Source organism: Mauremys reevesii, linkage group 12 (genome assembly GCF_016161935.1).
Source record: "Mauremys reevesii isolate NIE-2019 linkage group 12, ASM1616193v1, whole genome shotgun sequence".
In the NCBI taxonomy this organism is placed as follows: Eukaryota; Metazoa; Chordata; order Testudines; family Geoemydidae; genus Mauremys; species Mauremys reevesii.
The window spans coordinates 46,565,291-46,626,238 of NC_052634.1; the positions used below are offsets into that span (position 1 = coordinate 46,565,291).

Here is a 60,948-nt window from a genome sequence, read left to right on the forward strand (position 1 = left end):
GCATGGAGACACCCGAGTGGGTGTCAAGTCCATTATCTTAACGAGGGATAATGGATTATTTTATCAAGATCCAAATTTCTTGGTCAAGGTCTAGTTAATGTCTAGATGCCAGAGAAAATAATACACTGATGATAATAAGGAGAATATAGAAAGATTTTGCAGTCACTATAGGCATAACTATGACGATTGTTTCGTGTATCACTCTTTATATGTGACACCACCACTGCCTTTCCCTTTAGTCTTCTAGTTAACAAAGGGTAAAACTAAACATCACTTCAGATACAAGGGAGCATTTGTGTTCATTCCTGCGAGCTACACAGGGGTTTGATGTAGCTGCTTTCAATCCTCCAGCTCTGCTGGGATAAGTAGCATTTCAGGCTGTCACTGAATTGAAGAAGGGAGATCATTTTTTGAAAGGTTACGCCTCCTCTTAAAGGTATTTGTCTGGCTGGTAGCCCTGGATCCCAGGTCTCTCCTGAGGGAAGAAAGTTTCTGTGCAAAATACCAAAACTTTTAACAGAGAGGAGGGAAAGGCGATAGCCACATGATGGAGCCAGTATGTACCACAACATGGTTCTTTTATGTGGGATGACTCTGAACACTGACTGATCTCCACTCCCTTGGATTTGAAGAGATGTTTAGTTGTGCACTTGGGAACATATAAGGCTGAAGCAATTTTATGGATGGTGACACTAGGATTGAAGGGTTATTTAATGTTGTAGAAATTGTTAAAAATACTGAGCTTCAACTGGAACTGCCTGTTATTAAAGGCTGGTTTCCCCATGTCAGTTCCATAAGCTCTGCTAGAAACACCCTGGGTTCTCTCCTGCCTCGGTGGGAACTGGAGGGAATCGTCCCCTGCTGCCCTTGGCTCCAGGCTGGTTTTTCTGGGGAGGGGACGTGGTATTGATTTGTTTGCTGTTGAGAAGGGAGCCAGGCCAGTTCTCAGGGAACGAGAACTCCCAGCATCTTCCCAGCCCAGCCCAGGCTGCTGCCCTGTCCCAGCCTCTGTTCCCCTGGGGGCCCCGCATGTTTGACTCTAGAGCAGGCCGGGAGCAGCAGCTGAGGCAGAGGACAGCCTGGGCTGGGCAGATAAGAAGGAGTTTAGCAAGCAAAAAAGGTAAAATGGCAGGGAAGTATTACCTTGGACTCGATGGCATTTCTCCATTGGTCTGTCTGCTTGGGGGCAGGGACAATAACACGTCCTGCTGCATTCGTTATTTCAAAGGGCGGTTTAGGATTTTCATTCTCACACACGGTGCACAAAGCAGGACTCAACCTTTGGCGTAAACTAAATGAGCTGCCCACAGATTCTGGCAGCCACAATGAGCATTTGGGTGAGAGCTCAGACCTGCCCCTGTCCCAGAGGGAGGGGGTCATCTGTGTGGGGACTGGACCACTGACCTATCAGCTCTTAACTCCCAAATGCTCAGTAACTCTATTATCAGTGCCTGTGAGTGTTATTTAAACCATAAGGAAAACCACACTGGGCTAGACCAAAGGCCCATCTAGCTCTGAATCTTGTCTTCTGACAGTAGCCAATAGCAGGTGCCCCAACAACCAGGCACCACTGGGAGTTGAACCCAGGATCTACTATTTATGAAACAGGTGCTTTAGCCAGCTAAGCCATGGTACCTGTAAGAGACTAAAACACACTGTCTGCCCACACCTGACTCTCTGCCATTGCTACCAGGGCCTGACAAGCTTTGCTTGTCTTTGGATTCTCCAAAGCAGAGGAGCAGGTGACATTTCCCTTACAAGTTGTGTGTGAGTGAATCTTTGGCCAGGTCTGCACTACAAAGTTGTTTCAGCAGAATTATATTGCTCAGGTGTGTGAAAAACACACAACGCTCTCTCGGTTGGCAGCTTGTGGCTGGTGCACACACTGCAATGCCACGTCTGGCGACAAAACTGCCCTGTTTTGCTGACAAAATAAAATGACTTCGATGAGAGGTCTAGAGCTTTTTGCAGCAAACTGAAAGTAACAGACTAAATTCTGCTGTTCATTATACCACCACAACTCGCCTTCTCCAGTATCCCACAATGCCTGCTGTGAACTTGCCTGCCCTGCATTCCTGTTACAGAGCCACAGGCCCCTCCCCTTTCATTGCTCTGGGAAGTTCTGAAAGCTGAGCGTGCTGCTCTGCTCCGGCAGCCAGGAGTAAATCACCGCCATGGATGCTGTTCTCTCCTGCCCTGCGAACACAGAGCAGGGTGGTGGGAACTTCCTGACAGTGTAGGGGGGCCACTGGCATCTGAACTGTGACACCCCCAGGACACCCCTTCCCTCGAGGAGGCTCTTACCTTCTAAACAGGGACTTCTGTTTTCTAGTAAAATCACTAAAAGGGAAGGAGAAAACTCAAAAGAGGTTCCTCCTGGCGCTCATGTGCCTGAACCCGAATACTCTCTCAGTCCTCAAAGAGAGACCTGGAGAAGGAGACTTGCTGAAGCAAAGCCACAGGGGTCTCTGAGGTTTCCCTGGCCCCTCACCCCTGTCCTGCCTGGCTGATGTCAGCATCTCTCTGTGAGGTCACCACCTCCCCACCACCTTTGACCAATAGTCTGAGGTCCTGCAAAAAGCCTTTGTGATGTCACTGCCACACCCCTCCCTTGCTGTGCCAATGTCCTGCCCCTGGCCAGGCACTTTGGAGGTTTGAGCTACTCCCTGTGGATCACCCCACTCAAGGAGTGTTCGTTCTAGGCAGCAAGCCGGCTAGACAGGAAAACATCAGACGCTGCTCCCAATGCTACACTCAGTTTTTCAGAAATTAGTCGATTTTATGGCCAGAAGAGACCACTAGAGCATCTTATTTGACCCCCTGCATATCACAGGCTTCCTGTATGACACAATAGCTACTTTTGGGCAACTTTGAGCTTGTGGGTTCAAAGATGGGGACCCGCAGGTATTCTCCCCCCCACCCTAACCCTTAGGGTAGGATTCCTTCTCGCTGCCACCAGTCAGGTTAAAGTGTCTGACACACTGCCTGTCCCCCAAGCTTCCCCTGGGAAACCCAGATTCAAACCCCTTGAATCTCTACACACAGGGAAGCAGCCCACTTCCCCTCTCCCTCTCCTGCTTTCTCTGCTTGGAGACAACCTTTGTCTCCACAGAGTGGCGCCTAGCTTCCTTCCCCTGAATCCACAGGTAAGGAACTTAACCAAGTCCTGAACTTAAAAGAGTTTATTAAAAGAAAGAAGAGAAAAAAAATACACAATCTCTATGAATCCAAAATAGACATTCATAGGGTCTAATCTTATTAATCCCTAGAGAAATTTCTCTCTTTTCCTCAGTACAAACAATACAGGCAAAATTACGAATAATCAATACAAACACACAGAATTGTGTGGGGAAATCGCAGGGGTCAGCACACCTGCAGTGCAATGGATGATCCCCACCCTGAGAAAACCACCTTCGTGATCATGGTAAGGAACTTAACCAAGTCCTGAACTTAAAAGAGTTTATTAAAAGAATAAAAGAAAGAAGAGAAAAAAATACACAATCTCTATGAATCCAAGATAGACATTCATAGGGTCTAATCTTATTAATCCCTGGAGAAATTTCTCCCTTTTCATCACTACAAACAATACAGGCAAAATTACAAATAACCAATACAAACACACAGAATTGTGTGGGGAAATCACAGGGGTCAGCACACCTGCAGTACAATGGATGATCCTCACCCTAAGAAAACCACCTTCGTGATCATGGTATCTCCCCTGCCAGGTAAGTATGAGTTCCTGCTGCCCGGCCGCCGCCTGCCCTCGCTCGCCCCGCACTTATAACACACGGGGCGGACCGCCGCGCCCCCACCGCCGGCCTCGCCCACACCGGCCCCCACTGCCGACAGCTGCCCCGACGCGTCCCCCAGAGCCCCTCCCTTCCCCACGCCGAGCTCCCGGTGCCAAAGTCGGGCCCTGCCTGGCAGCCTGCGTCCGCTCCCACAATGCTCTGCTCGCACACAGATCTGCATACCCGCCCACGCGGCTCCGCCCCTCCGCTCAGGCCCCTCCCCCTGCCCGCCTGGGCCACCGCTCTTGCCTGCCCTGTAGTGGTAGCCGGGTCCCGTCCCGGGAAGCCAGGCCAGCAGAGACACGGCGTGGCCCACCTGCTGCTGGGGAAAGAGCGCAGCTTGCGTGTCGCTTCTCTCTCTCGCTCTCCCCCCACCGGCAGTTGGTCCAATACAGGAATGACCTCCCCTCCCCTCGCAAAAAACCCACCTTTCCAAACAGTCCTTCTTTCCCTGCCCCCTAATTTTGCTTTCACACCCTGGGACCATCTCCTCGCTTTGTCTCTCCGCCCCCCCCCCCCCAGGTGAAGCAGAGATGGCGGCAACTTCAGCCACTGGAGACAGCCCCAGCGAGCGCTGCAGCCGCCCCGGGGGCGGGGGGGTGTTTGCAGACACAGGAAGGGAGCAGCTGGGAGCGGTGGGTGCTGGGAACAAGGAGGCAGGAGAACAAAGCCCAGAGATGGGACATTGGGCAGCTCCTGGGGGCGGGGCTCTGGCACAGACTGGGGGGGGCAGCTCCTGGGGGCGGGGCAGCTCCTGGGGGCGGGGCTCTGGCACATTGTGACGCAGGAGCCCGGGCTCAGCAGCTGCTCCCTGGTGGCCACGTGCTGCCAGCAGCGCTGGAGCCGCCCGGGCCGGAGCGGAGCCGCTGTTCTCAGCTGCAGCAGGATCTGCCCCCGGCCCCGCTGGGCTCCAGGTGGGGCCAGAGCCTGGGGCCCGGGGGTTCCCTGTTGTGTGGCTGGCGGGGGCGGGCGGGGAGAAGCCGGAGCTGCAGGCGGGGGAAGGGCAGTGGGGCAGGTGGGGGTTGAACGGTCTCTGTGCAGCTGGGAAAGTCCAGGGGGAGAGTGTGTGTGAGTCGGGGGGGGGGGGAGATACCTGCCTCCTTCTGCTGTCTGTGCCACTTCCCTCCCCAGTACTGGTAACAAGTCTCTCTAGTTCTCCCCCTTTTCTCTCCCCTCACCACACAGGACCGTCAAACCCAAGGAGAATCCCTCGTTTTTCCTAAAATTATTGACTCTCTAGTCTCTTATTTTCCCCAATTTTCTCCATAAGTCTCAAATGTCAATTTAAATTTTCCTCATATTTGGGGGGGGGGCGGCTTCCTCCCTCCCCCCATTTCATCTGCAGCAATTCGTCCTTGTTTGGGTGGGAAATTGTTGCCCTGAGTCATTCCCCAAAAGGGATGGGGGTTCCTGGGTGCTGTTTGGGGGAGCCCTGAGACACAGCTCCCTCTGGGGTGGAGATGGGGTGGCTGTTCTCTGCCAGCCACAGGGCAGGGCTGGGGCACCGGTGGGGAAGGAGGAACCAGTGTCCCCTATGGAGCCTTCCCAGCCCCTTTGGTTCTGCTCCTTTCTAGCATTTTGTTCAGAGACTTTATTACTGCAGAGGCTGAAAAACGTCTGTGGATTTACCCCTGGCAGGAGGGGTCAGGTCTGCACTGTAATAAAGAGATCAAGCATTTCCCAGCATGGCAGAGTCTAGGATGTCTGTCTGCAGGGAAAGGGCCTGGGGGAATTGTGATGTGAAATGAACTAAAGCCAGTTCTGAAACATCCACAACTGCCCTTCTCATCCTGCCAGGCTGCAGAATGATGCTCATGTCTCGCGCCAGTTCATCCCATCCTCCCATGGGACAGGGAAGGGAAATGGCTGCAGAGGATCCTGTTCAGGTAGGGATTATTGGGGGTTATTGGTGGGTTCCTGCTGGAGGGAGAGTGACAGCAGATACACAGGAGGTGGGAGGCTTGGGCAGTCTGGTTTGGAGGTTGGTGCGGGGCAGGAAATTCACAGGGTGGAGAATGGGAGGAAGCCAGGGTGTAGCAAACCTGTTGGGATCTGGTTAATATGTGGCTTCCATTCTAGGAACAGACCCATAAGGTTAGAAGGTGGAAATGCTCTGATTTGTGGAAGAGCAAAGAACACACCTAGGTGGGGCTAGGTAAAGGGAGCAGAATCCCAGGGCTGGAGCCTCACTGCTGTGAGATGTAGAGGGGCACCCACCAATGAGGCTTAGTCAGGGGTTCTCAACTGTTTTCTTTCTGAGGCCCCTCAACATGTTATAAAACCCCCACTGCCCTGCATATGCCTGGTTTTCTGCACAGAAAAGCCAGGGCTGGTGTGAGGGGGTAGCAAACAGGGGTATTGCCTGGGGCCCCATGTGACAGGGCCCCCCACAGAGCTAATTGCTCCAGCTTTGGCTTCAGCCCCTGGTGGCAGGGCTCATGGCCCCAGGCAGGGAGGTTTGGGCTTTCTGCCCTGGGCCCAAGCGAGTCTAACACTGGCCCTGCTTGGAGGAGCCCCTGAAACCAGCTCGCAGCCCCTAAGAGGTCCAGGGACCCCTGCTTGAGAACCACGGCCTTAGGGGATATGCCCCTCCCCCATACCCAGCTCCAGGGCTGGCCTTAGAGAAAATGGCACCCTGGGTGAACTTGTATTTTGGTGCCCCCCATCCCCCCTGGCCCTCACAGGCTCCCCACCATCACGTCCAGGCCCCGGTGCCTCCCTCTATTGCTTAATTTGTATTGAAAGAGGTGCCAGAGCTCAGCCATGGCACAAATTCAGCACTGGCAGGGTGGCCTGATAGCAGTGGCTGCTGGCCGAGCGCCCAGCTCTGAAGGCCATGCCACCGCCAGCAGCAGCAGCGCAGAAGTGAGGGTGGCCTGGTGTGTTGTGTATTGTGCAGCCTTTTATTTAAAGTGCAGTTTGTAACGTGATATTACACCGCCGCGGTGTCGGCTCTGGTGGCGACAGTTTCAAGCTTAACAGAGTGAAAGTCGCCTCTGCTACTTGCTTCAAATGTACAGTCTCTAGGAACACACAAAGACCAAGGGTAGTGACCACACAGACATTCACAGGTACAAGGTCTAGTCGGTTTTACAAGTTTTATTGAAGTTACAGTTAAGGTTATGACGACCCAAGGCATATAGACATTCTATGAAGACCTGTGCAAAAGTTACAACTCTAGTTCTACTCACATCCTGTTCAATAGTATTAGGGTCTGAGGTGTCTCTCATGGATTGATCGTCAGTAGAGGGATGGTTCCTGCTGGAATTTCCCACAGGGAGCTCAATTTTCCTGCTCTGGGCACCCCCTTTTTATAACGTGATTCTGATTATACCTCATTAGCATTGACACACAACCTGTATCCTGTGGTTAAGGCACATTTGGAAACAGAGGTGCCTTTACAAAAAAAAATTATTTAAAATTAATCTTCCTGCTAATTGTTCACCCTGTTACCACTTGGTACCTCTTTTCCCATAATCTTAATACAGCCACATATTAAATTTAAAAGTAAATTTAGAACAATCAGGAGACAATACAGCAAGATATTCCCTATCCCAAGCCTTGAGGTATCAGTTCTGGAGCTTTAATGCAGGTATCAGAAACACAAGGTTGATACTTTTTACCCCATCTTTAGTAGAGATAAATAAAATCTGCTTACTTTCTCTAAGAGACACGCTCCATGTTACTGCCATTAACTCCTCTATTTTAGTCAATTGTTTTTCATTCCACTGAAAACATATTTACTTAGTTTACATAGGGGATTAAAGTTTTTTTTCTCTGTTTTACGAATGGGAATTTATTTCTCTAGTTATTTTGGCATTTGTGTTAACTGGTCACTACCATGTAGGTGACTCACTAACATTTCACTTCATCATTGCTATTAGTATCATACTTGGAACTGTATTTATTTTCATAGACATTTTAAGTTACTTTACAGACAGATTTAAAAATACAATCTGAAGATAAGTGATCTTCATCTGCACAGTGTCTAAAGTTTTGAGTTTAGCTAATTTTTTTTTAAATGAGCCCTGCTAAGGTAAGTACATGCAAAATGTAGAGTCTGTTATTTGACTGTACCATTTTAAATAATGAATGACAAAGCACAATACGATAATAACAGTAATAATGATAATTACTCCAGCCAGGACAGGTGAGGCATTTTAGAACTCATTACTCAAAGAATTGAATTTAAGCATAAGACAGAAATAAAATTTTGAAATGCACAGACCAGTCAGAAAGCTAAAATACCAGCACTGTCATCCTGACCAAATGTGAAAGAATAAAATTACAGAGACTATGTGCACTTTGCGCATTTTGACAGGAAGTAAAAAGAAGTAATAACAGTAATTGAAGTGTCTATTGTGGGGTGAGTGTGTGGCGGGGGGCGGGGGTGAGACACACCCGCTGTCACTCCCAGCCCAGCGGCACTCACTAGTCCGAAGGCTCGTGCACACGGCAGCAGGGGCCAGCAGCTCCCACTCCTGACCCAGAGGCAGCAGCACAGACTCTTGTCCCCCCCCGCTCAGCTCAGCAGAGACTGGGCAGAGGCAGGAGGGTGGGGCCACCCTGACATCAGCAAACACCCCCCCCCTCCGCACGGCACACGGGAGGCTCCTGGGAGCAGCTTGGCCGGGGGCAGCTCCCAGTGGGGGGAGGGGGCAGGGCTGCAGGAAGAGCTGCAGGGGCAGACAGCTGAAGAGAAGTGGGGGGAGGAGAGACAGGACACCCCTGCTGGAGGAACCCCCTCAGCAAGGCCCCCCTGGACCGTCATGTCATCTGCCCCCCACTAAGTCTGGTCCTGTCCTGCTCTTCACAATGAGAACAGCGCTGGGCTCTCTGCCAGCGAGCTCTCCCTGCGCCCTGCTAGGGGCTCCATCTCCTGTATCCGTCTGCGGCTAGTAGGGGGGTGATGGATCTGCTGGGAGAGACAAGGGGCTCTCGCTTCGTCCCCTCACCCTGGCATTTCCTGGATGCTGTGAATGGGGTGGAGGTGGGACTCCTGCCTGTGAGCCACCCAGAGCTTCCCTTTGATTGGCTCCTTTCCCCCCATGAGTGGTGGGGTTGTGACGGGGGCAGCAGGTACTGAGTGTTGGACTCTTGCTCTTTCAGGGGCCGGTGACCTTCGAGGAGGTGGCTGTGTATTTCACCAGGTAAGAGTGGGCTCTGCTGGACCCCGCTCAGAGAGCCCTCTGCAGAGACGTCATGCAGGAGAACTATGAGACGGTGGTCTTGCTGGGTGAGGAGTCCTGTCCCCTCGGTTATTAGAAGCTGTGGGGGCTCTAAAAAATCTGAGCAGTGATAACTTTATACCTTTAATTGTCATACAAGTTTTGACAAGTTCCCTTGCCCCACTTTTTTTGCCTTATCTCCCACCCACTAAAATAATTTTTGGACATGTGCCTTTTTGGTGCCAACAGTCATTTTAAAATTGCATTTAATGTATCTGTAAACGGGCTACTCACCACCGCGGCGCCTCATGCTGGTTTTTCCGGGGAATTAGCTCTTTTCCAGCCCGGAGCGCCCTCTGCAGGCCGGTGATCCCCCTTTTTCCTATCGGCCCCGTGTCCCTCCCAGGACCCGGTGCCCCTTTTACTATAATTGGGTCTCCCCCTCCCAGGGGAGCCCCCACCCTACTATCCCCACTTTGCCTCAGTAGTGGCCACTGACAGTCATGGCTGAGCCCCACACCCTGGGGCAGACTGCAGTATCAGCCCACTCATCACAGGCAAAAGGGGGTTTGGACCTGCTGCTTTACCTACTCCTGGGTTGTCCCTTGCAACCCCCAGTACTTCTTGCCCTTTCCTAGGCCGCAGCCTGGGGCTTTCCAGGCTGGAGCTTCCCTAGCTCCTCAGCCCTTCCCCAGCCCTGCTTCACCATAGGTACCTTTTCAACCTCTAAGTAGCCAGGCCCATCTCCCTCTGGAAGCAGAGGGAGAGACTGACTGCTCCTGGCTTCCCTGCCTTCTTATAAGCCCCAGGGCTTCAGTTTGGGGCGTGGCCGCAGCTGCAGCCACTTCCTTAATCAGCCCAGCTTCCAGAGCCACGCCTCTCAAGCCCTGGCAGGCAGCATTTCAAGCCCCTCCGGGCAGGAGCAGGGTCCACCCTGCTACAGTATCCTTATAGGATACCTTAATAACTACATTAATCACTGTAGCTTTCATGCCGTTTCCTCATTTTAGGAGGAAAATATGCCACCTGTAGAATTCTAAATTGAGTTAATAGGTGTATGACTCATGCATGGCTTGTGTGACAGTCAGGTGAGCTCCTCTTTTGATAGGAGAGTGTATAATGTTGCCATTCTGGACCCCACGGGTGAAGGGAGAACAGAGCTATGGGAGAGGAGGAGAAGGGGGGAGTAGATAATTCTGGGGTGCCAGGACATGGGGAGGGCGTGTGCAGGGTTAGAGCTAAGAAGCAGCGGGGAGGGAGGAGGTTGTGAGAGAGGAGGAGGGAACACAAGAAGTTCCCAAGGTGGCTGGAGGTGGTGCCTGCTGAGAGTAAGGGCACTACGGGGCGGGGAGTGGGGGGGACGGGCACCCGGGAAGTGGGCTGGGTGGGTCAGTGGGAGGGAGGAGAGGTTTGGGGATCCAGAGCTCTGGGGGATCCCAGACCTTTAACCCCGAATCCCTACCCAAACCTTGTTGCTTTAGAGCCTCCACTCCAGTTTTCTTTCTGTTCAGTTTCACTTCATTATACATTCCCCCCCCCCAATATTATTATTATTATAACTCTTGACCTCCCTCTCCCGCTCATTACCCCCCTCCCCATATGACCTCCCCATCTCTATGCACAGTGACCCCGGCCTCCAACCCTGAGTCCTTGCTGCATCCTCCCTCCCACACCAGGGCCACCTCCCAGGCACCAATGGGCGCTTGGCTGATGATGTCACAGGGCGGTGGTGTAGCCTGTACAGTTTCTACACCTATAAGATTACAGGTTGGGGCACAACTTGCCCTTGTACAGGGCTACTCAAAGGTAATTGAGAAGATGGAATTTGGTGAAACACAGAAACGTGATTTAATCCAGACAGTTATAACTGAAATCATAGGCCAGGCTCAATACACGTAACGATTAAACTAAGGTAAGTACAGTAAAGAGGGTCTTGCCCTGTGCATACTTACAAGATACGGACACCCTTGGAAAGAAAGATCGACGGGCAAAGGAGACCATCAGAAGGGAGCCCTGCTTCAGTTTACACTGTCTCAGGGACCCGACAAAATGAAAAACTGGTAACTAGGAGAGGTATTTTATCCACTTCCTTAGGATGGCTATATACCATATCTGCTCCTTTTCTCTGACTACAAGAATGTCAATAGCTGCCCCAACCCATACGTGGCCTTTGGGACATCCATAATTAAGCATCAAGCATTAATACTCATGATTTACATCACTTATTAATTAATAATTCCAATCTATGAATGTGGTGCAACCTAATTGCTAAAGCCCACCCCAAACTTCCTTCTTTTCGGAAGAATTAGGGGCTGTTGCTCCTGAATTTTAGTGCTTAATTCCCCAGCCTTCTCCACACACTGGGGGAGTTTAATTCTCCCTCCCATTACACCTGAGTCACTAGATTTCCTAATTCCCCAAAATCTGCTTTTGCGATGCCACAGTTCTGGGGTAGCGAAACCTTTGACCTGCCTCCATGGTCTGCTCAAGGAATGGCCTCTCGGGTATCAGGCCTCTAGCCAGCCCCTCTCTATGGGTGGGGACCCACATGCCTCTCCTGTTTGACCAGGCTGTGAGGATTGCAGCTTGTCCTCCACTGTGTTCACTGGACTAACCTCCAGTTCCCGTGCTTTGCTTTCTCTCCAAGGGCTGTGAGCCGTGTGTGTGTGAGAGAGGCAGGAATTTTGGTGATGTCAATACACACCTCAGTTTCCCTCTGTGGTTGGTATTGCCATGATTATAAAGAGCAGGAGACATGAGGTGTTTTGTCACTGAGCTGTCATGGGGTGATATGAATGGGTCATTAAGGACAGGCTGGGACCAACCTACATCAGTGGAATACCTGACAGAGACAAGGGAATAATTGTCACCTGTCCATGGGAGGGTCTCAGCTTGGCTGAGTGAAACACACATGGACTCGTTATGTGCTTGGGAGCAGGAAGAACTGGGTTTGCAGATGCAGGGAGCTCTACTGGAGCAAAGACAAATGGACACGCTCAGTGAAAGGAAACCAAACTGTTTTCTACAGCAGCCTGGCTCAAGGGCATTGGCCAGTATGGACTATATCGTCGTCTTTGCTTCTCTGTGCTAATCTAAAGACGTTCAGTGCTGTATTTCAGTTGACTAATGAACCCTGCTATGTTTTAAAAGTCTGCCCAGTGTCACAGCACAAACTTGCTCTGTGCATTGACTGAGGAACAGTCTCTGAACAGGAATGTCATTCGGCTGGATCTGCTGGCAGAGCTCACAGGTTGAAATAGGAGTGTTGAAGCCAGAGGCTCAGTCTCAGGTGCTCAAGCTACATGGCCTGTCCTTGTGGAAGAGTGGGAGCCCTTGGGGGTCTAGTGCACTCAAGGGGCACCTCCCAAGGACAGTTTAAAAGCCAGGGCATTGCACAGATCCTGTGGATCCATGACAGTGTCAGTGTGCCTTATGGGGAAAAGATATAAAGCAAGAAAAGCATCAAAATTTTTCTTGGGAATCCCCGATCATTCCAAAGTATATTAAAAACCTTCTTTAAAAGCTTATGTCTGGGTTATCAGGTCATGTCAGTTTGTAGCCCAAAAAAGCCCTTCTCAGTCAGCTCAAACTCAGCTGTTTCTCCCCCAAAAGTCTGTCATCTTCAGTCTCCCGAAAGAGGTAAAATCAGTCACTGCCCCTTTCTGTGCGGGGCAAAGCTTCAGAAGATGGAGTTCTGCATAACCAACCTTGAGATCCAGCCTTAGTGACACCAGATTGCACAGGAAACCCATCCCCCCATCCCTCAGCCTCCTCGGTATCATCTGGCCCATCTCAGCACCACAGTCTGTGAAGTATTCGTGCTTTCAAGGGCTGGCTCAGAGATACAGATAACAGTCATAAGTAGGGCCAGTGTTTGCTGGCAGCGAAAACAGAGTAATTGACAAGCATGAGCAACATATAATCCTTTACAGCCGGAAAGTGCATTGGGGGGAGGGGACAGGAGCCAGCTGTGTGGGGAAGGTGGGGCCCAGACACTGGGCATTGAGAGCCTGGAGCCGGCTGTGTGCTGGGGAGACGGGACATGAGCCAGCTGTGTGCAGGGGAGAGGAGCAGGGGAGAGGTGCTGTGGACGCAGCCGAGAGCAGGTGCGAGCACCGTCTGCGCTGCAGCACGATCAGGGTGCCCAGCGTCCCACTGCCAAGTGCCCCGTCTCCCAAGGGGAAGCTCCAGTGTTTTTTCTGAGCCCAGACTTGTATGAGGAGGGAAGAAATTGGCAGCAAGTCTCAAAAGCAGCCAGCCCCCAGCCTCTGCCCCGTGCCATGGGGAGGAGTCAGGGGTCTCCAGGCAGAAATGTGGGGTTTGTGACCCTGCATCCCCAACCACCTTCTGTTCAGCTATTCTGGATACGAAGGGTGATTCCAGAAATGAAGAGTAATTTCAGGGGGAAATGCAGTAATAGCAGCAATTTCCGGAAAACACTGGCCCCAGTCATAACATTAAATACAATAGTCTCAAGTTCTATACCTGTGTTCATCAGATCTGTCCCTCTGCCTTCACATAGTTCACTCTGCTGGCGGGTTCCACCTCTTCCCTCATCTGTGTCTGTCTTGTCTAGTTAGACTGTAAATTCTTCAGGGCATGGGCCATCTTCTATTCTGGGTTTGTGCAGTGCCCAGCACAACAGGAGCCCGTGGTTCGTTGGCTCTTAGGCACTAAGGTCATGAATATGAGTTATAATAATAACTCTTCTGCCACTTTGAGCCAAGGAAGCCGGCCTTGGGGTGTTACGTCTTAAAAATGAGCTGGGGTTAAAACCATGGAATATTCCTTGTGACAAGTATCCCACAAATTCCACTGACCTCCCTTGTTTTCTTTCCCTTCCCAGGGTTTCCAGTTTCCAAACCTGATGTGATCTCGCAGCTGGAATGAGGGGAACAGCCGTGGGTCTCAGACCTCTATGGCTCTAGAAAAAAGTGCTCCCGAGAGCTGTCTGCACAGGTGAGGAATTGGGTGAACCATCTCAACAACTGTCTGTGAAGACAGGAAACCTTTGGGATGCCCTACAAAGACTCTCCAAGTTGTAAGTGCTCCAAGTTCAGAACTGTTCCCTGCAGATGTGACCTCCAGACTCACAGCTCTGCTGGTGCTGCTCACTCACAACCCACAGCCCCCTGTGCTCCCTCCAGCTCTGACGGTGCCCCTCACTCCCAACCCGCAGCCCCTGCCATCCCAGTCCTGACCTCCAGACTCACAGCTCTGCTGGTGCCCCTCACTGCCGACCCGCAGCCCCTGCGCTCCCTCCAGTTCTAACGGTGCCCCTCACTCCCGACCCGCAGCCCCTGCCAGCCCAGTCCTGACCTCCATACTCACAGTTCTGCTGGTGCCCCTCACTCCCGACCCGCAGCCCCCTGCACTCCCTCCAGCTCTGACGGTGCCCCTCACTCCCGACCCGCAGCCCCTGCTATCCCAGTCCTGACCTCCAGACTCACAGTTCTGCTGGTGCCCCTCACTCCCGACCCGCAGCCCCTGCCATCCCAGTCCTGACCTCCAGACTCACAGCTCTGCTGGTGCCCCTCACTCCCGACCCGCAGCCCCCTGAGTTCCCCCCAGCTCTAGTGGTGCCCCTCACTCCTGACCCGCAGCCCCTGCTATCCCAGTCCTGACCTCCAGACTCACAGCTCTCCTGGTGCCCCTCACTCCCGACCCGCAGCCCCCTGCGCTCCTCCAGCTCTGCTGGTGCACCTCACTCCCGACCCACAGCCCCCTGGACTCCCTGCTGAGTTCCTCAGTCACTGTGCTGCCGGTGCCCCTCACTCCCGACCTGCAGCCCCTGCTATCCCAGTCCTGACCTCCAGACTCACAGCTCTGCTGGTGCCCCTCACTCCCGACCCACAGCCCTCTGGGCTTCCCCCAGCTCTACCAGTGCCCCTCACTCCCGACCCGCAGCCCCTGCTATCCCATTCCTGACCTCCTGTGACGTTATGAGTGTAATATATTTCATTGAAAGGTGACAGGGCCAGAAAGAGTTAATTAACTCACCTCACCCACTGACCTGACCCATGGGTGAACCTTGAGGGCTGGTTAGGAAGATCTGTAAATGAACAGAGCTTTGAAATGCAAGTCTGCATTGTTAGAGGTAGAAGGGGAGATGTTTGCTCAGGTCTTGTGATGTAAGCAAACAAGGCTTGTCTATTGCTGTAGTTTTCATTCAAAGATCAAAAAAGGAATATTAACATTTATGATGATACTTGAGTGAAATAGTATTATTGTCTCTGTGTCTCTTTGAAGGTTGTGCTAACCTGGATCTGAACTGTTTAATGGGTAAATTACCCTCTGCTAATTGCCAAGATGTTTGGGGTAAAGAGTTAAGCCTGTTGTTTTCTCAGGCTGAAAGGCTGCTGGAAATGTATAAGAACCCTGGGACATGATCCTGCTTCATCTCAGATCTGCGTTCAGTTTCAAGAGAGGGAACTCTTAAGCCATAAGGATTGAGATCCCGAGTCACTGACTGGAGTCACCCTGAATATGGACATTGGACTGTAACCTCTGGACTATTTCTAAAAGGACTTTTGGCAACTACAAGCTCATCTCTGCTATGCATCTGAACCTCAAGAATTGAATTCAAGTCTGTCTGTATATTGATCTTTTAACCAACACTCTCCCTCTCTCTTTTCTTATTTAATAAATTTTAGCTTAGTTAATAAGAATTGGCTGTAGCGTGTATTTTGGGTAAGATCTAAGTTATAATTGAACCTGGGTATGTGGCTGATCCTTTGGGATTGGAAAAACCTTTTCTTTGATGTGATGAGATCAGATTTTCAGGAATCATCATCATATCTGACGTGTGTGTCTGGACGGAGGCCTGAGGCTGGGCACTTCAAGGGAACTGCGTGGTTTGGATTCTGAGTAACCAGTGAGGTGCTACAGAAGCTGTTTTGTGCTGGTTGGTAAATCTAAGTATTAGAATAACCACCAGCGTTTGGGGTTTGTCTGCCCCGTTTTGTTTGGAGTTCACCCTGATTGAGTGACCTCAGCTGGCTCCCACGGGCAGCACCGTCACACTGCTCCTTTCTAGTCACACTTTCTACACAGCTAACATTAGTGTATAATGTAATACAGATCTATCCCAACACCTGCCGGATGTCCTCTGGTAAGGCGGATTCGGCGGCATGCCTGTGGCAGGTCCACCGGTCCTGTGCCTTCAGCGTACCACCACCGAATTGCTGCTGCAGCTGGGGCACTGGCAGAGCTCCCGCAGGCATGCCACCTAATCCACATCACCAGGGGACCTCCTGCCACCCTCACAGCGACCGGCAGGCCGCCCCCCGCAGCTTGCTGCACTGGTGCCTGGAGCCGCCCCATCCCTGGCCCAGGGCAGAGGATAGTGAAGCTGAACATCCAGAGCTTCCAAGATGAAGGAGCAGGGGGGCGAGGCCTGGCGGTGTTGGCAGAACGGGAAAGCATCAGAGGGTTCTGTGGCAACCAGGGGGATTGGTGGGAGTCGGTGAGGGAGGAGTTGGCGGCTTTGTTCTGGCAGTCGTGCAAACACCACAACATTAAAGAAACCAACAGTGCCAAGTCCTGCAGTGTCGCCTGTGGGCTTTCCACAAGAGCATCCAGGCTGGGGAGCCAGTCAGTGTGTGACTGTACGACCGGATCAAGCGACAGCTGCCCGAGTTCCAGGAGATGAGGCTGCAGCTGGCTGATATGAGCGGGAGCACCGAGTGAAGGGAGGAGCAGCCTCCCCTGACATTTTTGCAGCCTGCAGGGAATGGAGACAAAGCAGGGGGATGCAGGGACTCAGGGCAGGACCCACGGATCCGGTAGTGCAGGACCACAGTCACTGGAGGAGGAGAGAGAGTCCCGCGAGAGGAAGCCGCTGGTGGGAAGCAATAAGTGCAGAGTGCAAACCAGCCAGCTGAGAGTCACAGGGGTCTAGAAAGCAAAACAGCAGCAGGTCCCATGGTGTAATGGGCAGCACTCAGGGCTCTGAATCCTGGAATCTGAGTTCAAATCTCAGTGGGACCTCTGGCAGGTACAGTGGTTTGCTGCAAAGCTTTGGAGCGCCATGTGCTTTGTTACTCTCTCCCTGGCTGAACTAGAGTGGATGTTTTTTTCTCCTCCTCCTGGGTCACTGGTGCCCACTGGAGATGGGTCTCTGGTCCAGCTGGGCCGCTAGAGGGTGGGGTCCTAGAACTTAACCGTCTGGCTAGAGATTCCTGCGGGTTGACCTGATGGTTGGGTTTCTCGCTGCTTCACCTGATGTCCACAATTTTGGTCCCTGTAGCTGCAGCTCTTCCTCTTGCCCACATGGCATTTAAAGGAAGCAGGGCCAGGGCCAGGCTTCCCAGGCTGGAGCCCAGCACCTCTCCTCCTCTGGGCACCTGGAGCAGAGGCGGCTGGTGCTGACGGCTCCAAGGGAAGGCTTAAAAGCCACAGAGCAACCAAGGGCAGGACCATGCCTATGTGTGGCCAGCAGACAGGCACAAAAACACCCAGCCAGGCTGCTCCCTGCCAGGCCAAACCCCCACTGAAGGTCACCAGCATGCAGGGCGGCTGCTGATGCTCTGTGGCCAACATCACAAGATGGTAGGAAAGCAGGGCCAGCCCCCATAGTGGGGCCTCTGACCATTCGTACTCCAGGTGCTCACTTTGGCAATGGGGCAGGAGATTTTACCCCAAGAGGCTTTTCCCCAGCTGGCGAGAAGCAGAGAAACACCCAAAGAAAATGGGCGGCTGCCCAGGCTAGAGTGTGGAGCAGTTTCCCTCTGTCCCTGTGCACACACACACACACCCCTGCACCCGCCCCACCCCAGGGCTCCTCAGCCCAGAGGGGAGCCCCCCGGCTGAGTGGGGAATCAGAACCCCCCAAAATTACCCTGGGACCAGCATGATCTGCCTCCGCCCTGCCCTGCTCCGCATGTATTCGGAGTGAGTCAGTTTCCCTGTCCCAACATGTGTCCTGCCCTGTGTCTCTTCTCCTCCCCAGTTCCTTCCAAACCAGCCCATTTCCCCTGCACCCCGGGCTGGGTCTCTGCCAATCCCCCTTCTCCCCTCCTGCCCCCAATATCTCCCTGCCCCTACAGGTCTATAGGGCTGGATCCCTCCCTCCCCCCTTCTCCCCTCATTTCCTGCCTCTGGGGTCTATGGAGATGGGTGTCTCCTCTGCCATCCCCTCTCCTACCCCCCCATATCCCACAGCCCCTCGGGGTCTGTGGGGCTGGGTCGCTCCCCCTCCATCCCCTCCCCTGCCCCCAATATCCCTCTGGGGCTCTGTGGGGCTAGGGCTGGGGCTCTCTCCCTGCCCCTGTGCTCTCCTCTGCACATGATGTCCTGGGAGTGACTCAGATTCCCTGGACCCACGTTTCACACTCCCACCCCCACCCCACATGTCTCCCTCCACCCCACCCCATTTCCCCTGCACCCCAGGCTGGGTCTCTGCTAACCCCCTCTCCTCTCCTGACTCCAAGATCCTCTGCCCCTGCAGGTCTATGGGGCTGGGTCTCCTCCCCCTTCTCCCCATCCCTTCCCCCAATAGCTCCCTGCCCCAGGCTGTCTATGGGGCTGGGTCTCTCCCTGAAGCCCCGCCCCCAGCGTGGGGCTCACTGACAATCCCCGCCCAGCGGCTGTGACGTGCGCTGGGGCTGTGACGTGCGGTGACGTGTTCACTCCCCGCAGGCAACTCATTCACTGGCGACCAAAACCAGAAGGTGTCACGTGTCCATGGGCGGGGCTATGCAGATGAGCAGTGTCTGGCGGCAGGACGCAGAGCAGCGAGAGGAACCGAAGGAGCCCGGCGGAGAGAATTCTCTGCGTGTGGACAGAATCCGGTGTGGGGAGTTCGTGCTGTGGGTGCCTGCACCGGAGTCACTTCGGGGCAGTGATTGCCACTGAGCTAGGTAGTGACCAAAGGCGTGTGAATGGGGTGTGGTGCCTGGCGGGGAGCAGCTCATGGTGATAAGGAAACTGGTGGGAGCAGGAGATCCTGTCCTAGCAGGGGGTTGTGTGGCGTTTCTTTCCAACCATAACTGGGCTTGTGGGTGCAACTAGAGCCCTCCTTCTCCGGTGGGCGGGCCTTCTACTGTTTGCCGTGGGGAGGGGGGGGGTTCCATGATGTCACAGCCAATTGGGGGAGGGGAGGTTTGAATCATGTTTCTGAAGTGGGAGAGCAACTTCCAGCGCTCCCACTCACTCTCCACTAGGGGGCTGGGCTGGGATCTCTAGGGAGGGGAGCCCAGGAAAAAACAGTCTCCCCTATGGAACCCAGGAGTCCTGGCTCCCAGTACCCCTGCTCTAGACCCCCATGGTCCTGACCCCCTCCACTCCCAGGGCCAGGGATAGAACCCAGGGGTCCTGGTGCCCAGCCCCCTCCCTGCTCTGACCACTAGACTCCACTCCCCTCCCAGGGTGGTGCAGGGGTCACTGGGTCTGTGTCCCAGCTCTGCTAAGGGCCGTGACTGATTTTCCCAAAGTGCTTCCTTCTGAATCCAGCACATCTGCCCCCCCTGCCTGGTCACTGCCCACCCCCGTGTGGGGGCACCAGCACTGTGCCGGGTCGTGATGGGAAATTGTGTGTCCCTGCTGTCCTCTGCTCGTGGGGCTGAGCCCCGCTCTGTCTGTGTGTGTTTGTGTGTGTGTTGGCATTGACGCACAAAGGGACTCACACAATCCCAAGAACACTCCCACACAACACACCCAGAGGGGCATGCTAGTCCAACCCCCAAAGAGAGAAACAATCACACCCCCAGCCACACTCACAATCACACACACACCAGAATATTCACAATTGTGCTCAGAGACACAACCGCACACAGTTCATTCCCACTGCTCCCAACACAAGGACCTCCTGCCCCACACAGCCTGTGCCGAGGCCTGTGGAACTCACTGCCACTGGACAGCTACCCATGAGAATGGACCTTTCCAGGAGACCAATAGACATAGCCGTGGCGACAGAGGGGGCTGGGCTCCCAGGGTCTGACCTAGAGGGGGGTCTATCCAGCAGGGGGCAGTGTGACCCACACACAAACCCACCAGAAGCGCCTTTCTTAGCGGGTCTCCCAGGCCATCCCCCACCCTGCCCCGGGTCGGGTAACAAAGGGGCAGTACGGGACTTTGGGTCGTGTCGCAACCCGGCCCCAGCCCCTCGCTCCCACACGCTGGCGAGTTGAGTAACTGCCGAGGGATTGCACAAGAGAGAGTCAGAGCCAGGGAGAGAACCCAGGAGTCCTGGCTCCCCCCCAACACACACGCTAACCACTGGACCCCACTCCCCTCCCAGGGCTGGAGATAGAACCCAGGAATTCTGACCACCAGCCCCCTCCCCCCCACCACTCTGACCACTAGACCCCACACTCCCCTTTTAGATTTTAGTCCTGCTGCCTCTTCTATCCACCCACCCCACCTGTCCATCCCTTTGCTGCAAGTTTCTGGGGTGTCACCCCCGCTCTGCACTCCCCCAGTGTGGCCCAAGGCCTTTCCTCCCCCCAACCACACATCCTCTCCCCCCTCGTGCTGGATCGTCTGCTTCGCCCCCCTGCTCCCTCTCGGGATGCGCTGTGCGGTGTGGCTGGGCATTGTGGAACAGCCCAGTACCAGGCAACGCAGAACGGACACCACACGCCCTGCCCCACCTCATCTGAGCTGCTCTCCAGGTGCATCGGAGCCCAGTGCCCCACACTTTGGTACTCCTGCCCCACAGGGGGTGAGCTGCAGCCCCTGCCACACTCCGCAGAGGGGAGAAGTGTCAGGCCAGCCAGCCCTTGTAAGATGGGGAAATCACCACCAGGGTCAACAGTATGGGGGCTGTGACATACAGAGAAACAGTTGTTGCACCGGCAGCGGGCAGCAGAGCATTCATACCCACAGAAACACACTGTGTAATTGGGTAATTCATACCCACAGAAACACACTGTGTATATTTGTAATTGTGTGGGTGGGTGGGTGGATGCATATATGTGTTTGTGTATGTTTGCAATTAAGCAAACATACACAAACACATATATGCATCCACCCACCCACCCACACACACAATTACAAATATACACAAACACCCACACAAATCCAGCCAACACCAACACACCTGCACAGCCTCAAACACAACCCCCACAGCTATAATCACCCACCCACAAACAAAACGCTTGCAAAAAACCCCACAAACACATGCAAAAATCAATGTATACACCCACCCACCATCCCCATTCTGTGCACACACCTTGGGTCACTGCAACACTGAATATTTCAGTTGGATGGGGGGCCCAGCAGCATGGCTATTCCCTGCCCCCCAGGGCTTGCAGGGGGTGGATTGGGGGCACAGGGGGCACAATCCAGTGCCAGCCAAGGGGGGGTTAGAGGTGGTAAGGGGGCCATGGTTCCTGACACAGGCTCCTTCGAGGATTTGCATTTCTTGGTAGTTTTCACCCTATCACCACTTTCTGCCCAGCCCCCTCCTGCTGTGCAAGATGGTTCGGGCGGAGGGGGGGATGGGAAGAACCCAGGAGTCCTGGCTCCCAGCCCCACCTGTGCTAAGGTACGAGACTCCAATCTAACCCCAGCGCTGGGACTGGAACCTAGGAGTCCTGACACCCATCTTCCTTTCCTCTAACCACTAGACCCCACTCCCCCCCCTTTTAGGGAGCCAGGACTCCTGGGTTCTGTCCCCAACTCTGGGAGCAGAGTGGGGTCTAGTGGTTAGAGCAGGAGGAGCCAGGACTCCTGGGTTCTACTCTCAGTGCTGCTGTTTGACCCTGGGCCTCAGTTTCTCCTTGCACTTTTTGGGTATGGATCCTGTAAACTCTCTGGGGCATGGCCTGTCTCTCGCTGTGTCTGGGCAGCGCCTGGCCCAAAGGGGCCTGATCTCAGCTGGGGCAGGGACTGTCTTTGTGTCTGTGCAGCCCCTGGCACAAGCGGGGTTTGATTTTGCCCCGGTCTCTGTAGGTGCTGCTGTTGTACAGATAAATAATCATGATACTAGAAGCTATGGCAGTGCGTGAGTGCACCACCATTGCCGTGCAAGGGCTAAATGTGATTCTTATCCTTGTGACATCCCCCCCTTGCACCATTTCTCCCACCCCTGGCTCCCCGATTCTCCGCCCTGAGCCCCTTGTGCTACTGTCCTTGTCAACGGCAGCGCAGAAAGCCCTAGTGCCAAAAGAAGATGGGGAGGGGGGGAGCTTTGCAAAAATCGGTCACACCAATAGGAAACCAGCCCCAGCAGTTTGTGACGTCACTTCCCAAAATTAGATACACACCACACACACACACACACACAGTCCCACTCAAACAGCCCCCTTTGCCAATGCACCACCTCACCTCGTCCAGGGAGGTCTAGGTGGGGAGCTCAGTGTGGGAGTGGTGATGGACGGCACCATCAAGGTAGGTTCTGGAGATGGTCCTCCAGGTTCATCTCAGCTCCAACTGGCACTGGGCTCACGCTGGGCTGCGTTCAGTTTCTCTCTCTGGTGTGCGTCCCGGCTCCACAAACGCCCCCGCCCCCTGCTCTTTCCTTCTGGTACAAAAAATATCCTCTTCCTTCGCCCCAGAGAGAGACACCCACGGTGCTGCTCAGCACACGCCTTCCCCCCCTTCCCCCCCTTCCCCCATTCCCAGGAGCGTGCAGGAAGGGAGTCATGATTGGGGAGGGGCGGGTATGGGGGGCTTGCCCCCTCCTCAGAGCATGGGGGTGCCAATAGGCACCTATGGATGGTCCCCCCAAGCAGGGCCAGGATGGAAATGGGAGGCCTGTGCCCCCAACATGGAGAATCTGGGGTGCAACCTTGCTTAACAGGTCAGTCTGTCCTTTCTCTGACTGTCCCATTCCAGCTTCAACTAGCGCTTGTGGTTCATTCATTCTTTTTCATTCCTTTCCTTCTCTAGCTTGTATGTTCTTGCTTTCTTTTTTCCCCTCTACCTTTCACGCTCTTGCTTTCTTTCCTTCTTTTTCTAATGTTTTTTCTCTCCCTTTATTTCTTTCTCTGCCTTTCACGTTCTTTTCGCTTGCTCCCTCACAAGTTATTTTTTTTTACTGGCTCTTTTTCCTCGCTCCTTCCGAGCCAAGCAGGTTCTCCTCGCACACAGATTTTGACAAGTTTTCCTCCTGATCAGCAAGTGGATTAAGCACGTCTTCAGTGGGGGTTTGGCATAGCAGGGAGCAGGCTGGCTGGGTGTCTTTGTGGCCGTCTGCTGGCCATGCATAGGCATGGTCCTCTCCTCCTCTGGCCCCACCCTCAGTTGCTCTGTAGCTTTTAAGCCTTCCCTTGGAGCTGTCAGCACCAGCTGCCTCTGCTCTAGGTGCCCAGAGGAGGAGAGGGGCTGGGCTCCAGTCTCTGCCTCCCTCCTGCCTAGCCCTGACTATGAAGCCTGGCCCTGGCCCTCCTTCCTTCAAGTGCCAGGTGGACAAGAGGTAACATGTGTCTGCAAGCAAAATGGACAAACTTGTGGGCCTCATGTGAATCAGCAAGAATCCCAAGCACCTGGTCAAACCACAGGCATCAGGGTAACAAGTTCTAGAGTCCCAACCAATTTTGGCCATCACAACCCAAGACCTGGCTCCAGTGGGTGAGTCACCCAGCAGAAGGGGAAAGATTTGCTCTTGCACAGCTGGAGACAAGGAAATTGAGCACTGTGACTTCCAGGGCTTTACCACAAGCCAACATAAGGTCCCCCTGAGATTTGAACTCAGATTGCAGGAGTCAGAGTCCTGAGTACTGCTCATTACACCATGGGACCAGCTTGTGCTGCTTTCTCTGTATAGTGGTGACCCTCACAGGACTGGCTCATGTAAGGGACTGTTGGCCTCTTCTAAAACTTAGTCGGGGGTTGGTTGGCTAGTTCCCAGCACCAATAGAAGGGGGAAGGGCCAATGGGAAATCAGGCTCCTGAGACTGACAGTCCCCTGGGGCAATGGGGAGAGGCCAAAGCTCCAAGTTAGCCACACTGACAGGCCAGGCAGTGTTAGCCAAAAGGGCTCGTTTTCCCCCCGGAGCTTACCTCACCAAGGAGGCCCGGAAGACCAGGAAGGCGAGTACCATTAGCTTTATTGATCGATCAGCTGAACGGGTGTTCTCGTCCCGGCTAATGCCCGAGAGAGACACACCTTACATGGCCGGATGGGCTTACCTTTATACCCCGAAACAAACAACTTTGTTGACGTCTTATTTACGTTACTTGACTGACCTTATGGGTCCTGTAAATGCATCTATAGGGAATATTGGAGTACATAGAATACATATATCAATCAAAAAGGAACAAGATATGCTTAACTGTCACGGATACATCCATCATGATAAGGGTGCAGCTGTGCGGATACATTTATCATTGTAAGGAAGACATAAGATATCCCCTTTGACCTACTATACTAACATACTAACTACTTTTGGCTTCACGCATGAGAAGGTGACCCATTAAGCGAACTACTCTTGGCTATGAGCATGAGAAGACAGCTGCATGTATGTCATGCCAAGCGTAGGCTAACTGATAAGCATGAACTAACACAGATCAAGCATAAACTGATAATAGCTGACACAGGCTTTTCTCTCTACTTGCATTTTAAGGCCTTGATTCTACTTATGCTAAGGGCCTAGTCTTGCTAACAGGCTTGTATTGGCTTATTTCTCTAACACCGTTGCTTTCCATTTAAGGTCAGGGAGGGATATTATAACCAAGTGTTCTGGCAAAACTTTTCCCCCAGCCTGGTCAGTGAATCCTATGGTGAGAAACTTTCTGTGCATTTCAGTTTCTTGTATTGTTGGATGGGGCCTGAGGTGCTGGAAGGAAAATGTCCATGGAAAACTTGGACATCACTGTTGTCCAAAAAAAGGCAGGTGTTAGACACAATCGCTTCTCGTATTCCTGTGGAATGCGAGTCTAGCTGAAGAATTTCTGTCTATCCTAGAGAGAATCATTGCATTGTAAATACAAATGAAATGAGATCTTCAGGTCGAGTCAGTGCCTTTTAAAAATATTTACTGAGAAAAAAGCCATTCTTTGCCTTGTTGATAAGGACAAGAAGCCCTCTTTGCCTTTCCATTTCAAATGCGAAATGAATGGAGATTTTCATTGAAAAACTTCTGGTTTTTAGGGGGAATTGAACGCAGGTCATGGCTGTAAAGACAGCAGAACCTACTGCTTAAAGGACCAGGGAGGACTGTTTTTTTCTGACAGCCAGTGTTGTTTTTCTCAGCCTCCTACTTCACCAATGTCAGACTCTGAGTGTAGTTAAGCTCTGGAATAGGCTCCCAAGGGCGTCTGTGGAGTCTCTGTCCTCAGAGGCTTTTAAGAACAGGTTGAACAAACCTCTGTCGAGGATACTCTGCATATACTTGTGTTTTTCGGATGTGAGCCTGACTAGCTCAGTTGGCAGAACATCAGACTTTTAATCTGAGGGTTCAAGTCCCTGGTCAGGTGAAAAACTTCTCACTGTGATTATAAAAATCTGTCTCTCTGGAGTCTTGTTCAGTGTTATTCTTTCTCTCCAGGATTTTGCCTTTCCTAAGAAGGGCCTTTCTGTGGGGGGGATTGAAGGAGCAACTCCTTGACATCCCCTCTGTCCTTGCAGGCTGGAGGAATAAAGTCCTCTGGGCATATAGCATGTTCCTTCCCTGCACACACACACACACACACACAGAATATTTATAAGGAATTAGAATTAGAATCCACCACATTCCTTGGGAGCTTGTTCCTGTGGTGAATCATCCTCGCTGTTGAATATTTGTGCCTTAGTTGTAATATGAATTTGTCTCTTTTCACCTTCCAACCATTGGGTCTTGTTATGCCTTTCTCTGCTAGATTAAAGAGCCCTTTCATACCCAATATTTTTCCTCCCTTAAGGCCTTTCAACACTTCAGTGAAATCACCTTTCAATCTTCTTTTGATAAGCTAAACAGGTTCAGCTCATTCAATAGCAAAGAGCCACCAAATGTTCTGAGGGCTGGAGAAAAATGTCTTCTAGGGAAAGTGGTGGATTCTCCATCTCCTGATGTCATTTAATGAAGACTAGACGCCTTTCTGGAATGTGTTTCCCCAAAAGTAGCTCTTGGGTCATAGAGGAGGCCTGTGATATGCAGGGGGTCAAATAAGATGCTCTAGTGGTCTCTTCTGGGCTTAAAGTCGACTAATTTCTGAAAAACTGAGTGTAGCATTGGGAGCAGCGTCTGATGTTTTCCTGTCTAGCCGGCTTGCTGCCTAGAACAAACACTTCTTGAGTGGGGTGAACCACAGGGAGTAGCTCAAACCTCCACAGTGCCTGGCCAGGGGCAGGACATTAGCACAGCAAGAGAGGGGTGTGGCAGTGACATCACAAAGGCCTTTTGCAGGACCTCAGACTATTGGTCAAAGGTGGTGGGGAGGTGGTGACCTCACAGAGAGATGCTGACATCAGCCAGGCAGGACAGGGGCGAGGGGCCAGGGGCCAGGGAAACCTCAGAGACCCCTGTGGCTTTGCTTCAGCAAGTCTCCTTCTCCAGGTCTCTCTTTGAGGACTGAGAGAGTATTCGGGTTCACGGCCGTGAGCGCCAGGAGGAACCTCTTTCGAGTTTTCTCCTTCCCTTTTAGTGATTTTACTAGAAAACAGAAGTCCCTGTTTAGAAGGTAAGAGCCTCCTCGAGGGAAGGGGTGAACTGGGAAATCACAGTTTGGATGCCAGTGGCCCCGCTATACTGTCAGGAAGTTCCCAGCACCCTGCTCTGTGTTCGCAGTGCGGGAGAGAGCAGCATCCACGGCAGTGATTTGCTCCTGGCTGCCAGAGCAGAGCAGCAGGCTCAGCTGTCAGAACTTCCCAGAGCGATGAAAGGGGAGGGGCCAATGGCTCTGTAGCAGGAATGCAGGGCAGGTGAGTTCACGGCGGGCATTGTGGGATACTGGGGAAGGCCAGTTATGGTGGTATAATGAACAGCAGCATTTACTCTGTTACTTTAAGTTTGCTGCAAAAAGCTCTAGACCTCTCATCGAAGTCATTTTATTTTGTCAGCAAAACAGGGCAGTTTTGTCGCCAGACGTGGCATTGCAGTGTGTGCACCAGCCACAAGCTGCCGACTGAGAGAGAGTTGTGTGTTTTTCACACACCTGAGCAATATAATTCTGCTGAAACAACTTTGTAGTGCAGACATGGCCAAAGATTTACTCACACACAGCTTGGAAGGAAAATGTCACCTGCTCCTCTGCTTTGGAGAATCCAAAGACAAGCAGAGCTTGTCAGGCCCTGGTAGCGATGGCAGGGAGACAGGTGTGGGCAGACAGTGTGTTTTAGTCACCCACAGACACCATGGCTTAGCTGGCTAAAGCATCTGCTTTGTAAACAAGAGATCCTGGGTTCAACTCCCAGTGGTGCCTGGTTGTTGTTATTGGCTACTGTCAGAAGACAAGATTCAGAGCTAGCTGGGTCTTTGGTCTAGCCCAGTGTGGTTTTCCTTACGGTTTAAATAACACTCACAGGCACCGATAATAGAGTTACTGAAAGTTTGGGAGTTAGGAGCGGGTAGGTCAGTGGTCCAGTCCCCACACAGATGACCCCCTCCCTCTGGGACAGGGGCAGGTCTGAGCTCTCACCCAAATGCTCATTGTGGCTCCCAGAATCTGTGAGCAGCTCGTTTAGTTTACGGCAAAGGTTGATCCTGCTTTGTCACAGTGTGTGAGAATGAAAATCCTAAACTGTCCTTCGAAATAACGAATGCAGCAGGATGTGTTATTGTCCCTGCCCCCAAGCAGACAGACCAATGGAGAAATGCCGTCAAGTCCAAGGTAATACTCCACTGCCATTTTACCTTTTTTGCTGGCTAAACTCCTTCTTATCTGCCCGGCCCAGGCTGTCCTCTGCCTCAGCTGCTGCTCCCGGCCTGCTCTAGAGTCAAACACGCAGGGCCCCCAGGGGAACAGAGGCTGGGACAGGGCAGCAGCCTGGGCTGGGCTGGGAAGATGCTGGGAGTTCTCGTTCCCTGAGAACTGGCCTGGCTCCCTTCTCAACAGCAAACAAATCAATTCCACGTCCCCTGCCCAGAAAAACCAGCCTGGAGCCAAGGGCAGCAGGGGACGATTCCCTCTAGTTCCCACTGAGGCAGAAGAGAACCAGGGTGTTTCTAGCAGAGCTTATGGAACTGACGTGGGGAAACCAGCCTTTAATAACAGGCAGTTCCAGTTTAAGCTCAGTGTTTTTAACAATTTCTACAACATTAAAAAACCCTTCAATCGTAGTGTCACCATCCATAACATTGCTTCAGCCTTATAGGTTCCCAAGTGCACAACTAAACATCTCTTCAAATCCAAGGGAGTGGAGATCAGTCAGTGTTCAGAGTCATCACACATGGAAGAACCATGTTGTCGTACATACTGGCCCCATCATGTGGCCATGGCCTTTCCCTCCTCTCTGTTAAAAGTTTTAGTATTTTGCACAGAAACTTTCTTCCCTCAGGAGAGACCTGGAAACCAGGGCTGCCAGCCAGACAAACACCCTTAAGAGGAGGCGTAACCTGTCAAAAAGTGATCTCCCTCCTTCAGTTCAGTAACACCCTGAAATGTTACTTATCCCAGCAGAGCCAGAGGACTGAAAGCAGCTACATCAAACCCCTGTGTAGCTCGCAGGAATGAACACAAACACTCCCTTGTATCTGAAGTGATGTTTAGTTTTACCCTTTGTTAACTACAAGACTAAAGGGAAAGGCAGTGGTGGTGCCAGATATTAAGAGTGAAACACGAAACAATCATCATAGTTATGCCCGTAGTGACTGCAAAATCTTTCTATATACTTCTTATTATCATCAGTGTATTATTTTCTCTGGTGTCTAGACATTGACTGGACCTTGACCAAGAAATTTGGATCTTGATAAAATAATCGACTATCCCTGGTTAAGGCAATGGACTTGATACCCACTCAGGTGTCTCCACGCAGGTTCAACTATTAACAACAGTGACTGCCTTTTAGCCATAGCTTTTAATCAGGGCAATACATGGATACAAATTCCTGTTAAATAATTTCTCAGCCAGAGTCCCTCACCCACATTCCTTAGGGCATTAGGCGACCATGTGGACGTTTCATTTCCCGCCTCAATTTCACACAGAGACACAATTTCATTTGCACAGATCCATGAACAGCAAAACCTCCCTGTGTCTCTGGTCTGAGCCAGGGCATTCGATTCCAGTGAACCCTTCTCTTCTGCAATGGCGACGGTCAGACAGAGGGGAAATGGCCACCTGCATCCCTGCCAGGGAGATATTGGCTCGGCTCTTTGTTTATGCTACTGTTGGGGTCTCCCCATGCAGGTTTTAATCCTGCCAACTACGGATGCATTAGTGTGTTGTCATTGCTGTTGTCTTAGTGCCTGAGCATGCATGGAGCAAGATCTGGTCTCATTCTGAGGCTGTCCACACTTAAAATACTCCTGTAGCACTGTGGAGTAGACAGTTGCTACAGCGAGGGGAGGGGTTTTCCATCCCTGTAATAGCTACATTCACAGAACAATCTTTCCTTTCATTTAGCACTATCTAACCATGGCTTAGGTCAGCTTAATTATACTGGTTCTGGGGTTTTTCACACCCTGAAAGACGTACTTGTTAGAAGGTTTAGCCCATCACCCTCCCATTCCCTGGTCCTTCTCGCGTGACCAGAGAGCAGCAATGCACGAAGCTCAAAGGTGCAAACAATTCAATGTTTATTGGGGTAAACTTCCAGCAAGCAATGATTCCAATTTCCTTCCTCAGTATCCCCCTTCCAAGCTCTGACACCACAGAGCATTGCCTGTGTCCCTGTTCCCCTTCCCTGTTCCTATCCCCCCCCTTAGCAAAACATAATTCTAATTCCTCTACCCCCATTCCCCCCTTACTTCCTGACTGACTGCAGACTATATAGTAAAACTTGAGTTCTGCTTAGCTATACCTTAGCCAATCATTTTACTGAAATGTAACTAACCAATCCTAACATATTATAAGATGATTATCTAACCAATTATACCCCACCACCTTAATTGGTTTACACCCAACAATTTAATTATACAGCAGACAGAAACAATCACAGAACCAGACAGAGATTATACAGACAAGCAATAGGAAAGTGGGGACTACAGTGATAGAACAACACAGAAATGAGGATTTCACACCCCAGCTATTGACCTGTGAGTTGTTCCCAGACAGGATGCTGTCATGGTAGAGGTTGTGGGTGCTGGTTGCTTAACTGTCTGGCCCCCAGGGCAGGATTTTGAGGTTCACCATTACTGTCTCAGAATGCCAGCACCCACCTTTTGTTCACTTAAAACATGAGCAGGAAGATTACAACACCGCAGAACTCATGGAGCAGGAAACGTGTAACTTTAGGTCCGGGTGAGTGTGTCTAAAAATCAGCTGTGCTGTAGAAGGTCTCTAGGAGTTGAAAGAGATGTGCCGTCTCGACCTCCCTAAAGAGTTAATCAACTATTAATGAAAACTAGGGTTCATAAATCATATTATTTGTAGTATCAGGATGGTGGACTGATCTAACGTGCTAGTTATAAGACTCATTTTTTTCCAGTCCCTTGGGTGTTCTGGTCCCTGCATAGAGATGTGGTTTCAAATCCCACTCCTGACATTTTACCATTTAATTCTATCTGGAGAAAATGGCCTCACTTCAATCTCCTTTGCAACACTAGAACCCCATTTGCTTAGCTTTGCTATTCCAGTAGTTGTGAGAGAAGCTCCAAACCAGGGGGAAACAGGGCCTGTTCTCTCGACTGATCACTTTTTTTCTTCCTTTATTCCAAGCCATTTTCTCAGATACGTTCGTATTTCCCACACTTTTATGAAACTTTAGAGTCATCATTTAATTGCCACACAACTGTACTTATGAAGTGAAGTGAAACACAACATTTTTTGGATATTCTTGCAGAAGAGTTTTGCTTTCTGACCTGGAATTGAACAGGGGCTGCCCGAGGGGGACAATGCTACTCCCTTTTCTTGACTCATCCAAAAAACATAAGTTCTTGGTGCCCTTTTGCACTGGCTTGTGTTGCATTGGTTTGAGCTGAGCTCTTTTGCAGTGTGTCATTTTGCCCCATGGGGCGTTCATTTGTGTTGTGCTGAATTGTCGGGCTTTGCACTCCTACGTATTGTCACTTTGTGCTGTGAAATGTCAGTTCATGCTGAATTGTTAGATGTTAGATTGGGGTGTTTCCACTTTTCTTGTTGTTTATATTATATTGCGATGGCATCGAATTACAGAGCTGTACGGCTGCAAGGGCCCTGGAGAGGTCATGAAATCCAGCCCTGTCTGCTGAGGCAGGGCCAAGCAGAGACGATACGTCAGGGCCATGTGGGATCAAGTGCCCACAGCAGCCGGCCCAGGCAGGGAGCAGAAGGAGGGAACCAGAGCCAGAGCAGGTTGTCTATGGGACCAAGTATATGGAGAGTATCCTTGACAGAGGTTTGTTCAACCTGTTCTTAAAAACCTCCGAGGACAGAGACTCCACAGACTCCCTTGGGAGCCTATTCCAGAGCTTAACTACACTCAGAGTTAGAAAGCTGTTCCCAACATCTAACGTGAATCTCCCTGGCTGCAGATTAAGCCCATTACTTCTTGTCCTACCGTCAGTGGACATGGAGAACAATTGATCATTGTCCTATTTATAAAGACCAAACTTTTCTCTCTGCAGTCATCCATTAAATGGTTATTATCCCCTCTTCTTGCCTGGGGTAGAATGGAAGAGGAGAAAATTCTATTTGTTCTTACTTCATGTTTTACTGAAGCTCAGAGAGGAAGGAACCTGATCTGCCTTAGATTGTAGAGCGGACAGAGAATTTATTTCATTTTGGGCTGTGACTATAAGCAGAAGAGTGACACCTAAGAGCTGTTGCTGCTGCCCAATATGGGGCTTAAACTCATGCTGGTAGGATTAAGAGTCTCATGCTCTACCAACTGGGCTGGCCGGATTTGAAGTCAGTAAAGTGCCCAGTCACAGTGTAGAAGGAGCCCTGAGGGCATTTATTTGCGGAGCTGAGGTTCCCTGTCTGACATTTGCCTTCTTTCCTGGTTCATTATGTCTCCAGCGAGCAAACCGGAGCTGTCACAAGGCTGGTTAGATGCTGCTCTCTAGCCCAGAGAGCTGGGGTTGATTTAACATGCTGCCGCCATCAGCTGGTCAGAGTAACCAGCGGGGAGGGTGGAATTTAGGATTCTCCCACCAGTGGGAGGTGCTGTTGGACTCATCTAGTGGGGGAGAGTCTGAAAAAGCTTCTCAGCTCCCAGAGAGGGGGTAGACAAGCCAGTTCCCCCCACACACACATTTTCACAGGGAATCAGGTCCCCTGAGGAAAAACTCAAAAGAAGCCTGACCCAGGAGTGTCAGAGAAGGGAATCACTGTTTGCCTTAAGAGGTGGGTGAGGGAAACCTGCAGGTCCGTAGATCCCTCCATCATCTGATACAACCATTTGTGGGGAAGGTCTGGGGAAGCCGAGGAGGACAAGGAGACGGGAAAAGGGCTTGCAGCTGTTGTGCAATCCCCATGCTCCCAGCAGAAGGGTCCGGGGGGCTCAGCACTCAGAACTCACAAGATGGCAAAGCTCAGAGCCCTGTTACACGGAGTCAGAATGTGATCAGCTCACACCCAGGGGGAGCAACACCCCTCCCTTGGTCTCTGTGCCAGAGCTCCTATCAGCTCAGTGTCCTTCCTGCAAGAGTCAGCTGCTGAGAGGGTTGCGATGGGGTAAATGAAGGCAGAGGAGGATTGTTCCTCATGGGTTTTTTTGTGTGGCTCTGTGATCCTGCTGGAGGAAGCATGATTTGAGTTTGTTTCAGTGGCTTGGGTTGGGCTCAGGTTGTGACCCTGAGTACAGGGATTCCTGCACTTTCTGCTCCCAGCCCCTCAGGGAATGGACAATGGAGCAATTACAGAAAGTGGATAGAAAGTAGCCTAAGAAAGTGTAGCATAAGAGAGAAGAAAAATGACATCAGCTCCCTGGTGGTCTAGTGGTTAGGATTTGGCACTTTCACTGCCAAGGCCTGGGTTCAATTCCCAGTCAGGGAAAAGTGACTTTAAACCAAAAATGCTTCAGTTATTCTTCACTTGAAATGTAAACGAATCCATAGTTTTGCCTGATTTCCCCCATCTTCCCAGTGTCTCCATGGCAGGGCTGGCTCCAGGCACCAGAGCAGCAAGCAGGTCCCTGGGGTGCAGGGCCGTCCTTAGGCATAGGCAGAATAGGCAGCCGCCTAGGGCACCACTAGGTCTGGGGGCACCGCTCTGCCGGGAGCCCAGGCCAGACAGATGGGAAGCAGTGGAGCATGTAAAAACAGGCTGCTGGGTCCTAGAGAGAGCCAAATGCAGCACAGTCTGAGGGAGGGGATTGGCTGCTGGGGTCTCTGGGAAGGGGAGGGGTTGGGGAAGGAGCTCACCTGTGAGTGTGACTCTTTCCTTCTGGCTGAGGTGAGGTGAGGCAGGCTCTGCAGCTCTGGAACCAGTATCCTCTGTTGTCCCCCATAACATCCATTCTTCTCCCCCCCTGCCCCATGGAGCACCCCCTCCTTTCTCCCTCCTCCTCAGGAGGATCCCTCTCTCTCTCCTCCCTCCCCTCCATCAGGGCTGGGTTGGGTGAGGTGCTGGGGGGTAGGTGTGGGGGAGGAGGCTGGCTGGCTGCCTGCTGAGGAATGACAGTGAAAGTAACTCACTTCCTGGGCAGTGAGCCAGGATTGGAATGTCACACGGGGCTGGGATGGGGTTAGCCAGATGTGTGAAAAATCAGGACAGGGGGTTGGGGTAGGGTGAGCAGATATCCCTATTTTATAGGGCCAGGCCCAATTTTGGGGTCTTTTTCTTATATAGGCTCCTTTTACCCCCACCCCCACCCCCTGTCCTGATTTTTCACACTTGCTGTCTGGTCACTCTAGGTGGGGGTAATTGGTGCCTATATAAGACAAAGCCCCAAATATCGGGACTGGCCCTATAAAATCAGGACATCTGGATCTGGTCACCCTAGCTGGGGAGCGCCTCCCCCCGGGCTGGCAGCTGCCACCGATCCATCTCATCCGGGGGGGAGCTGCACAGGGCAGGATGAGCTGCTGTGGCTCCATGGGTGACCTGTCCCTGAGATCAGATGCTGGGCTAACTTCACCACGGTCCGTAAGGCTGGTGGTGGTGCCCATTGGCGTGTGATTGGACCTGAGGGTTTGCTGCTGCTGTTGCTATTCTGCACCCCAAGAGGTGGATTTTGGGGTCTACTACTGCAGCTGTTGGACCAGCAGGCTGGGGGTGAGCCAAGCATGAAAGCAGTACTGTGTTGCCATTTAGATTGTCATTTAACAACTTTGTTTGCCAAAAATTCTTGCTAACAATCCTGAATCCAATTTCAATATTTTTTTTAAAAAAAAATCAATATCTTAGCCAAAAACAGAAAATTAAGTTGTTGACAATTATTAGTGACAGGTTTGGTTTGAAGCAGGGAGTGGGCCAGTTTTCATCAGAGAAACAAAAAATGTCGACTGACTTTCCTATAGCCTATTACTCCTGATAAGAGCCCTCCAACAACTGTAATATGCTCATCTCCTTACTAGTGTATAAAGCAGGGGTCGGCAACCTACGGCACACGTCCCAAAGGTGGCAGGTGAGCTGATTTTTGATGGTACGCAGCGGCAGGCTGAGCGGCTCAGCCCATCACTGCTCTGGGGTTCCAGCTGCTGCCCTATTGCCAGCTGGGATACCGGCCGTCGGCCCCACTCAGCACCTGCTGCTGGCCTGGGGACCCCCCAAGGAACCCCAGGCTGGCAGCGGGCTGAGCAGGCCGGCTGAACCACTCAACCTGCTGTCAGCCTGGGGTTCCATTCACTCAGCCGGCAGCGGGCTGAGTGGGCTGGAGGCGGGCTGAGCAGGGCCGGTGGAGGGTTGAGTGGCTCGGTCTGCTGCCAGTCTGGGGTGCCGGCAGCACTCAGCCTACTGCTACTCCGGGGTTCCAGCTGCCGGCCTCTTGCCAGTCAGGAGCCCAGCCGCCGGCCCCACTCTGCCTCCTGCCAGCCTGGGTGAGCAGAACCCCAGGCTGGTAGCAGGCTGAGGGGGGTTGGCGGCCGGGATCCTGGCTGGCAGGAGTTGGTGGTCAGAACCCCAGACCAGCAGCGGGCTGAGCAGGGCCTGGGATCCTTGTCTAGGGTTCCAGCCACCAGCCCCGCTCAGCCCACTGCCGGTCTGGGGTTCCATTTACTCAGCTGGCAGTGGCCTGAGTAGGACCTCAGATAATAACAATAGTTTATTTATATAATATACACATAGAGAGAGACCTTCTACAAACGTTAAAATGTATTACTGGCACGAGAAACCTTAAATTACAGTGAACTTGGCACACCACTTCTGAAAGGTTGCTGACCCCTGGTATAGACTGACCATATGTTGTACTAAGATTCTCCTGATTTTTTTTTTTCCTGTGAGTCAGTATAGCTTTTGCCAGCCCAGAAGTTGGGCAGCCAATGTTTTACGTTTTCACAATGTTTTCTCCAACTTTCATAAAGTAAATACATAGTTAATATGAGTTAAAAAGGCCACGGACACTTCCTTGTGAAGAATCTGTACAGCAGCTCATGCTAGAGCTGTGAAAATGTCAGTTTTTGATGGAACTTTAGAGGCAGTGATTTATCATGTATTTTATCATATGAATGTGCTGCTATTGCTAATGTCTTTCCAAACAATAATAAGGCACAATAGGACTTCTGTAACATTTCTGTGCGACCTTAATCTAGATGAGATGATGCTGTGCTGATTTCATTTTGGTCACTTTGTGCTTTACCTAGCAGTAAAACTAGGGTTATATTTTCCCACTGTTTGGAAACCCAGCTTATTAAACTGATTTTGCAGCCAAAAAAGCCAGAAAGATTGCTTTTAATTAAAAAACATCTTTGTTTCAATACCTCTTCATATAAATTTCCAATACAATTTTGACAAATTAAAAAAATTATATTATTTGCATCATTCTGTCAAATCAGAATTTTTTCTATAGTGCTACTTCTTTAGTGCTAGTGCATCAGCATTACATTGTGCTTCATTAAGTTAAACTGGTTTTAATACCGTGAATGTGGCAAGTTTTCCAATAGTGTAAGCTTATATTTCTGTTGCTAAGAGCAGATCAGGCACAGGGGCACCAGTTTAATAATCTCGCCTAGGGCACCATAAATCCTAAGGACGGCCCTGCGTGCCTCAATTCTCTTTTTCCTGGCCTTGTTCCAGAGCCCTCACAGCCCAATTCTCTACCCTAACGTTGAGCACTCTACTGCCCCCTGAACCGCTCATTCCAACCCCACCACAAAGCCTGCACCCCCTAGCCAGTGCTCTCATCCCCCTGCACTCCAACTCTCTGTCCCATGTAGCCTGATTTAGGGTGTACTAATAATATTAATTTGGAAAATATGATGAAAATGTAATTTATTAGCTTACATTTTATTTAATTTAATTGAGTTATAAAGTTACAGTTGCATTACTGCTATTCAAAAGATACATATGGCATTATATGCAACAAAGTTTTGGTTAATATACTCACACCCTTCCTTGATAACCTGGTGATAAGAGACACAGGACCAGCCTTGCAGTTCAGGTTTCTCAATTCTTGAGTGAAAGATGCAGTGCTTAGAAAAAGCTAATGTTACTTAGGGTTTACTTGACTAAGTTAAACTTAAAATCAAATCCTAATAAACAAAGAATAAAAACTTAGGGAAACCGAGCTTAGCCGAGTTACTTTGAAACTTAAAGTTTAAGAACAAGTACAGCCTACTGATAGTAGATAGAGAGTGGAGGAAGTAAGTCAGAATGACAGAGCGATGTGCTCTAGCGAGGTGGGTTACCTCTTTTATAGGGCACAAGCGCCGGAAATCCTTCCTCCTATGCCCAAATTTCATTCCTTACCCACAAAACATTAGGGTACGCTTACTTCATAGGCTAGTATGTTTGTGCGTGTTGATGACATGTACATATGCACATAAGTTCCCTTTTGGTGTACCTGTTAATTCTGTGGGTACAACACTGAAAAACCCCTTATGCCATTCTCCATTGTCGATTGGTCTAGGTAAAGGTCTTAGACAGGCGTGGGTACTTCTCTATTTAAGTAACAAGATAAAGGTCAATTTTCCTTTCTGAGTAAAAGGTCACACTATAGAGATGCTCACTTTGCCTTAGGTTAACATTCAGGATATGGCCTGTAGGTCCTCATAAGTCATGTGCCCCAACCCCCTAATCATTTTGATTGCCCTGTGCTGGACTCTCTCCAGTTTGTCCACGTCCCTTCTCATGTGGGTCCCAACCCCAAAAGTACTCACATTTCACCCCAATGGCTCCAAAATGTACATAGGGTGCTGCCATGGTCAAGTCGCCCTTGAGCCTGCTGGCAGAGAACAAGGTGAAAATTAGCCAGGACGTCGCTCAGTCAATTCCCTCTGCTCCCAGCAGATGGTATCGGAAAGCTCCAAGATCGCTCACTTCCCTTTCTCGCATCAGCTTCAGGCCCCAGGGTTACAAATGCACAAACCAGTTGGGATTCTCCCCTGGGCTCAGGGGGTGGGGCTGCTCTGAGGCGATGGACTTGCACACTTGGGATATTAGTACAAAGATACAATTTCAATTTCTCATAGAGAAAACTGAGGGCAAATTATATTTGGTAAAAATCTTATTTAGTGAAAGGAAAGCTGCAGTGACAGCCTGGTTACTGGGGTGCAAAACACTTTCCTCCTGGGAGAAACAAGAAGTTAGAATTAGAAATTTACATCATTTGTTCCAATGTTGGCACAGGTTTAATTTTGCTTCTGTGTAGGTTTGTTTCAGGCTGTGACTCTTTGGGTTTATTGGGTTGTTTTGTTTTTTTAAGTTGGAATGGAGCTTTTAATTGACATTTTCTGGATTTGAATGGCTGACCTGCAACACCAGTTTTGACATAGTTCTGCATATTTTATACAGATTTGGCCAGTATTCAAGGATTCGATTCCTTTATAGGAGGTTTTAGTGGTCAGGCTTATTTATTTTATGTTATTTTATCATCCTGCTGTAGCACACCTTTTTGATAAAATGTTGAAATTATTAATTTATGGTATTTGTTAGTTTTTATTTTTAAAAACAGTTTTTCTTAGTGTTTGGGTTTTAAATTAAGCATTCTTTTTGGTTTCAATTTTTTATTTTGGCTTTGGTTATTGATCGGCTCTTTAAAAATTTTGTATTTAATACTAAAATTTGGACAGATTTAGATTATTTAAAGTAAACCCTGTTTACTATTTTATTTTAATAAAGGTTGTATTGCTCTAAACCCTGGCCAGGGGGAGAGGAGATGAGCCTGGCCTTTAAGTGAGAAGGAGCAGAGGCATGGGAGGCATGGCCCCCGTGAAGGGTGGGGCCAGGTGATGGGGGGGCACAGCCCCTCCAATTTTTTTTGTCTAGCCCACCTCAGTCCCCCACCAAACGAGAAGAGTCTGATGCCACCTGCTGGTCACTGGGTGTCACTGCTGCTCCATGGGAAACATGCTCTGTGCATTACCCAGATTGGTGGGAAACACACTCTGTGCATTACCGTGACTGGTCCGTGCATGTCACTGCTCCTAGAAGGCAGATACACACTGTGCATTATGCCATTGGGTGTCACTGCTGCGCCAAGGGAGACATAAGAACGGCCAGGTTGGTTCAGACGCAAAGTCCATCTAGCCCAGTATCCTCCTGTCTTCTGACAGCGGCCAGTGCCAGGTGCCCCAGAGGGAATGAACAGAGCAGGGAATCATCAAGTGATCCATCCCCTGCCACCCATTCCCAGCTTCTGGCAAACAGAGGCTACAGGCACCATCCCTGCCCACCCTGGCTAATAGCCCTTGATGGACCTGTCCTCTGTTCATTTATCTAGTTCTTTTTTTGAACCCTGTTATACTCTTGGCCTTCACAACAGCCTCTGGCAAGGAGTTCCACAGGTTGACTATGCAACTTCCCAGAGTTTACCCCCACCCCCACCCCCGGTTGTATATGGAAAAGAGGATGAGGGCCGTCCTGCCTCACTCTGTTCCTGCCATTTTGGGTCAACAAATAAGTCACATGGGAAAGACAGCTCCCGTCTCCCATCCTTATAGATCAGGGGGGCCAACTAGGGGGAGAAGCCCAGCTCAAAAACAGGTACCTGCCTCAGGTAAAGTTGCTGCTGCTGCCCCAGAGGACAAGCTGTCCCTGCACAAAGAAGGCTCAAAGGACCTGCCAAAGCCTGAGATTCAACCAGGGACCTTTAGATCTTCAGTCTAACGCTCTCCCAACTGAGCTACTTTGGGAGCTGGGTGGCAGTATTTTGGCCTGTTGCTTCTCTGTCCTGGAGGTTTTTGCAGCAGTTGCACACAAAAAGGACGTCATTGGGAGCGGCCCATGAAGACAAGACTCGCTTTTGCCTGCCTTGCTCAGCTTGACTTGCTGCCTCACCCCGTTCCTGCCCTAGTGCCTGGGTTGACCTGGTGGTGGAAGGGGACTGGGGGCCAGTGGTGCGGGGAGGAAGTTGAGCTGGACCCTGAGCTAGACTAGACCCTGGCGGTGAGAGTCTGGCCACCACTTGCCGCCCCCCTCTGTTGTCCTGGCTTCCCCCACTGGGCGCCATTTCGGGAGGGACGTGGGGCTTCTGCCTCCCCTCCCCGATTTTCACACCGCAGAGGAGTGCGAACAGGAAAACGAACAGCTGCTCCACACCCCCACCAGAGGAACCCGACGCCCTTAGCTGCTCCCCCTGCTCCCCCCAGCTGTGCTACTGAGTGGAAGCATCCTGTGCCCATAACACAGAGGTCGAATAATCAAAACCCTCTTCTGCCAGCACTGCGCCTCCTGCTTCTTACACTGGGCCTGCAAGCGAGGGGGCGGCTGGCACAGCACCAAGAGTCTTACCTGTGAGGCAGGAGGCGGCTGATGGAGCTCCCAGAAGTTATTAATGGACAGAGACTCCTCAATGCCCTTAGTAACAAGGGTTTGGGGGTCACTGAGGCCAGTAAGGGGGTCACTATGTCAGCCCTATAACCCTGGGTGTCAGGTCACTGTGCAGCTTTGAACTAGAGCTCGGATCCCAACAACCGACCAGCAGCCCACAGCCTCCCCCTGGGTCTGCCCCACCTGGTTACTCCTTACAGGCCGACCTAACCCCCCTTCCAGCCCCGGATTCGCCCCCTAATTATCCTACTGCCACTCAGAGGTTCTTCTCTAAAGATGGCTGGCAGAAAGGTGGTGCTCAGCTCTGTCAGCCACCTGCCCAGTTGCCTCGCTGCCAGGGGATGCAGACGTTTCTGTAAGGCCATTAAATGGGTATTTGGCTTCTGAGTGAATGTGAGGAATGTGCAATCCTGAGAGGGAATTTCCATCCTTCTTTTTACTGTTTTTCAGGGCCCCAGTGGCCTAATGGATAAGGCATTGGCTTCCTAAGCCAGAGATTGTGGGTTCAAGTCCCATCTGGGGTGGAAAAATTCCTTCCTTCTTGTATATTGCAACAAAGCCTTGGTGTTATTTTCCCCAAGGAAACTGGGAGACGTTTGAATCCAAAGTACTGGATCTTGGGAGCAATCCCCCAGAAACAGCATCTTCCACTTGACAAATGCTTTCTAGACCCATCAGTAGGAAACACTTAATACTAGTGTTTGTCTGAGAATAGAAGGAAGGGGAGTGTTTACTCCGACACCTCAGTGAGTGACACAGACAGAAAGAGCAAGGCTGTCCTGAAAGAGAATGGATCTGTCTGGAGACAAAGCAGAACCTGAGAATGAGCAGCAGTGTGAAAAGAAGAACTTCAAATGTGTGTTAGGTGTTAGGTTGGTCTGACAAATTTCAAGAAAATACCAATGCTCATAGACTGATGCGGACACTGGCTGCTACTGATCTTTTACTGAGAATTCATTGAGAAATATTTTCCTTAACTATGTTATGGAATATTAGGTGGGCTATGAAGGCACCATTCCTCCTGCTTTCGCCCTTCGAGACAACACGGCTACATGGCATGCGGCCAGTGCTCACCTTCCAGTCTAGAAGACTGCTCTGTGCTAGAGAAGACAACACAGACAGGGATGGCAGCAGCGCAGACTGGAGCTCCGCGGAGATGGTGGGACCAGGTCTCATCAATGGGGAGGTGGCCACCCCAGCATGCACAAGGCTGAGCCAGTAAGTGCGGAGTGTGCTCCACGGTGCCCCTACTCCCTGCATGTGGTGGTGGAGGGCAGTTACTGAGTTCGGTTCATTTGGGAAATTTAGGGCTTGGCTACACTTTCAGAGGTAGAGCGCTGGGAGTTAAACCACAGCAGGGAAACCGCTGCCGTGTGTTCACACTGACAGCTGCAAGCGCACTGGAGTGGCCACATTAGCAGCTCTGGCAATGCCACAGAGAGCAGTGCAGTGTGGTAGCTATCCCAGTGTGCAAGTGGCTGCAACGTGCTTTTCAAATGGGGGACGGGGTTGGAGTGTGACAGGGAGTGTGTTGTGTGTACGTGGCGGAAGTGACAGTGTGTTTGGGGGGCTGAGAGTGTGTCAGCATGCTGTCTTGTGTGTTCGGACAGCAGCAGACCCCCACCTCCCCTCATACACACTCACAACAGCAGCAGCATTCCACACTAATGGTTGCTTTGTCCCGGAGCAGATAAGTAGCCGGCTGTCAGAAACGGAGCTTTGAAAGGGGATATCCGCATGCCTGCAGCCGATTTCAAAACAATGACCAGAGTGGGCACTTGACTTCAGGGGATTATGGGACATTTCCTGAGGGCAATCACAGTGCAGTGATGCAACACGTCGTCCACACTGATGCCAGGGCGTTTCAGCAGGGCTCAGCGAGCTTTATGCTTCTCATGGAGGTGGATTACCGGGAGCGGTCCAGCTGCACAGCCCAGGTGCTCCATGTGCCTTGTGAGTGTGGACACCTCAGGAGTTAGGGCGCCCGGGGCTGCTTTAATGGGCTCTAACTTGCAAGTGTAGCCAAGCCCCTAGACTATGTCACTTGTGTGACTTACTTGTGCTATTGTAATAAATACAATAGACGTGCAATGGTCAGAAATTGCACCAGCAGAGCAGTATATTGCAGGGAAACCCTAAGGAAATTAAGAGTTTAAATTATCCTCCACATGTCCCACATCCCACTAAAATGAATCCAACCCACAGGGCACGTGGGCAGAAGTATCAGTGTCAGGATGCTACATTGTTAGCACAGTAAATGAAGCTGCAAAATAAATGATGTTTAAATGACTTCACTCTATTGTTTACAATCCGGTATTAAGAGGTAATAGATACAGATGGACACCAGGCAGGGTCGTTTGGAGGACGAAGCCTTTATGCTTCCATCCCCAACCACTGTCAAGTTTTAGCCAATTAGGACAAGTCAGCAAATAAGAACAACCTCAGGTCTCAGTAACTGCTGCAGGTAGCAAAGTCCTACAGGGAGCAGTTTCTGGCACTACACCTGTGCAGCTCTGCTCCCTGGCTCTTCTCCGGCTCCTGCTCTCTCCTTAGCTCCGCCCCACTCTGGCCCAGGCAGTTCCAGCTCCCACGGAGGATGGGACCCCCTGGCCTGGTGACTCCCTCATTACACTGCCTGGCCTGTCAGTGCGGCTAACTTGGAGCTTTGGCCTCTCCCCATTGCCCAGGGGACTGTCAGTCTCAGGGTCCGGATTTCCCATTGACCCTTCCCCCTTCTGTTGGGACTGGGAACTAGCCAACCAAACCCCCCCCCCCACACTAAGTTTTAGTAAGGGGCAAACAGTCCCTTACAGGAGCCGGCCCCATGATGGTCACTGATGGCCAGAAAAGGCAGCACAAGCTGGTCCCATGGTGTAACAGGCAGTACTCAGGACTCTGTAGTCCTGCAATCTGAGTTCAAATCTCAGCGGGACCTTGTGGTAAAGCCCTGGAGCTCACACTGCTCCACTTCCCTGTCTCCAGCTCTGCAAGAGCAATTTTTCCCCTCCTGCTGGATGGGTCAGGGCTCTAGAACTGACACCTGAGGGTTGGGATTCTCACGGCTTCACCTGGTGCCCACAAGTCTGGCACTTGCCACTGTGCTTGAAGGAAGCAGGGCTGGGCAGGTGGGAGCCCGGCACCTCTCCTCCTCTGGGCACCTAGAGCAGAGGCGGCTGGTGCTGACAGCTCCAAGGGAAGGCTTATAAGCAGCGGAGGTCAGGGCAAGAGGAGGAGAGGACCATGCCTATGTGTGGCCAGCAGACAGCCACAGGGCCAGCCTGCTCCCTGCTGTGCTGAACCCCCACTGAAGGCCACCCACAGGCCAGCATGCAGGGCGGCTGCTGATGCTCTGTGGCCAACATCAGAAGAGGGTAGGAAAGCAGGGCCAGCCCCCTGGTGGAGCCTCTTATGGTTCCCACTCCAGGTGCTCACTTTGGCAGTGGAGCCACCCATTTTTTTGGCAAGTCAGGAAGGGCAAAGGCGAGACTGGAAGCACCTGGGGCTCATGCCCCAGCCATTGTGACACCCAACCCCCAACTCCTTCCTGGGGCTCTAGCTGAAGCCAGAGCATTGGCCTGAGCGGCCAAGAAGAGGTTCCAGCCCTGAAGGGAGCAGGACTTGCAGCACAAAGTGAGCACAACCACAAGGGGACTCAAATCCTGAATCATCCGATCCACAGGGAGATGCCTTATCCTTTAGGCCACATGATGAGGGGGTCTAAGCTCTTCTTTGGAAAAGCCGGACACTGTGTTTCTCAGGTCATCTGCTGAGGGGGCCGAGACGCTCTGGGCACAAGAAGTTAAGTTCCCAGCGACACGTGAGACTTAATTGTATGGGGCCAGGTGCGGGGCTTTGGCAGGGAGGCTCGGGCCTGGGGGATTGAGGTGCAGCGGATGGACCGGCTGTCTAGGCACAGAGATTTAGTCTCCCTGAGGAGGAGGAGGAATCCTGCTGACAGGCAGTGGCTGTGCAGAAAAAGAGGAGGGGTTCCTGGGACTTTTTTTGCCTCTCTTTTGCCTGCCTGCTCACTCTTGCCTGCACACTGGGATAATCACTCTTGTGGTGAATGGTGAAGATGTTTCCTACCGAGCTGAGGTAGTTCAGTTGGTAGAGCATCAGGCTCTTAATCTGAGGGTCCAGGGTTCAAGCCCCTGTCTGGGTGCTCAGCTTTTAAGTTGCCTTGTGTGCCAGGAGCCAAACTCTGTTCACAGCCACACAGGGATTCCCAGAAGCTGTGGCCATTTCCTGGGAAGGTTCCTTTCCTTAGCAATCAGGAGGAAGGCCACATCTGCAGGTGCAGATAGCGCAGGAGCAGGCCTAGGACACGCAGTCTCTGGCTGCCAGGAAGTGCTGTGGGGCCAGGTGCTGAGAAAGCCCAGAGGGGGAGCAGCAGAGATGAGGGGAAGGGAGAGAGAAGCAATGAGGACAGAGCACAAGTGTACAGGGGGCATCTGGTCTGGCTATTGTGGGGAACTTCCCTGGTTTATACACGACCCTGGTAGAATTGGCCAGCGGAAGGATCTGAGTCCCCACCCCCTTACCCAGAGGCTGCCTGACCTTGAGGACTGTTAGGATACAGAGATTCAGCCTGTTTGCAAAGGCCTGTACTTTAAGAATTTAGGTGTATTTTTTTCACTTAGCTAGTTATAAAGATATAAAAGAAAGAATAAAAAATCACTGTCTGTCTGTGTAATGCCCTTCTCTTACTGTGACAGTCTGAGGCCTGGTTCTTCGGCTAAGCAGCAAAGGCAGCCATGAGCTGGGAAGTGTATGGTCACATCCTCACATTCCCAACTAGTCACATTGAAATAAGGTGCGATTGGGCTGTTAGGAATACAATCCTGTCCTGATATTCCATCACCTCCAGAGAAAGGGAAACTTAGTTTGGTAGCATCCTGTCTGGCAAGAACTCACTTATCAATAGACACAGCTGGAAAACCCTTATGTCTGTACAGATGTAGTTGTGAAATCCTCCCTTCTGTATTGTTTTGTATGTTTATTTGCATGGTCTCTGTCTGGGTCTGTGATTGTTTCTGTCTGCTGTATAATTCATTTTGTTGGGTGTAACCAGTGAAGGTGGTGGAATATAACCATGTTACAGTATATTAGGACTGGTTAGTCTAGAGAAGGAGTGAGGGTGCCAGGCGGCGCGGCGGTCGGGGCCACGTGGTGAGCGTCCTGCTGAAGCGCTGGCCGCCCCCCTTCTCTCTCCCTCCGCTCCCTCCCCTTCCCCCCCCCCCAGACCTGGTGCGCACTCTGCAGCACAGGGAGTCCACTGGCTCCGGCCGCCCTGTAGGGTTTTTTTTTTGTTTTTCCCCTGCTTTGCCGGCCGCGCCGTTGTTTTTCCCCCCACCCCCCTGCTTTGCTGCTCCAGCCCCACCGTTTTGTGTTGTCCCCGCCCCCACTTTGCTGCTCCAGCTGTGCCGTGTCCCTCCCCCCCAGCTTTGCTGCTCCAGCCCCACCGTTTTTGTGTTGTCCCCCGCCTCCCACTTTGCTGCTCCAGCTGTGCCGTGTGACTCCCCCCCCGCGTTGCGGCGCCAGCCCCCCCGGTTTTGTGTTGTCCACCGCCACAGTGCCACTCCACCGACGTTGTGTCCCCGCTTTGCCGCTTCAGCCGCACCGTATCCCCCCACACACCCCCGCTTTGCCGCTCCACCCGTGCCGTTTTTCCCCCCTGTTTTGTTGCTCCGGTGGCCCCACCCCATTTTTTTTTTGCTTGGGGCGGCAAAAAAGCCAGAGCCGGCCCTGCCCACACCTGACTCCCTGCCATCTTTACAGGGACCTGACAAGCTTTACTTGTGTTTGGATTCTGCAAAGCAGGGGAGCAGGTGAGGTTTTCCTTGCAAGTTGTGTGTGAGTCAATCTTTGGCCTGGTCTGCACTACAAAGTTGTTTCAGCAGAATTATATTGCTCAGGTGTGTGAAAAACACACAACGCTCTCTCGGTCGGCAGCTTGTGGCCGGTGTACACACTGCAATGCCACGTCTGGCGACAAAACTGCCCTGTTTTGGTGACAAAATAAAATGACTTCGATGAGAGGTCTAGAGCTTTTTGCAGCAAACTTAAAGTGACAGAGTAGACGCTGCTGTTCATTATATCACCATAACTGGCCTCCTCCAGTATCCCACAATGCCCGCCGTGAACTCGCCTGCCCTGCATTCCTGCTACAGAGCCATGGGCCCCTCCCCTTTCATCGCTCTGGGAAGTTCTGACAGCTGAGCCTGCTGCTCTGCTCCGGCAGCCAGGAGCAAATCACTGCCGTGGATGCTGCTCTCTCCCGCCCTGCGAACACAGAGCAGGGTGACGGGAACTTCCATACATTGGGGTTGGGGAGCACCGGCATCCGAACTGTGATGCCCCCATGAAACCCCTTCTATCAAGGATGCTCTTACCTTCTAAACAGGGACAGCTGTTTTCTAGTAAAATCACTAAAAGGGAAGGAGAAAACTCAAAAGAGGTTCCCCCTGGCACTCATGTACGTGAACCTGAATACTCTGTCAGTCCTCAAAGAGAGACCTTGAGAAGCAAAGCCACAGGGGTCTCTGAGGTTTCCCTGGCCCCTCGCCCCTGTCCTGCCTGGCTAATGTCAGCATCTCTTTGTGAGGTCACCACCTCCCCACCACCTTTGACCAATAGTCTGAGGTCCTGCAAAAGGCCTTTGTGATGTCACTGCCACACCCCTCCCTTGCTGTGCTAATGTCCTGCCCCTGCCCAGGCACTTTGGAGGTTTGAGCTACTCCCTGTGGATCACCCCACTCAAGGAGCGTTCGTTCTAGGCAGCAAGCCGGCTAGACAGGAAAACATCAGACACTGCTCCCAATGCTACACTCAGTTTTTCAGAAATTAGTCGACTTTATGGCCAGAAGAGACCATTAGAGCATCTAATCTGACCCCCTGCATATCACAGGCCTCCTGTATGACACAATAGATACTTTTGGGGGCAACACATTCCAGAAAGGCAGCTAGTCTTCATTAAATGACATCAAGAGATGGAGAATCTACCACTTTCCTTGGTAGCTTGTTCCTGTGGTGAATCATCCTTGCTGTTGAATATTTGTGCCTTAGTTGTAATATGAATTTGTCTCTTTTCACCTTCCAGCCATTGGGTCTTGTTATGCCTTTCTCTGCGAGATTAAAGAGCCCTTTCATACCCAATCTTTTCTCTCCATTAAGGCACTTCAACACTTCAATGAAGTCACTTTTCATTCATGAAGGACCCCCCGCTGCCGAATTGCCGCCGAAGACCCAGAGTGGAAGAATCTCCGGAGGCCCGGACCCCACGAGAGTTTTCCAGAGCTCCCGGAGTTAGTGAAGGACCCCGCTCCAGGAGCCCCAAAAAACTCTTGTGGAGACCCCTGCGGGGACCAGGGCAAATTGCCCCACTTACTCCACCATCTGGGCAGCCCTGATGGGACCTGGAGCTACTGTTATTTCAGGACTCCTGTGAGACCCTCAGATGGTTGGTTTGCACTCTGCTCTCGGGACTCTCTCTCCTCCTCCCTCTCTGCTGCTCTCCTCCCCTAGACATTGAACCCAGCCCTTGCTGCTGCCAACACCAACTGGCAGAAGGGCCTATAAGTCCCCTGCCTGAGAGGAGGCCAATGCATGTGGTCGGCCATAAGCAAGATGATATTTTCTGTCTTATTCTCTATCCCTTTCTTAATGATTCCCAAGATTATTTTGCTTTTTTTCCCGTCGTTGCACACTGAGTGGATGTTTTCAGAGAACTATCCGCAGTGACTCCAAAATCCCTCACTTGAGTGGCAACAGCTATTTTTGGCTTCGTCATTTTATATGTATAGTTGGGATTATGTTTTCCAATGTGCATCACTTTGCATTTATCAACAAATCTGCCATTTTGTTGCCCTTTCACCCAGTTTTGTGAGCTCTTTTTGTAACTCTTCGCAGGCTGCTTTGGACTTAACTTTCCTGAGTAGTTTTGGATCATCTGCAAATTTTGCCACCTCGCTGTTTACCCCTTTTTCCAGATCGTTTATGAATGCGTTGAATAGTACTTGTCCCAGACCCCCTGGGGGGCACCACTATTGACCTCTCTGCATTTTGAAAACTGACCATTTATTCCTACCTTGTAATCAGTTATTTACCCATGAAAGGAGCTTCCCTCTCATCCCATGAGAGTGTAATAGAGCAGAATAGGGCTTCCTTGGGTGTGGGCGTGAATTGACAATATATCAGGGGACATTTATTGTCCTGGTGAAAAAGTGTGTCTGATACTCAGTCTTTGCTGCTCCTGCCAGCTGTGACTGCTGAGGACATTTTCCTTCTCTGCTCCAGGGTTTCTCTTCTGACAGATTTTCAAAAAGTCAGGCCCCCTGCAGACTATGGCAGAGCAGTTTGGTAATAGGCTGCAGGACTCACCATGTAAGAATGTAGCTGCTGTAGCACCTTGACTGTCCATAGGCCAAATCCTGCAGCCTTGGCAGCCCTGGATAACCTCCCACTGATGGTGATGGGAATTGAGCCTTTGTAACTAGCTGCTGGTACCTGAGGTTTCAGTTACGGATTAAACTGGTGGCAAACACAGCTTCAGCCAAAGCAGTGAAGGATGTAAATGAAAGAGCAAAGCCGGCCATCCGGGGAGCTGCTGCAGTCCCATCACCACAGCTGGAAGGGAGAAGAGGAAAAACTCCCTAAAGTCCTGGGAGCAGCCCCGAGAAAAGGAAGTTTGTCAGTGAGATCAGTCGCATTAACTATGAAATGAAGGAGTGCTTTGTCCTCTGTGCCAACATGGCTGAATTGTGTTACTCTATTGTGAGAATAAGCTTTAAAATATCCTGCTCTAATTTCAGGATGGGTCTGTAACCATAATCAGTCTCTGTGGGAAGTGGCCTCTAGATAGTGAACTTTGGGTAGAGCTGGCTGAAGAGCCTTCCTATTCACCAGGAGATCCTGCTAGTTCTTCCTTGCTGAACCTAGTTTGTCTGTCAGGCTCCTTTCTTTTATTTCTTCTAATGAAAAGAAAAGACCTCACTGCACAATCCTTGTACGTGCTTGTTCAAGACACAGAGACCCTTCCTTGCAGCTAAGTCTTGGAAAGTGTTAAGTGGTAAATCTGGAGCTGATGGAAAGGTTACCATGACTCAGAGTTGAGCTAAAGCTGCTGTGACTGAAACACAGAGCACTAATCAATATCTGATCACAGCAGCTTGTGGGAGAAGCACATGTTAGAAGCCCTCTGTCAGCTCAGCTGTGGCTTTCTGTGCACTGAGCCAGCCTGCTCAAGGTCTGCAAGTCTTGAGGGAAATGGGGAACATTTTTACTTTGGAATTTGAAGGTGTAGTCTTGGACCATCAAGTGGAGTGGTTGCAAGTGGCCTGCTGGGGAAGGTACCATGGCTTAGTAGGCTAAAGCACTTGTCTAGTAAACAGGAGATCCTGGGTTTAACTCCCAGTGGTGCCTTGTTCTAGAGTCTCCTCTGCTCACATTTTCCTGTGTCTTCCTAGGAAACAGAAGAGACCTCCCTTGACAATCCAAGTAATTGCTTGTGAAGGAAAAGGCTTCTTTCCAAAGGAGCATTGGAGAGAATCAAATCCTCAGTCTGGTGTTGATGAAAAGGCTATTGGCATTGGCAAGGAGGTTGCTTCCGCTGCAATTTGCTGTGACAGGAGACCCTGTGTTGTGCGGCCATGCAATTCACTGGGGATATCTGTGCACAGAGCCCCTTCTAGAGGGTTCTCTGCAGGGCTTGCAGGAAATGGAGAATTACTGTCCTTTCACTTTTCATGTTATTGTTGATGAAAAATAGAGCAGTTCGGGGAGAAGTCCCAGAGCGTGGCACCATGGCAGAGCTTGCCAAGAGAGCTGCTGGATAAAGAGCAGATTCAGGATCCAGCATCCAGTGCTGCCTTGCTGAACGTGCCTCCTCTTGTCCCCTTTTGGTCAATCTCTTTTGCTAACGGAGAAGCCCGACTCTGGCTAGCTATACAAATGCTTGCAAAAGAAACGGGTCTTTTTGCTGACAACTGTCAAAAGGAGGCTTTGGATAAACATGGAAACAAGGTCAAGGTCACTGTAACTCATCTTGCATGTGCAGCTGTTGAAGCTACAAGGCAGAGCACTAAGCACAGTATTACCACGGCTGGTCACAGCTGGATCTCTGTGTGGCGGGATCCGTGGGGTACAATCCCAAACTGTGGAACTGCTCTGTCCTCTTATCTCTCCAGCCTGGGCTGTGTCTTACAATGCTGCACTAGTGACAAGCAGCAAAACCCCCTCCATGTGCTGTGATCACTCAGCCAACAACATGCAGCAATGCACCCAACTAAGTTGCATGAATGCTCTATAAGCCACTCCTCAATTATACATAGAGAGACACCAGCATATCTCCCCAGCCCTCAGCCTTGCACCTCAGAAATGTACCATCTTACACTGCTCAAAACCTCTTGAAAAGTGCAAGCTCATTAATTAATTCACCACTTCCTCAAAAAGAAAGTGAAGATGCACCAGCCTTTTTAATCTGAGCAGCTTTCCCAAGCACTTTGGACAATTTCACAAGTATAAAACATTAAAATAAGTTTATTAACTACAGAAAGATAGATTGTAAGTGATTATAAGTGTTAGGCAGAGAGGTCAAAGCTGGTTACGTAAATGAAAATAGAATCTTAGTGTGACATTCTAGACCTTTGGGGGAGCGGCTGTAACCCCCATAGTCCTCATTTTCATATAATCGTGATCTTACATATAGAGCATGACTTGTAAGGTATCGGGGAAAGGATATGATCTGCTGAAAGTCATTTCTCTACCCATAGATGTATACCATTCATGCATATGAAGTTATAAGAATTGTGTAGTATGGTTGTCACTATGCTGTAAGCAGTGATGAGCTGCCAAAATATTAACAACCGGTTCCCTCCTTCTCACCTCACGAGGGGGTCGTGCCCCCCCGGGAGGTCATGCCCATCCAACCCCCCATGTTTTTGACACCCCACCCAGGACCCCTGACCCATCCCCCTTTCCCTGTCCCCTGACTGCCCTTTGCAGCCCCATCCAACCCCTCCTCTCATTCTTGATGGCCCCGGGACCCCTGCCCCATCCAACCACCCCTTCTCTCTGTCCCTGAGTGCCCCCAGCACCTCATCCAACCCCTGCTCCTTCCTGATTGCCCCCCGAGATCGTTGCCCCCATTCAATCCCCCTGTTCCCTGCCCTCTGACCGCCCTGACCCCTATCCACCCCTCCACAACCAACCAAATACCCCCTCCCTGCTCCCTGCCCCCTTACCACACTGCCTGGGGCCGGGACCGGGTCCACTCTGCCCGGACCTCAAGGGGCCCCGCGCGGCCCGACGCCCCAGGCCGGTCCGGCACCGCGCCCAGAGCCGCTCCGCCAGCACCGGGGCCAGAGCCGCTCCGCCGGCACGGGGGCCGGAGCCGTGGGGCACGACTCCCCGGGCCGGGCCCGAGCTGGGGGTGCTTGGCTGGGACCGGGCTGGGGCACTCGGCCAGGGCCAGAGGGAGCCATTCCGCCCCCACGCCCAGCTTACCTGCCTGCTGCTTTTTTCTGGCTTCCCGTGAACATTTGATTCGCGGGAAGCAGAGGAGAAGGAGGGCGGAGCATTCAGGGGAGAGAGGGAGGTGAGCTGGGACCAGGCAGACAGCTGCCTGAGCCTTTGTTAAATTTAAAAGCTTTTTAGAACCGGTTGTCCTGGAACCACCGGTTCTAAAAAGACTTCTAAATTTAACAACCGGTTCTTGTGAATGGGTGTGAACTGGCTGGAGCTCACCACTGGCTGTAAGTTGGGGGAATCAGCCATCACCTGCATGAGACCACACATGGGGAATTGCTCAACCTTGCTTGGAAAGACACATGGTGCTGGGGCCCCCCATCCAACTGAAGTCTTCAGTGTCACAGTGACCCAAGGGGTGTGCACAGAATGGGGATGGTGTATGTGTGGGTGGGTGGATGGATGGATGAATTGATTTCTGCATGTGTTTGTGTGGTTTTCTGCAAGGGTTTTGTGTGTGTGGGGGGGGTGTTATTACAGCTCTGGGGGTTGTGTTTGTGGCTGTGCAAATGTGTGTGTGTTCATGTGGCTGGATTTGTGCATGTGTTTGCATCTGTTAGTAGTTGTGTTGATGTTGGCTGGATTTATGTGGGTGTTTGTGTATATTAGCAATTGTGTGTGTGTGTGGCTGGATTCATGCATGTGTTCGTGTATGTTTGCAATTGTGTGTGTGTGTGTGTATGTGTGCGTGAATGCTCAGCTGCCCTCTGCCAGTGCAACAACCGTTTCTCTATATGTCACAGCCCCCATACCGTCGACCCTGGTGGTGATTTCCCCATCTTACAAGGGCTGGCTGGCCTGACACTTAACCCCTCTGTGAAGTGTGGTGGGGGCTGCAGTTCACCCCCTGTGGGGCAGGAGGGCCCAGGTGTGGGGCACTGTGCTCCGATGCACCTGGAGAGCAGCTCAGATGAGGTGGGGCAGGGCATGTGGTGTCCGTTCTGCGTTGCCTGGTGCTGGGCTATTGCACAATCCCCAGCCATGCCGCACAGTGCGCCCCAAGAGGGGGCAGGGGGCCAAGCAGACGATCCAGCACGAGGGGGGTGAGGATATGTCATTGGGGGGAGGAAAAGCCTTGGGCTGCACTGGGGGAGTGCAGAGCAGGGGTGACACCCCAGAAACCTGCAGCAAAGGGATGGACAGGTGGGGTGGGTGGATAGAAGAGGCAGCGAGACTAAAATCTAAAAAGGGAGTGTGGGGTCTAGTGGTCAGAGCGGGGGAGGGGGGTTGGTGGTCAGAATTCCTGGGTTCTATCTCCAGCCCTGGGAGGGGAGTGGGGTCCAGTGGTTAGGGTGTGTGTCACGGAGGGAGCCAGGACTCCTGGGTTCTCTCCCTGGCTCCGACTCTCTCTCATGCAATCCCTTGGCAGTTACCCAACTCGCCAGCGTGTGGGAGCGAGGGGCTGGGGCCAGGTTGCAACATGGCCCAGAGTCCCATACTGCCCCTTTGTTACCCAACCGGGGCAGGGTGGGGGATGGCCTGGGAGACCCGCTAAGAAAGGCGCTTCTGGTGGGTTTGTGTGTGGGTCACGCTGCCCCCTCTAGGGCAGAACCAGTCTCAGCCCGTGTCAGACCCTGGGAGCCCAGCCCCCTCTGTCGCCATGGCCATGTCTATTGGTCTCCTGGAAAGGTCCATTCTCATGGGTAGCTGTCCAGTGGCAGTGAGTTCCACAGGCCTCGGCACACGCTGTGTGGGGCAGGAGGTCCTTGTGTTGGGAGCAGTGGGAGTGAACTGTGTGCGGTTGTGTCTCTGAGCACAATTGTGAATATTCTGGTGTGTGTGTGATTGTGAGTGTGGCTGGGGGTGTGATTGTTTCTCTCTTTGGGGGTTGGGCTAGCATGCCCCTCTGGGTGTGTTGTGTGTGAGTGTTCTTGGGACTGAGAGTCCCTTTGTGCGTCAATGTGTGTGTGTGTGTCACGTGCTGCAGGATACAAAATCCTGCAAAGCCACCACACACACACACACACACACACACACACAGTGGGGCTCAGCCCCACCAGCAGGGGGCAGCAGGGACACACACGTCTCTCCTGGGCCAGCTTGGACAATTTCCCATCACGACCCGGCACAGTGCTGGTGCCCCCACATGGGGGTGGGCAGTGACCGGGGGGGGGGGGGGGGAGATGTGCGGGATTCAGACGGAAGCACTTTGGGAAAATCAGTCACGGCCCTTAGCAGAGCTGGGACACAGACCCAGTGACCCCTGCACCACCCTGGGAGGGGAGTGGGGTTGAGTGGTCAGAGCAGGGAGGGGGCTGGGCACCCGGACCCCTGGGTTCTATCCCTGGCCCAGGGAGTGGAGGGGGTCTAGAGCAGGAGGACTGGGAGCCAGGACTCCTGGGTTCCATAGGGGAGACTGTTTTTTCCTGGGCTCCCCTCCCTAGACATCCCAGCCCAGCCCCCTAGTGGAGAGCGAGTGGGAGCCAGGGAAGTTGCTCTCCCACTTCAGAAACATGATTCAACCTCCTCTCCACCATGGGCTGTGACATCATGGACCTCCCCAAGGCAGACAGTAGAAGCCCCGCCCCCCCAGAGAAGGGGGGGTCTAGTTGCACCCACAACAATCCCACTCATGGTTGCAAAGAAACCCCACCCAGCCCCACAACCCCCTGCTAGGACAGGATCTGCTGCTTTCTTTTCACCAGGAGCTGCTCCCCGCCAGGCACCACACCCCATTCACACGCCTTTGGTCACTATGTAGCTCAGTGGCAATCACTGCCCCGAAGTGACTCCGGCGCAGGCACCCACAGCACGAACTCCCCACGCCGGATTCTGTCCACACGCAGAGAATTCTCTCCGCCGGGCTCCTTCGGTTCCTCTCGCTGCTCTCTGTCCTGCCGCCAGACACTGCTCATCTGCATAGCCCCGCCCATGGACACGCGACTTCTGTCGTTTTGGTCTCCAGTGAATGAGTCGCCTGCGGGGAGTGAGTACGTCACTTCACGTTACAGCCGCCGGGCGGGGATTGTCTGTGAGCCCCGCGCTGGGGGCGGGGCTTCAGGGAGAGACCCAGCCCCATATAGAGCCTGGGGCAGGAGCCATTGGGGAAGGGGTGAGGGATCGGGGAGAAGGGGGAGGAGACCCAGCCCCAGAGACCTGCAGGGGCCGGGGAGCGTGGGGGCAGGAGGGGAGAAGGGGGATTAGCAGAGACCCAGCCTGGGGTGCAGGAGAAATGGGGTGGGGTGGAGGGAGACATGTCGGGTGGGGGTCGGGGGTGTGAAATGTTGGTCCAGGGAAACTGAGACACTCCCAGGACATCGTGTGCAGGGGAGAGCACAGGGGCAGGGAGAGAGACCCAGCCCCAGCCCCACAGAGCCCCAGAGGGATATTGCGGGCAGGGGAGGGGATGGAGGGGGGAGAGACCCAGCCCCATAGAGGTAGCGGGATATGGGGGGGCAGGAGAGCGGATGGCAGAGGAGACACCCATCTCCATAGACCCCTAGAGGCAGGAAATGAGGGGAGAAGGGGGGAGGGAGGGATCCAGCCCTATAGACCTGTAGGGGCAGGAGATATTGGGGGTAGGAGGGGAGAAGGGGGGTTGGCAGAGACCCAGCCCGGGGTGCAGGGGAAATGCGGTGGTTTGGAGGGAACTGGGGAGGAGAAGAGACACAGGACAGGACACATGTTGGGACAGGGAAACTGACTCACTCCGAATACATGCGGAGCGGGGCAGGGCGGAGGCAGATCATGCTGGTCCCAGGGTAATTTTGGGGGGTTCTGATTCCCCACTCAGCCGGGGGGCTCCCCTCTGGGCTGAGGAGCCCTGGGGTGGGCTGGGTGCAGGGGCTGTGTGTGTGTGTCAGGCTGGGGGAGCTGCCTGGGCAGAGGGGCTGGAACTGGGGGGGCTGCAGCAGCCCCTGGCTTGACGTGGTTTCCATCACACCCAGGGGTTACAGTTGGTTCAGTGGCTCAGCACCCCCCACTATACAGATTGTTCTGGCACCACTGGCCTAGGGTCACCGTCTAGTGCTCAGGGCCTGCCTGGCTCTCCTAGAGCAGGGCGAGCGCCCAGCTCTCCTGGGGCAGGGCTGGCGAGAGCTCTGGACAGATACTAACAGCGCCTGGGAGCCTGGACGAATATTAGTTGGACAGAGGAGCCTGGGGCAGTTTTGTCAGAGAGCAGAAATGAATCCCGCACACAGCACTGGAGCTGCACTGCTCAGCGCGTGGGCCTGGGTCTCCTGCACAGTCTCCCTGCACCCCCTCGTGGCATAACAAGTTCCCTGCAGAGAAGCAGAGGTGCGGGACCAAGGGCTGCGGCGGGGGCTGCAGCACCCCCATGTCTCACTGTGAAAAGCTCCAGATGCTGTGGGAACAAAGCCAGCATTATTGTGCGATTCCAGAGAACCCCGGAGCTGTGCTGCCCCTGTGCAGTGTGAGCGGGAATTGCACGTTTTCACACTGCTTGAGAACACACCTGGGTACAGTTCACAGGTTTTCAGCACCCCTGACAGGCTGATTACAACACCTGCAGCCAATCAAGGCAGAGCTAATCAGGATAAAAAGGAGCTCATTCCAGTTTGTGGTGTGCGTGTGAGGAGCTGGGAGCAAGAGGTGCAAGGAGCTGACAGTGACAGTGAGAGGGTGTAGCTGCTGGAGGACTAAGGAGTACAAGTATTATCAGACACCAGGAGGAAGGTCCTGTGGTGAGGATAAAGAAGGTGTTGGGAGGAGGCCATGGGGAAGTAGCCCAGGGAGGTGTAGCTGTCATGCACTGTTACAGGAGGCACTATAGACAGCTGCAATCCACAGGGCCCTGGGCTGGAACCCGGAGTAGAGGGTGGGCCCGGGTTCCCCCCAAACCTCCCAACTCCTGATCAGACACAGGAGTTGACCCAGACTGTGGGTTCCACCAGAGGGGAAGATCACTGAGGTGAGAAAATCTGCCAATAAGCGCAAGACCCACCAAGGTAGAGGAGGAACTTTGTCGCAGCCTCTAATTGCAGCATTTTAAAATGATCTGCATGTTGCTTGCAGGCTCCTAACACTTGCCACAGCAGCTCCTTTTAACTTCCATTCAACCACCTGTACTTATGCCGATAGGTTGACTTTAGGTCTTTAACTTTGATTGGTAGCTGAGAAGATGGTAAATTGGAGAGAAATCCGTTCTTCATTTGCTTGTTATTTCCTGACTTCTTTATTCATCGCCTTTTCCTTATTTCCCTACAGATTGACTAGATCTGGGTGTTAGCAGGGGGCCCTGACGGGCTCCTTATTTTCAGTTTTCTTTCGGAAGCATTGAACTTGCCAGGGCACAGTCAGAACCTGGATGCTCATGTAAATGTAACACTTCGTGCTCAGCTTTAGTTCTGTTTCTCAGCTCTTTTGGAAAATCGATCTTTAGTCTGTCATGTAGCATCCTTGCATTAGGAGATGGCTAATTAATAAGACCATAAACCTTGGCAATCAAATGGAACCTGAAGTCCACAGAAGAGCCCGAAAGGCCCTTGGGGAGTGGAGTGCAAGTTGAGGAAGACTTCCCTGCACAGCTTCTCTCTCAATTCTCGTTTTCCTGTATTGAGCGCAAAAGTCGGGAATCAGCTCAGGGTACGGTTATACCATGTGTGTGCAGTGGTTAGACAAGGAACTGGACTGGTATGGAGCAAAACTATCTTGTGTGTGCCTGATGACTGTATGTTTGAGAAGGAGCAGAAAAGAGCATTGGGGCTGCGGTATAGCGCTTGCATAGGCTTTCTTTGGCCTGTTTTGCTGTAAGAGTTAACAGTGAGAGATTGTTAGTCACAGGTCAGTGGGTGGGTTTATGCAAATTAGGCGTGTACAGGGAAACCAGCAAGAGGAAGGAGGGTGAAAGACTTCTCTGTCTTTGAACAGAATTGTGTGTTAAGGGCTCTTGCTTTGAATTCTTCCAGTGGAATCATTTCGGGGAAGTGATCATCACTTTGAGTTACCTAGTTATCAAGTGTCGTGAATGGTGTTTGGTGCGTGTCTGGGTGCTCCTCGTGCTGAACTAGAAAGAAGTGGGGGAAGAGCAGCTGCCTAACATCCGAGACTAACAGCATTGCTTCTCGGCCTTCTGGCTAAGATAAGTGTAGTGTCTGTTCTTATCAGTTTAATATCTGATAGGTCCTTTATTTGAGGACTGTATGTTAAATTGATTTTTGAAACAAGGGGATGGAGTAGGAGCTTGCTCTGACCACCCCATGCATTGACCTGGTATTGCAGTGTTTTCAGGACCAGTGCCTCTCCTTTTGGGGAGAATTGTGTGGTTAAAAAAGCAGAATAAGATTCACTCTAAAGATGCTGATTTGAGAAGCCTTTTTTTTAAATTAGTTGGAAAATCAGGTTTCTTTAGCGCTTAAGTTTTTCATAACAATGTATTGTTAAAATTTCTTGGGAGTGTTTTCTGAGTCTACAGTTGTGAGTTTCTTTGTCTTGCTGGAAAATTGTTTTAAAAGCTGAGGTTCTTCTGTTTGCTGTGAGTTTTTTCAACAACATGAGGGATGAATGCTTTCCAGACTGAGGGTCTGTTTGGGAGATGGTTGGGGGGGGGACACAGATTGGCAATATTCGAGTCACATGTATATCACTAACTGGATGAGTTACACAGACTTCTCCCCACCCAGCCTACGTTCCATGTATCTTGACTGAGCCTGCCACCCACCATCCCAGAGCAGAAGCCTGAAGCCTGAGCCCCACCGCACGTGGGGAGGAGGGGAACTCCCGCTGGTTGCCGGCTCCTGCAGTGTTTATGACTCCGGAAGGGGGTAGGGACCAGCCCCTGCAGGCAGCCCGGGGGAAGAGCCGCTGCTTTGCTGCCCCCGACTCCCCCTCAATTACAGCCCGGGAGGCTGTGGCCACAATAAAAGCCCCTGGTGGCCACATTTGAGAAATGCTGGAGCCTCACAGTAAACAAATCCCAGCAGGTTTGTCACACCCTGTCCCCCACCCTGGGGATTTCCTGCCCTCTCCCACCCAGACCAACCTCCCTGGAAGTTCCCCCCCCCCCATGTATTTACTGCCCTTTCTCCCCGCTAAGGGAACCCGCCAGCAACTCCCTGATCATCCCTCCCTCGACTGGCTCCACTGCAGCCATTTCCCTTCCCCGGCCCCTGGAAGGACGGAATGAGCTGGAGCAAAACATGGATGTTGCGCTGCAGCCTGTTAAGGCAAAAAGGGCAACTGGGGACATGTCAGAACAGGAAATAATTTCCCAGCACAATTCCCCCCAGGCTCTTTCCCTGCACACGGATATTCCAGCTTGTCCTGCATGGGACAGAAAAATTCAAATGTAGGGCTGTCAATTAATCGCAGTTAACTTACACAATTAACTTTAAAAATATCATGATTAATCTCAGTTTTAATCACACCGTTAAACAATAGAATATCAATTTAAATTTATTATATTTTTTGATTTTCTACATTTTCAATTAGATTGATTTCAATTACAACACAGAATACGAAGTGTACAGTGCTCACTATATATAGTTTTATTACAAATATTTACACTGTAAAATATAAAGTACTGTAGTGCAATCTCTTTATCATTAAAGTGCAACTTGCATAGGTAGATTTTTTGTTGTTGCATAAGTGCACTCAAAAAGAAAACAATGTAAAACTTCAAGTCCAGTCAGTCCTACTTCTTGTTCAGCCAATTGCTGAGACAAACAGGTTTGTTTACATTTACTGGAGATAATGCTGCCCGTGTCTTGTATACGTCACCTAAAAGTGAGAACAGGCTCTCTCGTGGCACTTTTGCAGCCAGCATTGCAAGGTATTAACATGCCAGATATGCTAACATCCATATGCCTTCATACTTCAACCACCATTCCAGAGGACATGCTCCATGCTGAAAACGCTCGTTAAAAAAATAATGCATTAATTTGTGACTGAAGACCTTGATGAAGAACTGTATGTCTCCTACTCCATGGTTCTATCCGCATTCTGCCATATATTTCGTTTTATGGCAGTCTTGGGTGATGACCCAGCACATGTTCATTTTAAGAACACTTTCACTGCAAATTTGACAAAAAACACAAAGAAGGTATAATGTCAGATTTCTAGAGATAGCTACAGCGCTCGAGCCAAGGTTTAAGAATCTGAAGAGCCTTCCAAAATCCAAGAGGGACGAGGTGTGAAACATGTTGTCAGAAGTCCTCAAAGAGCAACACGCTGATGCAGACACTGCAGAACCTGAACCACTAGACAGGACAATCAATCTTCGATTGGTGGCATCTGACTCAGATGAGGAATATGAATGTACTTTGGATCATTATCGAGCAGTACCTGTCATCAGCATGGAAGCATGTCCCTGGCCTCTGATTGCTAGAAGCTGGGAGGGGAGAACAGGGGCTGGACCTCTCCATGGCCGCCTGGTCTGCTCACTCCCTCTGCAGCCCGTAGCCAGAGCCAGCCTTAGGGGTGGGTGCCACCAGGGCATTGCCCAGGGGTACCATGCTCAAGGGCGGTGCTGTACGGTGGCAGAGAGGTGTGTGCTGCCGGTGTAAAGTCAGAAACTGCTCCCGGCTGGCAGGGGAGTGCTGCTTGGGGTGGTGCCCAGATTTCTCCCTGCTCCCTCCCGGCATAGGAACATGGGGAGGGAGGAAGAGAAGGGGAGAGAGCGGTGATGAGCGGCTACTGCTCCCCCCAATGTTCCTCCGTGCCCCCCTAGGGGGCTGTGAGGGGGGAGCAAGGAGCGACATCAGGGCTCCCTGCCTCCAGGTCACCTTCCCCACCTGGGCTGCATAAGGGGAGGACAAAGAGCAGCCGCCCAGGTAGGGAAGGTGACCTGGAGGCAGGGAGCCCTGATGTCGCTCCTTGCTCCCCTCACAGCCCCTAGTGATGCGGAGGAGCAGTGTTCAGGGGCGGCGTGGGAGCGAGCAGCAATGCAGCTACTCCGTGCATCCAGGTCAGTTTCCCAGTGGGCACAGGAGGGGGTGCAGGGTTAGGGAAGAGGGGGCACAGTGCAGGGATTAGGGGTGCGGGAGGAGGCAGGGGTTAGGGGTGCAGGGGTTAGGGGCACAGGGGTGCCAGAGGTCACAGGTTTAGGGTTTGGGGGGCACAGAGTTAGCGGTGTAGGGGGCACAGGGTTAGGGGTGAGGGACGTAAGGGTGCTGGAGGGGATGCAGGGTTAGGGGCACCAGAGGTTGGGGATGTAGGGGTTAGGGGTGCTGGAGGGAGTGCTGGAGGGAGCACAGGGTTATGGGTGCAGAGGTTAGGGGTGCCAGAGGGGGACACAGGGTTAGGGGTGTGGGGGAGGACGCAGGGTGAACAGTGCAGGGTTAGAAGCACAGGAAGGGGCACGGGGCTCTCCTGTGGCCCAACCCCACAGGAGATTGACCCCATGTTTAAAGAACAAACCTCTGTACTAAGGGCTGCAATACCCACTGGGGTGAGAAAAACGGCATCAGCTCCTTGCTGCCCAGCCTGTGAGAGCTCTGACTGTGCATCTATGAAGGGAACAGCGAGTGGAAGTTAAGTGGCTCCGGTTCGCGCTCTGTTAGAGTCCCACCGGGAACAGTGAGCAGAAGTTAAGTTGCCTCCTGTTCTATAACTGATGGGGGGGGCAGCAGGGATTAGGGGCATGGAGAACGGGGGTGCCTGACAGGCGTTGGGCTGCGGGGTTCCCTGCTGCGGGGTTCCCTGCTGCAGCTCCGCAGACTGGAGCCTGCTCCTCCTGTGCAGGGCCAGCTCCAGCT

The 60,948-nt window shown here is 51.9% G+C and overlaps 1 long non-coding RNA gene, 5 other non-coding genes and 2 pseudogenes across 6 annotated transcripts; 6 read left to right on the plus strand and 2 right to left on the minus strand.

The window, feature by feature from the left end:
• Window positions 1-3,303: 3,303 nt before the first annotated feature.
• On the minus strand, window positions 3,304-3,449 carry LOC120376308 (annotated as a pseudogene).
• Window positions 3,450-3,553: 104 nt separating this feature from the next.
• LOC120376301 lies at window positions 3,554-3,733 on the minus strand (annotated as a pseudogene).
• A 5,243-nt stretch (window positions 3,734-8,976) lies between these two features.
• On the plus strand, window positions 8,977-15,501 carry LOC120375872. Its single transcript, XR_005586853.1, has 3 exons — window positions 8,977-9,027; window positions 13,806-13,918; window positions 15,209-15,501. It is a non-coding gene; the product is annotated as an uncharacterized LOC120375872 (long non-coding RNA).
• Window positions 15,502-16,876: 1,375 nt separating this feature from the next.
• Window positions 16,877-16,948, plus strand: TRNAQ-CUG. Its single transcript has one exon. It is a non-coding gene; the product is annotated as a tRNA-Gln (tRNA).
• Window positions 16,949-32,824: 15,876 nt separating this feature from the next.
• TRNAE-UUC lies at window positions 32,825-32,896 on the plus strand. Its single transcript has one exon. It is a non-coding gene; the product is annotated as a tRNA-Glu (tRNA).
• A 7,324-nt stretch (window positions 32,897-40,220) lies between these two features.
• TRNAR-CCU lies at window positions 40,221-40,293 on the plus strand. Its single transcript has one exon. It is a non-coding gene; the product is annotated as a tRNA-Arg (tRNA).
• Window positions 40,294-49,115: 8,822 nt separating this feature from the next.
• On the plus strand, window positions 49,116-49,189 carry TRNAT-AGU. Its single transcript has one exon. It is a non-coding gene; the product is annotated as a tRNA-Thr (tRNA).
• Window positions 49,190-57,310: 8,121 nt separating this feature from the next.
• LOC120376342 lies at window positions 57,311-57,500 on the plus strand. Its single transcript, XR_005587227.1, has one exon. It is a non-coding gene; the product is annotated as a U2 spliceosomal RNA (small nuclear RNA).
• The last annotated feature ends 3,448 nt before the right edge of the window (window positions 57,501-60,948 follow it).